This window comes from Anolis sagrei, chromosome 1 (genome assembly GCF_037176765.1).
Source record: "Anolis sagrei isolate rAnoSag1 chromosome 1, rAnoSag1.mat, whole genome shotgun sequence".
In the NCBI taxonomy this organism is placed as follows: domain Eukaryota; kingdom Metazoa; phylum Chordata; class Lepidosauria; order Squamata; family Dactyloidae; genus Anolis; species Anolis sagrei.
The window spans coordinates 218,392,516-218,447,883 of NC_090021.1; the positions used below are offsets into that span (position 1 = coordinate 218,392,516).

Below are 55,368 nucleotides of genomic sequence, written 5' to 3' on the forward strand. Positions count from 1 at the left end.
ATTTCATGTACACCATATACACCTACTGTGTATATGAAGGACATTTTATGGACAACATTTTAAATAGTTCTGTGCCTGAAATGAAGTTTATGTACATTGAACTACCTGAAAGTAACAGTGTCGCGGTCTCAGCCATTCAAGCAAACAACGTTAGAGTGTGTTTATCCCGGAGAAGGGATGTTCAACTGATTTTATGTTTGGACCACAGTAGCAAGTAGGCAGTCGGAAACTCACCCTTACTCGATAGCCAATAGCTGCAGGAAATCCTCTGACCAAAGGGTTAGCAGATTTCCAGTTCGAAGTTCGAGTAAGGGTGAGTTTCCGACTGCCTGTCCTAGCTTCTGCCAACCTAGCAGTTCGAAAGTAGACAAAATGCGCTGCCTCTGCAGGAAGGTAAAAGGGCGCCCCATGCAGACATGCAGATGGCTCCTTCGGCATGGAAAATAGAACAAGAGCACCTTCCCATGATTAGAGCTGACCATTGCCTCCAGATGCCGGAAATGAAAAAGGAGAAGGCTTATCTGTGTATTGTATATCGTTGTTTTATGTAAAAGCCATTGAATGTTTGCCTCATATGTATATTGTAATCCACTCTAAGTCGCTCCGGGGAGATAAAGTGGACTATAAATAAAGTGTATGGTTGTTGTTGTTGTTGTTGCTATTATTGCTTCACTGGCAAACACTGCCTACTTCAGCCGCAGCCCAAAACCTACTGCAAAGTTTTCCAAACTTTGTCACAACACATTAGTGTGTCGGCTGCAGTGTGTAGGTGTATTGCAAGAAAGTAAGCTGAAAGGATAAAATTCTTGGAAATGTATGCTATGATCTTACAAATCATATATTTTTAGAAACAGAAATGAAAGTATTTTGTGAGATATGTTATGGCCATATACTGCTCATTATTACAATATACGTGTGTGTCCATATCTCTAATAAGAGGTTGGTTTACAGGCATGGGCAAACTTTGGCCCTCCAATTGCTTTGGACTTCAGTTCCCACAATTCCTATCAGATGATAAGCTGGCTGAGATTTCTGGGAGTTGAAGTTCAAAACACCCAGAGGGCCATGTTCTCCCTTCGCACTAGCTATTTATTTGGAAGGTGTCTGTGTTGCAAGGAAAGATTGATTGCTACACATTTGAAGTAAAAACAAGAATGTATTAAATAACATCTCAAATTTCATCTCCTCTTGAGTTTAGTGCCAATCTTTGTGAGGAGAGTTAAAGTCCTTGAAGCATAACCACAGTTCTGACTGGATAATACTTTAATATGGCTTCAATTAGATCTCAGTCTGTCTCCGGCGTGGCTTTACTTTTGTATAGCTTTGATGTAACTTGTATAGCTTGGACATGACAATGTACAGCTTCAACATGACTATGTATAGCTTTGACGTGACTATGTACAGCTTTGATGCTACTATGTATAGTTGTGACGTGTTTTCTAGAAAAACCTAATGACTGTGTCGCGAAATGGTGCATGCCTACAAAGTGTGTCACCCATAGGAAATGTTCAGAAAGCTCTGCTCTTCCGGGAAACTTGCAAAACACGAGCAGCCTGGTACAACTTCCCACCCAAGGCTCAATGCTATGGCAGTTGTAGTTTTGCCAAAGCATGCGGATGCCTTGTCAAACCACAACTCCCATAGCATTGGGACAGGGAAGTTCAAACAGTGTGGAACTGCATTCATTCATTCCACAGCCTTGGGTGTGTGGTGGAATGAAAAAACACACATAGTTCACATCTGATCAGTTCACACACTGTTTTGCCAGAGAAAAGAAAATATGCCACACAGATGATCAATAAAGAACATGTTGTTTACTCTTCATAATACAGAACAACATATGTACAATTATGTGACCACTTGCATTGAGTCACACAATGTCTTTTAGAGAGATTTAAAATGTGGGTTGTTGTAGGTTTTTCGGGCTATGTGGCCATGTTCCAAAAGCATTCTCTCCTGACGTTTCGCCTGCATCTATGGCAAGCATCCTTAGAGGTTGTGAGGTCTGTTGGAAACTAGGAACATTGGGTTTATATATCTGTGGAATAATATCCAGGGTGGGAGAAAGAACCCCTATTCTGTTCCAAGTAGGTGCGAATGTTTCAGTTGGCCACCTTGATTAGCATTTGATGGCCTGACCATTTTTAGGGGTGGCTTGTTAGCGCCTGGGAGAATCCTTTGTTGAGAGGTAATTACCTGTCCCTGATTGTTTCTTGCCTGGAATCCCCCTGTGTGTGTATTTCCCCCAGCAATTCTGGCCATGAAAGCCTTTGATAATAGATTTTAAATGGTCTTTCTTTGTCCATGTGGAGAAACTCTTTCTAGCAGCTCATGAAGCAAGGGCAAACTCCCAACTTTCTCTCTCTACTTCTCTGTCTCCCGGTGGCGCAGTTGAGCTGCTAAACTTGCTTTTTTTTCATGTCAGGAGCAATTTGAGAAACTGCAAGTTGCTTCTGGTGTGAGAGAATTGGCTGTCTGCAAGGACGTTGCCCTGGGGACGCCAGGATGTTTTGATGTTTTTACCATCCTTGTGGGAGGCTTCTCTCATGTCCCCGCGTGGGGAGCCGGAGCTGTCAGAGGGAACTCATCTACGCTCTCCCCGGATTTGAACCTGCGACCTGTCGGACTTCAGTCCTGCCAGCACAGGGGTTTAACCCACTGAGCCACCGGTTTTGGTTATCTAAACTTGCTTCTAGGTCAGAGGTTCAAATCTGGGGAGCAGCGTGAGCTCCTGCTGTTAGCCCCAGCTTCTGCCAACCTAGCAGTTCAAAAACATGAAAATGCAAGTAGATCAATAGGTACTGCTTTGGCAGGAAGGGAACGGCGCTCCATGCAGTCATGCCGGCCACATGACCTTGGAGGTGTCTACAGTCAACGCCAGCTCTTTGGCTAAGAAATGGAGATGAGCACTAACCCCCAGAACTGGACATAACTGGACTTAATGACAGGGGAAAACCTTTACCTACTTCTCTGTCTTTCCCTGCAAGCCTGAGAAATGTAACAGTAACCAAAACTCCCAGTCTCAGCTAGCTCCCTGGGTGTAGCCCAACCAATCAGCGTCACACATCTTATTTTGTAGTTTACACACTAACTGATTTTTTTACATGCCCTAACAGGGTGAACTGAAACCAATGTTTTCTTTTGATCTTGAGGCAGAACCCAACATTCTGGCTGTCAGTCCAAAAGGCCAAAAGAAAGCATTGGTTTCAGCATTGGTTTAACTATGGCTGTGGAAGGAAGGAAGGAATGCAGCTCCACAGCCCTTTTGGGGGAAACCTGAGAGCCAACCCCCTATAGGTTTGCGAGAAGAGGCTCCCCAAAATGCCTAAAGCTCGCACGTGGGGCCTGGAGTATCCGAGGAGAAGGAGGCGCGTCCAAACCAGACACCGGGATAGGAAACAGAGGCGGGGAGAAGGAGAAAGAGGAGGAGCCCGGATCCTTTGACTCCGCCAGAGCCTGGACGCGGGAGGAGGAAAAGGAGACCAGGCTTCCTCCTTCTCTCCCTCCTTCCTCTCTTGCCCTGGCCCCCGAGAGCGGTGAGTACACCGAGCCAGTGGGGGAAACTGGTGGGAACCGGGGGCTGCCCACATTGCGCCTTCCTTTGCTCAGCTGGGCCCTTGCTTGCAAGCCCTTTGCTGGCCGCACATGCTCAGGGAAATGGGGAGAAGGGGAAGGGAAGCCGGGCTGGGCTGGAGGGAGGGAGAGAGGAGAGGGGCTTGAACCCACAAGGCTTGCTCCCCCCCTGCCTGCCAACAAAAGCAAAGGAGGAATTCTGTGCCTTCCTGGATTGCCTGCCTTCAGTCTTCGGCCTTACTAGAGGTTCCTGAGCTTTTCACAGCTCGCTATTGCAAAAATGGAAAGGATCCTCCTCCTGGGACTCTCCTCTTCCTGCTCGTCGTTTCTTCCCCTTTCCCAGCCAGCTTTGCCTCCCAAGGAATGCATCTACACCTGTGCTGCTCCAGGTGTTTTGGACTTCAGCTCCCACAGTTCCTAACAGCTGGTAAACTGGTTGGGATTTCTGGGAGCTGAAGTCCAAAACACCTGAGGACCAAAGGTTGGGAAGCACTGGTCTACACACTGCCATGGCTCAGTGTTGTGGGGTGTGTAGCTTTGGTGAGGTACTAGCACCCTTGGGAAGAGAAGGTTGAAATTCTTGTCAAACTACAACTCCCAGGATTCCTTAGCATTGAGCCTTGACAGTTCAAAGTGGTGTCAAACTGCATTTCGTCTACAGTGTAAACCAGACATGGGCAAGCTTGGGCCTTCCAGGTGTTTTGGACTCCAACTCCCACCAGTCCTAACAGCCCCAGACCCTTTCCTTTTCCCCCTCAGCCACTTAGGTGGGCCTGAGACTGTTAGGAATGGTGGGAGTTGGAATCCAAAACACCTGGAGGGCCCAAGCTTGCCCATGCCTGGCACTTTACTTACTTTACTTAAGCAATCCCTCGTTGTCCAAGTAGGATAGTCTTCCAAGATCAGTGTACTGGTGGGTCCGTAGGAGACTGTGGGGCCCTATTCTTGATCTGCATCTTCTTCCACATTGAGGGCATTGGTTTCCAGGTGGAAGGCGGTCTCGGTCGGGGTTGGCTTGACGCGCCTTCCTCTTGGCATATTTCTCTCTTTCACCCTCCATTTGTGCCTCTTCAAATCCTACAGCACTGCTGGTCACAGCTGACCTCCAGCTGGAGCACTCAAGGGCCAGGGCTTCCCAGTTCTCAGTGTCTATGCCAGAGTTTTTAAGATTGGCTTTGAGCCCATCTTTAGATCTCTTTTCCTGCCCACCAACATTGCGTTTTCTGTTCTTCCATGCCTGGTATACATGCACTCACTGTGTGCTTGTTGCTTTGTGGTCATTGAGGCTGCTGGAGTCGTCCTGCATGGCTGCATCCCAGGTGCATCTACACTTGAGAATTAATCCAGTGTGACACCACCTGGCTCAATGCTATAGAATCACCGGAGTTGTGGTTTCGTGAGAGTCCAGGCCTCTTTGACAGAGAAGACCCAAGACTTCATGAAACTGCAATTCTCTTCATTCTATAGCAGAGACAAACTTGGGATGCCCAGGTGTTTTGGGCTGCAACTCCCACAAATTGTGGGTGTTGAAGTCAAAAACATCTGGAGAGCCGAAGTTTGCCCATGCCTGTTCTATAACATTAAACCATGGCAATCAAAGTGGTGTCATGTTAAATGTGTGTGTTTGTGGCTTTTCCCAGAATCGGCCATAGTTGAAAAGCCAACAAACACACAGCCCCTTTCTTTCCTCCATGCACCTGATGTTGACTTTGGCCTGTTGAGGAAGAGTCTGGCCAAAGGCAACATCTGTCCAACGATTGGAAAGGTTTCTCTTTCCAGAGCATGTGCTTTGGCCCCAGAAGGAAATACGTGTTTGATGATGTTGGGATTCCACTGTGGAATAGCTAGAAACCAGTAAATCCTCTGTGTGTACACTGAGATTTACACTGTTGATGTATAACACGTGGCACTCCTTTATGCTTGGGATTAATATTGCTTCCTTCCTCTAAGATGTACTTAAAGGTGTACCTTGTTGCAGGTTAGTTCTTTCCACGCTCTTGAACCCAATGCTATTTCTCAAGCCTCTAATAATTTAATCCAGAACAATATCCTAAAAATAACTTATTTTCTGTTGTCCTCTGTGCTATCAGTGCTTTGAATGCAATTTTCCTGCTTCTTGGCAGGGGGTTGGACTGGATTGCCCACAAGATCTCTTCCAACTCTAAGATTCTAAGTGCAACAAACCACAAACCTCTCTTATTCATTTAGTACCTCCTGATGAATTACTTTGTGTGTGTGTATGTACCTTCAAGTTGCCTGTGTACCTATGGCAACTCATGGATTTCATAGAGATTTCTTACACCAGATATGTTGTCTGGTGGTTTTACCAGTACTTTCCTCTGAAATATAGCTTGCAACACCTGGTATTTATTGGTGGTCCCCCATCCAAGTCCTAACCAGGGCTGACCCTGCTTAGAGTCCAAGATCAGATGGTATCTGATGCCTTTAAAGCAGTGGTTCTCAACCTGTGGGTTCCCAGGTGTTTTGGCCTACAACTCCAAGAAATCCCAGCCAGTTTGCCAGCTGTTAGGATTTCTGGGCGTTGAAGGCCAAAACATCTGGGGACCCATGGGTCGAGAACCACAGCTTTAAAGCAGTGTTTCTCAAACTGCTCCTCCAGGTGTTTTGGACTTCAACTTCCAGAAATCCCAACCATCTTACCATTATGGGAACTGAAGTCCAAAACACCTGGAGGAACACAGTTTGAGAAACTTTACTACTTTACTACCTAAATTACTTTACTACCTAAATTACTAAATACTTTACTACCTAAATTACAGTGTCCCTAATCCATGGATTCTAGCCCAAGTGTGGTTGAAATATCGGGGTCACTATTATCCACAGTATAAGTGGTCTATGAGTTGTGATACTAAAGTGAAATGAACCAAACTACTGAAGGCCGGATATTTCATATTCCAGTTAGGATTTGGAAAGTAGGAAGTTTTCACCCATTAGGCACACATTTATAGGTGATGCATTATAGTGGAGCCACAGGTTTTGGGACCCAAATGGGATATTTTTATTAGCAAGCAAAATGGCATCTCCTGCTTTCCCTTGGGATGGATTTTGCACCATAATAAGTGCATTAGGCTAAGTTCTGTTTACAGAACAGTTTAAGTCTATGTGCGGCAGTAATATATAGTTAGGTGTTGTATTGTGATGCTAAATCTTTGGGTAACTTTGGAGAATGTGCAATTACGTGCTATTGGTTTTCCAAACTATTTGATCCCAGTCTAGGTGAAGCAGCTAAAGCTGGTTCAATGACATGGATGGAAGCAAGAGCTTGCATTTTTGGATTAAGTTTGTGGGACAGTTGTTTCTGAAATTCACAAGATCTTGATGTGTTTCTTTTTTCACTTTGCCTCCCCCTCCCCAAAAGCTGCATGATAGGGACTCTTTGGGACAGTTTTAGGGGTGGCACAAGAGCTTCAAAGGGAAAGGAAGGTGAAAATGAACTTTCCACTTCTGTTTGCAAAAGCCTCAAGGCCTTTCTACAGACACCACTTGGGATTCAAGCCTAATGCATTTATTGTGGCACAAGCTTTTGTGAAATAGCTTTGGAATCATTTAGTAGAGATCTTTAAAAAGTTTAAATCATGCTAAATTGGTGGTGCCACAAAGCACTTTGTTGTTCTGATGCATAACAGCACCTGCCTTTGTCATCTGTTCATAATACCTCATAATTTTCCAGAAGTGATCCAAGAAATACAGTAAAGCTCCTAATTATTAAGCACCTCAGTGATGCATTGTGGTTGCTGATACATACATTCAAGTTGACTCTGACTTACGGTGACACTGTCATAGGATTTTCTTGGCATGATTTATTCTGAGGATGTTTGCCATTGCATTGTTGTTAGGTTGAGAGAGTGTGACTTGCTCGTAAAGGGGCTGGGATTTCTGAGAGTTGTAAGCCAAAACACATAGGCTGTAGGTCAAAACACCTGGGCTATATGACCATGTTCCAAAAGCATTATCTCCTGACATTTCGCCTGCATCTACGGCAGGCACCCTCAGAGGTTGTGAGTTGTGATACCTTAATAAAGTTAATTGCTGTTTGTTGACACTGATGTGTCCATCAATACATTTGCTCATATTCTGTGGCAACCTGTATGGTAGCAGACTTGTTCTAGAGCAGTGTTTCTCAACATGGGGGTCAGGACTTCTGGGGGGGCTCACGAGGGGGTGTCAGAGGGGTCACCAACGACCATCAGAAAACACAGTATTTTCTGTTGGTCATGGATGTTTTGTGTCGGAAGTTTGGCCCTATTCTATCGTTAGTGGGGTCCAGAATGCTCTTGGATTGTAGGTGAACTATAAATCCCAGCAGCTACAACTCCCAAATGTCAGGTCTATTTTCCCCAAACTCCAGCAGTGTTCACATTTGGGCATATTGGGTATTGGTGCCAAGTTTGGCCCAGTTCTATCATTGTTTGAGTCCACAGTACTCTCTGGACGTAGGTGAACTGCAACTCCAAAACTCAAGGTCAATGCCCACCAAACCCTTCCAGTGTTTTCGATTAATCATGAGAGTTCTGTATGCCAAGTTTGGTTCAATTCCATCTTTGATGGAGTTCATAATGCTCTTTGATTGTTGATGAACTATAAATCCCAGCAACTACAACTCCCAAATGTCAAGGTCTATTTTCCCCAAACTCCACCAGTGTTCACATTTGGGCATATTGAGTATTTGTGCCAAGTTTGATTCAGATCCATCATTGTTTGAGTCCATGGTGCTCTCTGGATGTAGGTGCTCTCTGGATGTAGGTGAACTACAATTCCCAAACTCAAGGTCAGTGCCCACCAAATCGTTCCATTGTTTTCTGTTTGCAATGAGAGTTCTGGTTCAATTCCATCATTGGTGGAATTCAAAATGTCACTTGATTGTAGGTGAACTATAAATCTCAGCAACTCCAACTCCCAAATGACAAAATCAATCCCTTCCCCCAACCCCACCAATATTCAAATTTGGGCGTATCGGGTATTTGTGCCAAATTTGGTCCAGTGAGTTGGAATACATCCTGCATATCAGATATTTACATGATGATTCATAGCAGTAGCAAAATGACAGTTATGAAGTATAATTTTATGGTTGGGGGGTCAGCACAACATGAGGAACTGTATTAAGGGGTTGCGGCATTAGGAAGGTTGAGAACTACTGTTCTAGAGCCTGCTGAAATTGCCATATAGAGTTAAAATAGAAATGTTTCCTGTTAATTGTACTGGTACTGTTGCATATGAAATTGCCAGTGAGGTGAATAGTTTTCACCCAAGTGGGAAGTACAGATCCCATCAGCCTCAATCAATATAGTGTTAAAGGAGATCATGGAAGTTGAAGTTCAAGCACCTGGAAAATACTAATTTTGGGGATGTTCTTTTCCAGTGTGCCTCAGTTTATTGTAAGTAAGGGCAGCATTTCCAAACATCCTATAAGTGGAAGAAAAAGGCAGGATTGCCCCATAGAGAAGAAATAAGCTCTAATATTGATTACCAGGCCTCTAATAGGCAAGGGCAAGTGAGATCAGGATCTAAACACAGGCTAGGTTATAGAAAGTTAATGAATGCACCAGCTAAGGTTTCTATTTGTGTTGCAGTGTCCTCACTTCCTCACCTTTTGTTCTGGGCAATGCACGCACGCACGTTTATGGCAAGAATGTGATCCTCCTAAGAACATTTAAATTGCTTTCTGAATACAATCAGTGCATTGAAGTACACCACAGGCAGGAAAGAACTGAGAGCCAAGCATGCAAGGAGAGGAGGGGCAGCGTAGAGTATCAAAACTCCTTCTTTCTAAGATTCAAATGTGCTAAGTCAAATGTGTTGTTCAATATAGCAGACAAAAATTCAAATGTACACTTTTGTGAGTCATTAATATTTACATCACAAATGTGGAACATAGCAAAACAACTATTAGATTGGAAGCCCTCCCAACAGGAAGATGAACAGTGTAAATAAGCCCGTTGTTTAATATTTTATCCCTTGAATATTTCCCAAACAAATTTCGTTTATAACAACAAATTGACATCATCCCGATCCAAGGTTCCCAAAGCGTTTCATAGCATGTCTTTGTAAGCAAGTATTTAAACAAGTGAAATCTCCCTAAAATAATATTTAGAGGGAATGGCTTCTAAGAAGCTGAATCAGGCGGTGGGTGTTTATCTTTTCAAGTTTGGCAGTAGGCAGTGAAGAAGATAAATAAGCTGCAGAGGGAAATGGACAGAGCTTGTTGTAATCAGCACCAAAAATACTATACAGAGCGACACTTTCCAAAACAGGTGAAGTAAACACACAGATGGATAAAAACAAGTGGGTAATTTCATAGAGTAATATCAACAATTCAATACAGTAAAATATGCTTAGAGCCCCCGGTGGTGCAGCAGGTTAAGCTGCTGATCTGCTGAACTTGCTGACCAAAAGATCGGCAGATCGAATCCGAGGAGCGGAGTGAGCTTCTGCTGTTAGCCCCAGCTTCTGCCAACCTAGCAGTTCGAAAACATGCAAATGTGAGTAGATCAATAGGTACCGCTCCAGCAGGAAGGTAATGACGCTCTGTGCAGTCATGCTGACCACATGATCTAGGAAGCATCTACGGACAACTCCGGCTCTTTGGCTTAGAAATGGAGATGAACACCAACTCCCAGAGCTGGATTCGACTAGACTTAATGTCAAGGGGAAACCTTTACCTTTACTTTTAAAATATACTTTGTAGCTGGAATTTGTATGTGGTAATATTTGGAAATGATCACCAAAATAATATAATATAATAACATGTAGTGCAGTCTTGCACGTGGTGCCTGAGGGGTCCAGTTGAGCTGATTAGGGGTCCATCTCCACTGTAGAATTAAAGCAATCCGATACCAGTTGAACTGCTAAGGATCAATGCTGTGAAATCGTGGGAGTTGTCATTTGGTGAAGTATCAGCATTCTTTGGCAAAGAAAGCTCAAGACTTTATAGAACTGCCGTTCCCGTGATTCCTTAGCATTGCGCCATGTCTGCTAATGTGTTGTCAAAGTACATTAATTCTACAATAGAGATATACAGGGGGGTACTTCTAATTATCTAATGAACCAGGTAACACACTATATATTTTGCAATGGAATGACTGCATCAAATTGAATTTTACCACATGGTTTTGGGTTTGTTTTGGTTTTTTGGTTTTTTTTGTCATGTCAGGAGCGACTTGAGAAACTGCAAGTCGCTTCTGGTGTGAGAGAATTGGCCATCTGCAAGGAAGTTGCCCAGGGGACACCTGGATTATTTGATGTTTTATCATCCTTGTGAGAGGCTTCTCTCATGTCCCCACATGAGGAGCTGGAGCTGATAGAGGGAGCTCATCCGCCTCTCCCTGGATTTGAACCTGCGACCTGTCGGTCTTCAGTCCTGCTGGCACAGGGGTTTAACCCACTGCGCCGCCGGGGGCTCCACATGGTGATTTTGCTTTAAGTCTTTGCAAAGTACAGCATGCCTTTTTGGTCTCTTTAATTCCTCTATTAATGAAGCAATGATGTGTAAGAATTCTGAAAATTGTAAGAGAAGTTTTGAAGGCAAAAATGAAGGCAGGAAATACCTGCTGCGTCTGCTTCCTGACATAGTTTGCAATACTATTCATTCCTTATAGAATCTTCTACAACTTAGGATCAAGGGATTTGAAAAAAAAAAAAAGCATTCCTCTGTATGAATGTGTTTGGTTTTAAGATCGTCAAAGGAAGTACTTCTCTGTGTTGTATGTGAACTTGAAGAGGGCCTGTGTTTTGATTTTTTTATTATAATTTTATATTTTATCTATTTTTATTATTACTAGTGCTATTTTCAGTGGAAAGGCAATATAAACCAAATAAAACAATTGTCTCCTGGTGCAATGGTCCCACGGTGGTACAGCAGGTTAAACCACTGAGCTGCTGAACTTGGTGACCAAAAGGTTGGTGGTTCAAATCTGGGAAACAGGTGAGCTCCTGCTGTTAGCCCCAGCTTCTGCCAACCTAGCAGTTCAAAAACATGCAAATGTGAGTAGATCAATAGGTACAGCTTCTCCGGGAAGTTAACAATGCTCTATGCAGTCATGCTGGCCACATGACCTTGGAGGTGTCTACAGACAATGCCGGCTCTTAGAAATGGAGATGAACGCCACCCCCCCCCCCCACCCACCCCCCCAGAGAAGGACAAGACTAGATTTAATGTCAGGGGAAACCTTTACCTTTACTAGTGCAATGGTTCAAATGCCGAATAAAGCCTTAGGAATGCCTCTCTTTAAATCTTCACTCAGATCCTGATGGGTGACTTTGTGGTATTTATTAACTCTTAGTCTAATGTATTTCCTGTGCTTGTCGTAAGATGGGGGAGAGTTTCTGTGCCATCCTGAGCTTCTCAGCAGAATTGTGTCTAAAAATAATCATTAATTAAAAGACAGTCCCTCAAGAATAAAAGCAGCGTGTGATTTTCTTCATTGATTTATAACTCATCCAACCAATTAATATTTCCATTATTTTAATATTTTTGTATTAATGTGGCAGTTTTGGGCATTTTATTGAAGTAAATTATAGGGTATATTTTAATTTAGATTTGTAATTTAAAACAAAAACAAATGCTTCAGCTGGAATGTGTCCAGTGTAGTCAGTAACCTCCTGCCTACGTCTGTAACAGCTTTAGGAGCCTGGTGTGTAAAAAGGTAAAGGTAGTCCCCTGACATTAAGTCCAGTCATGTCTGACTCTGGGGTGTGGTGCTCATCTCCATTTCTAAGCCGAAGAGCCAGCGTTGTCCGTAGACACTCCAAGGTCATGTGGCCAGCATGACTGCATGGAGCGCCGTTACCTTCCCGCCGGAGCGGTACCTATTGATCTACTCACATTTTCATGTTTTCGAACTGCTAGGTTGGCAGAAGCTAGGGCTGACAGCGGAAGCTCACACCGCTCCCCGGAATCGAACCTGCGACCTTTCGATCAACAAGCTCAGCAGCTCAGTGCTTTAACCCACTGAGCCACCGGGGGCTCCATCACTCTCAATAATCTAGCCACTGGCCATACTGGCTGGGGAATTCTGTGAGCTGTAGTCCAGAAAAAAAAAAAAAACATTTCCAAGCTCAGATTTTAACAACTATTCTACATTGGCTTAGGATACCACACGTCTCCCAACAATTATAAAAACGTAAAGTTGGAAGAAACTCCAAGGGCCATCCAGCCCAACCCCTTGCCATGCAGGTAAAGCACAATCAAAGTCCATACAGATGGCCATCCAGCTTCTACTTAAAAACCTCCAGAGAAGAAGACTCTGTTATCCAAGGCATGCCAAGTTACTCACATAACACTATTTTCCATAGCTTTCTCTAGTTTTTCCCACTTTTTTCGTGACACATATGTTTATAGGAATACAGTAAATTCTTTTCTTTTTGTTTATTATTTTTATGTTGTGCTTTTCTTCCTAGGAACTCACCCATAGTATTCCTGCATTAATGCTGTGAGATGACTTAGGGCCCTTCCAGACAGGCCCAATATCCCAGGATCTGATCCCAGGTTTTCTGCTTTAAACTGGATTATATGAGTTCGCACTGAGATCAGATCCTGGCATATAGGGCCCTTAATCTGAGAGCTATAAACTGGCCTAAAGTCATGGCTCACTACTGATGTTTGTGGCTGAATAAGCATTCATTTTAAAAGTTAACTAAGTTATTTATTATATACAGAGACACAGAGATATAATGTTTCCATGGCTTCAAGATAAATAATTTGTAGGTTTTGGATATTTTACCTCAAATATGGGGTTCTTAGCATTGCCTCTTCCAAAACACAGGTTCAGAAAAGACTACATTGCTCATTTTTAAAAACATTTTGCTTTGCAGTCTGTTTCCTAACCATATGCACCACAGTGCTTTGATCTTTTTCTATGGATGTTGCTAACACAGTCCCTCTACATTGTGGTTTTTGCACATTTGATTATTTGTGGATTTGAGCAGAAATATTCTCTCTTGTGAATCTCATAGTTTTCCAGTGTGGTTTTATGGTCAACTTCCTTCAGTCACGCTGGAGGATCTAGAGTATTGTTTCTCAACCTGGAGTTTGCAACTCCTAGGAGGTTCACAAGGGAGTGTTAGAGGGGTCACCAAAGTATTTTCTGTTGGTCATGGTGGTTTTGTGTGGGAAGTTTGACCCAATTCTGTCATTGGTGGGCGTCAGAATGCTCTTTGATTGTAGGTGAACTATAAATCCCAGCAACGACAACTCCCAAATGTCAAGATCTATTTCCCCCAAACTCCACTAGTGTTCACATTTGGGCATATTGTGTATTCGTGCCAAGTTTTATCCAGGTGCATAATGTTTGAGTCCACATCTCTCTGGATGTAGGTGAACTACAACTCCAAAATTCAAGGTCAATGCCCACCAAACCCTTCCAGTATTTTCTGTTGGTCATGAGAGTTCTGTGTGCCAAGTTTGGTTCAATTCCATCGTTGGTGGAGTTCAGAATGCTCTTTGATTGCAGGTGAACAAATCCTAGCAACTACAGCTCCCAAATGACAAAATCAACCCCACCAGTATTCAAATTTGGGCATATTGGGTATTGATCCAGTGAATGAAAATACATCCTGCATATCAGATATTTACATTATGATTCATAGCAGTAGCAAATTACAGTTATGAAGTAGCAACGAAAATAATTTATGGTTGGGGGTCACCACAACATGAGGAACTGTATTAAGGGGTTGCGGCATTAAGAAGGTTGAGAACCACTGATCTAGAGATTTCTAGATTGAACATATGTCTAGGTCCTCCAATGCAATTCTGTGGCCAGCATACAACAGGAATTCACCCTGGCATTATGCTGGAAGCAGATATCCCTAAACAAGTATTTTCTCAGGTTAAAAAATAGTATTCTATTCTATATTCAAGCTTTTTTTTTTCACTTTCATGGGGATCATTTGCTTCTAACCTCCATTAATATGAAGGGCTAACAGTATATGTTTACTATCTGCTAGGCTAAAATATTGCTGGTCTTCCTTTCACCAGAATGCAAGGGGATCAGGTGATTGTAGCAAAGAGACAGCAGGAGCTACGAGTAATAAATGTCAGCCTTTATTAATGGGAATGAATTAACTTTGTTTACTGTCAATTGTTTGGCATAAAGGCTGGGAAAGATTCCAAGAGAGGTACAACGTTGAAGAATGTCAGACAGGTAGGAGCTAAGATTAATTAAGCCTCGGTTACTTGATCACCCATTGCAAGCAAACAGGGGTATTGGCGTGCAAGATGCAATGAGCCACTCTGTGTAAGTAAAGGGGTTGGGCATTGGGGAAACAGGGCCATGGAGAAAGTCTCAGAATGGGACTTTGTTCCCACTGCTCTCTCGTGCCTCCAAAGCCATGTTGTTTGACAAAAGACATATCAGGAAGGTTCATTAGCAATATGTCCCAGCAGAATCCTTAGCTCTTATAAAGCATGTAAAGTATTGACCACTGGTTAGGCTCATTTATTTATAGGATAAATGTATAAAATAAGAAAGCAAAAATATAACAACAGGAGCAAATATCAGCAAAACGTAGATAGCACACTTCTTGCAGCAGCATATCATGAGAATTAGGCTTGTGATGAAAGGAACCTTATCATGAAGACGAACCTAATCTCAGTGAAGAGTAGAACCTACAGTAAGACACCTGACTTGAAGTTTATTTTACCAAGCCATAAATCCCAGGATTCAGTAGGGTGGGGCCAGGACCACTAAAGTGGTATCAAGCTGTAAAGTGTAAAAACAACTCCTGAAAGCTAAGCTTCATTGTTAGCAAAACTCAATAATCACAGGTTGATGACAGATACTTCTTTAGTAGCTTAGTAAGCTTTCTTAGGGATCAGTGATGGGTGTTTAAACCATAGTATCTCTTAGGTAATCTTCCTAGATATGGTGTTTCAGTAATAATAATAGTATTTTCCATGACATATATATTTTTTGGTTCCTTCATGGTAGTGACAGTAATGGTACAGTTTGCCCGCTTCATGAATTAAAGGAATACATAATTTTGAATGCAGGCTATGCAGAGAAGAGCCAACCAACTTCAAAATGTTATCAAAACCTTTACCATGTTCCATCTGTCCATCACTGAATTTATACCATAACTTTTCCTCGCATTGATCTTGATTGGCGGGGGGGAGGGGGGGGGTAGGAGACAATCCCCATATATCATCTGTGGTTTCGTATATCCACATGAAGTCTGGAAATGTGTCTCTCATGGTTACAAGGACCGTACTGCATTGGTATGCTTTGGGGAAGGAGGTTCTATAGCACGGCAACATTAGAAAAAGAAAAAACAACATGTAAACTGTAATCTGAACAGATAATGGTATTTGGAATAAGCCAGGAATTATATTGTTAGTTAGTACAGGCAGTCCCCAAGTTATGAACAGTATAGATTCTGTAGGTTTGTTCTTAAGTTGAATTTGTATATCAGTCATAACAGGTACATTTTTAAATGTAACTCAGGCGAAATTGGCCCCTTGGAGGGGAAACACACAAACAAACACATACACACACACATGTAAGCTTTGGTTAGCAAAGGAAAGGGTTAATAATCCTGTGGTACTTTTTTTGCTGTCTGCGCTACTGTTCAGAAGATTTCACCTAACTTTCTGTCCTTGTGATCATTGGATTTTAAATTTTTTGGCTTGTTGTGAAAACAAGGATTTCTGAAAAAGCTTCAGTGGAGACTCCTTTTCCCCATGATAACTATTTCTAGAGTGAATTCCCCCTCCAAGGGGCCAATTTATCTCGCTTCCTGTTGTCTCACTCCCATTCTTAATGTTTTGTCAGATGTTTGTAACTTGGGGACCACCTGTACCTGCATCTTACAAACAAGCTGATGTCAGAGATGTGGGATATGTGTGTGACCTGCGAGATGTGGTATTGCAGATGCCATCATGTCTTATGGTTCACCAAGCTGGCTGGGGATAATAGGAGACATAGTCCAACCCCACCAGGAGAGAGACTCAAGTTCCTCAAGTCTGCAGTAAGTGTCTTGGCCCTTGTGCGACATCATTCCACACTTACACAGGGATGGCCATTGTACTGTCTGCAAGAAGCATAATATTTTCTCATCTAGAAAATATGCAGGGTTTTTTCTTTCTTTCTTGGAACATGTGATGTCTTTGAAGCGGTCTTGCTGGCTTGAGGAATATAAAGCAGACAGTGTAGTACAGATGAAAAACAGATGCATTAAAAAGCTCTGAAATCATCAGCCACAATCTGTTTGCTGTTGCGGGTGAGAAACCAGTGTTGGCGTACTAGAAAACATATATATCCTGTTGCTGATTTGCTGTGTCTTGCTAGCAGAGCCACGAACTCACAGGTGGACGTGATGTTGTCCTGCTTATTCTTAAAGGCCAAATCCAGCTAAGCTCAGAGAAAAGTGATTTAGTCCCAAAGGGATTCAGCTGGGCTTTCAGTGTTAAGTGTGTACTTATGCAGAATGCTGAGTCAAAGGCCTTGATGCTCCTCTGCAAAAGCAACTATATTTATATATAGCTGATTATGTAATATGCCTTAAGGCTGGATATTGTGCTTCAGTGTGTTAGCAGCGGCAGAACATACACTCTAGTGCTAGGATTTCGGTGCTGATGACAAGGGACAATTAGTTCTTGGACATAGATATTGAGAACCAGTCATATTCCCCACACTACATGCAAAAATAATAATTTGAATACTTTCTAATAGAACAAAAAGTAAAGACAACATAAGACTAAACTAGAAAAAGAGCATTCAACTTCTACAATCATTGAAGAGGCATCTTTGTTCAGTTTACCTTCTGCAACTTTAGTACCAAAAAAAAGCCAAGCCAAACCTGCATAGCAAGTGAGCACATCTACTATGCAAAATTCTGGAGGAGTCATATGGTAAAGGTTTCCCCTGTCATTAAGTCTAGTCCTGTCCGACTCTGGGGGGTTGTGCTCATCTCCATTTCTAAGCTAAGTTGTCCCATAGACACCTCCAAGGTCATGTGGCCGGCATGACTGCATGAAGCACCATTATCTTCCTGCCAGAGCAGTACCTATTGATCTACTCGCAGTTTTCAAACTGCTAGGTTGGCAGAAGCTGGAGCTAACAGCAGGCGCTCACCTGCTCCCTGGATTCAGACTGCCGACTTTCCAATCAGCAAGTTCAGCAGCTTATCAACTACACCACCAGGGGCTCCGGAGGAGTCATATAACCACATCTAAAATATGCAAGAGTGTGTTCCTAGTAGCACCATGTCTTTAGCTATAAAACTATTTTATATTGCCAGCATCTGGTTTGTTGTTTTTGTGCGTATTGTACTATGTATGTCCTGGTCAATCTTGCAGGTATCAAAATATTGTCAGGAGAGCTTGGGCTCTTTGTTTCCATCAAGGAAATATGGCTTTAAATACAGCTTGAGTATCCCTTATCCAGAATTCTTGCAGCCAGAAATGTTTTGGATTTCAGGGGTGTTTTTTCCAAGTTTTGTATTTGTCCATAACAAGAGATGATAGCCAGGTCTAAATATGAAATTATTTCATGCACACTTTCTACACATAATGTGGAGGTAATTTTATACAAAGTTTTAAATGACTTTGCACATGAAGCAAAGTCTGTATCCATTGTATCATCAGTCTTCGGTGGCAAAATGTGCCGGCAAGACTGCTGACTGAAGGTCAGCAGTTTGAATCCAGGGCTTGGGGTGAGCTTTCTCTGTCAGCTTCAGCTTCTCATGCGGGTACATGAGAGAAACCTCCCACAGGATGGTAAAACATCTGGGAGTCCCCTGGGCAACGTCCTTGCAGACGACTAATTCTCTCACACCAGAAGTGACTTGCAGTTTCTCAAGTCACTCCTAACACACATTAAAAAAATCAATAAGCAACGATCTCACCCACCCATATGGACGATTTTGGATTTCAGAATTTCCGGTAAAGGATGATCAACCTGTAGTTTTGTTAGTGTTTACAAGATTCAGGAAATCTATCTCCTCTCACATTTCCTCATGATGTTTCCCTGTATGTCATAGTACTTTTGAGCACCCAAAAATGCATGAAATAATACATTAAATCCTTGCCAACCTAATGGAGATATCCAAGAGATCCACCAATAGTTTCACATCAGCAGTATGCATAATGATTAAATATTTGTGTATTATGTGATCACTGCCTGCCAGTCCATTTACCATTTTAAACAGTTCATTGACCTTGTAACACATGGATGCTTGAGAGGGAAGACTGAAATTGGTAGCCCAAGTACAAAGGATCCCCTATCACTTCTTCTTAAATGAAAATGCTTTACCCATTTCGTCTTTTATCTCTTAGACAGAAAACACTGACAGCTTGTGATATGACATATTTTATCTCATTTGTAGGGGAACGTATGCTGTTGCCTTTCCCACTCCTTTTTGACTCTGTCAGATGGTTTCCCTTTCCCCGATACCCTGGTTTTTAGTTTGTTTTTTCCTTCCTCTTTCATTTCCTCAGCAACATGGAATTACAAATTAAATTATGTTGAAGTATCTTGTCTCGTAGAGCTAATGCATTGTGTCTCTAAAAATGCTTCACGTTTATAAATAGTATTTCAGCTAGCTTTTGTCGAATGTTTGTTTATTTAAAACATTTCTAGACTACCTTTTAGGTCCTAAATAATGATCTACAAATGTTTTTAATGCTAAAACCCTCAAAAGCTGTCTTTCAACTCCCATTTTATAATATATCAATAGCAGTGTTAAATAATAAAGTGCCACAGTGTTAACATTAATACAAGCAAGATACAACCCAGCAAAAAAGACAATAAAATCAAATAAATAATTATACATAAGACATGGTGGAGGCTCCTTCTTTGGAGGCTTTTAAACCGAGGCTGGATGACCATCTGTCTGGGGCTTTGAATACAATTTTCCTGCTTCTTGGCAGTGGGTTGGACTGGATGGCCATGAGGTCTCTTCCAACTCTATGATTCTATGAGTCTATATCATATATATAGCAGAGAAGGCAGTGATAAACACCTGGGTCTCTGACTTGTTTGAGGTCTGTTCTTGATGGGAAAATTGACATATCTTTCTCCCACTGAAATGGAGTTTTGAAAATATAGAACTACTACTGAAAAGGTCCCCTTCATTGTGTTCCTGTAGATCAGAGCTTTCCAAACTGTGTGTCATGGCATGTTAGTGTGTCAACTGCATTGTGTAGATCAGGCACAGGCAAATTTTGGCCCTCCAGATGTTTTGGATTTCAACTCCCATAATTCCAAACAGCCAGTAAGTTGTTAGAAATTGTGGGAGTTGGAGTCCAAAACAGAGGGCCGAAGTTTGTCCATGCCTGTTTTTTGTTTGTTTGTTTGTTTTTTGTCGTGTCAGGAACGACTTGAGAAAGTGCAAGTCACTTCTGGTGTGAGAGAATTGGCCGTCTGCAAGGACATTGCCCAGGGGACGCCCGGATGATTTGATGTTTTTTATCATCCTTGTGGGAGGCTTCTCTCATGCCCCCGCATGAGGAGCTGGAGTTGATAGAGGGAGCTCATCCGCCTCTCCCTGGATTCCAACCTGCGACCTGTTGGTCTTCAGTCCTGCCAGCACAGGGATTTAACCCACTACGCCACCAGAGGCCATGCTTGGTGTGAATAAACATAACAAGACATCTCTAAATCTATATGAAACAGGCAATATCAGTTTGCATGTATTTTTATGCAGCAAATTAGTATGATGCACGAAAAATATGAATGAAATGTTTACATGAGATAAGTTGTGTCCCCAGCCAATTGTGTATGTGTCCGTATCTCTTATGAAGGGTTCTTTTTACATCCAGTTTGCTAATAAAACTGAATTATTGGGTTGCAAGGTGATGCAGTTCTAAAAAGTGTGCCACCAACATGAAATGTTTGCAAAGCTCTGCTATAGATGATCATGTAAGTCAGACCCAGATATTGATCTGAGATTATGTACAGGATGATGGTGGTTCTTCAACTGACTTGATCATAGATTGTTTAAACTTTAGTTTAGACATGGGGTCTGGATTATTGGGTTATAAGATGATGCATATCTAAAAAGTGGGGCTGCCCTTGAAGATGGCCTGGAAGCTTGAACTGGTACAGCAGGCGGCAGCCAGGCTCCTTACTGGAGCAAACTATAGGGAGCAAACTATAGGAAGCATACAACACCCTTATTAAAACTGCTTCATTGGCTGCCAATAAGTTGCCAAGCCAAATTCAAGGTGCAGGTCATGACCTATAAAGCCCTAAATGGTTCGGGCCCCGCTTATCTTCGCGATCGCATCTCCTTCTATGAACCGGTGCGAGCTCGAAGATCTTCTGGGGAGACCCTCCCCTCAGTCCCACTACTGTCTCTGGTGGGGACGAGAGAAAGGGCCTTCTCAGTGGCAGCCCCCCGTCTCTGGAACGCCCGTCCAAAGGAAATAAGACTGGCCCCATCCCTTCCCTCCTTTCGTAAGAGCTTGAAGATCTGGTGGTTTCAACAAGCCTTTGAAAATGACCAGTTCTAACTCAGCCCCACACATGGTCTAATACTGCCTTATTCCTACCAGTTACCCAGATTCTTTCCTCTAATTGGCCCCGGAATGAACAGCCACAGACCCGTACCTAATATTATTGTTGCCTGCCATAGCTTTGCACTTAATTCCTGGGCCCCCTATAATTTTTGGGTTTGCACAAATTTGGCCCAGCCTTTTAAATTTTTAATTGCCTCGAACAGGCAGGATTACTTTTAATATATGTGTGTTATGGCGACAATTTTTATGCTTATATTTTGTTTGTTAATCTTATGGTTATGTTGTTTTTACTCCCCTCGGAGAGATGGAACGGTATATAAATAAATTATTATTATTATTATTATTATTATTATTATTAAGTGTGTTACCAACATGAAATATTTACAAAGCTCTGCTATAGAGGATCATGTAAGTCAGGTCCAGATATTGGTCTGAGAGTATGTGCCAATGGTTCTTCAACTGACTTTGTATCTTGTCAAACTGACTTGATCATAGATTGTTTAAACTTTACTTTAGACAAATGGGGTCTGGGAACACACCAGTGAAATTAGTACAATATGACATACTTGGATTGCCTAATCCACACCAGTGCTCTGGTGAATTTTATATGAGTTTGTATAAAATTATATATACAAAACTATCTTTAAAGGCATCCCCACACAGAAGACATTATACTATTCTATCTTAGATGTCCCTAAAAGACATCTATAATTCCCTGGGTACTTGACAGAATTAAAGAAGCCTCAACAAACACATTTTATCAGCCTTTCAGTCTCAGTTCGCTGTATTTCCATGTCTATTCCTCCTCTTTTGCAAGACAAACACAGGGAATGAGAAAATCTGGAAATTCCATTTCAGTGTGGCCTTCTACTGGATTCAGTGTTTCTGTCTTTACTCAGATTGAAACACAGGTTACAGTTAAATGTCACAGTGACCACAGTGGACATGCTTACATATGTAAACGGAGACCCTGAGTCATCAGCATCTTATCTTTCATAGCTAAAAACTGTTAGGTGGGAATGCTATACATGTATAGACTGGTACATGTATAGACTGGTACATGTGGTTAAGAGCAGTTAGAAAAAAGATTTGAACCTCTGACCAGTCGGTTTTCAGTCCTGCCAACACAAAGGTTTAATCCATTGCGCCACCGAGAGCTCCTCTGGGATGTCTGGATGGAGCTTCTGGGAGTTGATGCCCAGGGTTGAGAAACTTAATTCATTCTCTGTTTATTTTGACAAGTGGCCATGTGCAGATGTTCATGCGCACATATATGGTTGGAAAATTGAGCAGAGAAGGCTATGACCAGATGACCTGTATACCTGAGTCTAGGTGTAATTTTGGACAGGGAATTCCAACATTCCTGACTTCCCTCTCTATAACTTAATTTATATAAGGCTTGGAAAGGGCAGTGCTTCAAATGGAACAGTAGTTACTGTGACTTAGAGTTACAGCCAGCCCTCCATATTCATGGATTTTGTGTCCATAACTATGGCTTGAAAATGCTAAAAATAAAACATCCAAATTCAAATCTCAATTTTGTCATTTTATGTAATGGGAAGCACTTGCTACATCATTGCAGAAAATTGGAGTTGAATGTCGACATATTTTGGTATCCAGGTGGATCCTGGAACCAAACCCCAGTGATACCAAGTACTTAAATGCTTAATGCCATGGTATGTGTGGTCTTTTATTGATTGTTAATACAGTATTATCAGATGGCACTTAACAATGACACCAGCATGGCTGCACTGTAAACTACTGTACATCAAATTTCCGAGATACAGAGCATAGAAGAACCAGAACCCAATGAGGAAATAGTTGTCGAATGTGGAAGGGAGGAAGAGCCTGCATATGATCCTCTAGTGCACACTAGTCATAGAGCAACATTAAAGTATTAACCTCCCAGTCTTCAGTTCTAATGCTTTAAAACCAATCTTTCTTATCTTGCCAGCTGCCCCTGTAGTTCGCTAAAATGTGTTATGGCTCAAATTGCTTCCGGAAGGCTGCATTCTTTGAAAAATTGTTTTGTCGCAGGAGTAATTTCCTGAAACAAAATTACTAGCTCTGCTGACCAGTCATATTGAGTTAGGTGTCCTAAATGACAATAACCCAATCCCTGGATTCTCAGGTTACATTGGTCAGTTTATAGTTGCAATCTTTCCCCCCCCCCTTTTTTTTTTACACATCCTATTTTGTTATTCTCTTGATGTACTGGGAACATCTGTGCAGTACAGCATCTGGAAGGCCATACTCTGCTCACTCTTCTTTTAAGGTGAAGCTGCAAACCATTCTGCCTGAGTCAGCAGTAATTCTCTCCTCCCAAGTCCAAGTTTTATGTTTTTGCTATGCCTTAAAATACTTGTCAGGAAAGGGGCTTCTTTCTCTTCCAAAATGGGGTCACCTGGTCTAATCCTCTGTCCATTTATTCTAGATTTGAGGTTTCCCTGTAGTGAATATAGGAGGGTTGGAACCTTAATAGTGGCAACACTGCTGTAAAGACGCCACACAACGAAACCAAAGAATGTCGCATATACCACACGTTAGTTACATACCAACCTTACCTCTGAGCAAAAAGACTTGCCTTTCCTACATCACGCGCGTGCGGAGTAACGCGAAGAACTGAGCCTCATATTAGCTTGCGGTCTAAAGTAAGTGTCGCAATGTTTTCGAAACAAGAACAATGGAGTTGGATAAAGATTGAATGTGCCGTACAGAGGTCGTACAGCAGGACAGTGTCATCAACGTCTTCAAGAGGCTTGCGGGGAATCTGCATTGCCTTACAGAACAGTGGCAAGGTGGGTAAAAGCCTTCAACAAAGGATGCCAAAATGTGACAGACATGCATCGGCCAGGTTATCCTAGTGTCAGCAAAGCGGAAGTGAATGCTGTTGCCACACTCATAGACAGTGATCGATATCATACAATTAGTGAGCTGGCCCAAAACACAGGATTTGCACATACGACTGCTCCACATTCTGAAGGAACACCTGGGCATGAGAAAAATTGCTTCATGATGGGTTCCACATAATTTGAAATGGCTACAATACGATGCTACTTGTACCCACTTGGAACGTGATGAGCGCAAAGGAAAGGCTTTCTTACGCCGTATCATTACGCTGGATGAGACTTGGGTCAGATCGTACCAGCCAGAACTGAAATGCCAATCGAATGAATGGCATCATTACGGGTCACCACAAAGTTCGAAATTTCGTCAGACCCCAGCAATGTGAAAGTTATGGTGATTCTCGTGTACGACTGTGATGGTGTCATCCTAACACATACCGTTTCCCACATCAGACCGTCAATGTGCAGTATTACCACTCATTTTTGGAGCACCATTTCAGACCAGCTTTGAGAAAAAAAGGCAACACTTTCTGCAGAACGCCCCTATCATTTTGCATGACAATGCTCAGCCACATACAGAGCAAGCTGTGGCTGATTTGCTCGATTGATGGGGTTGGGAAGTGCTGTACCATCCACCATACTCCCCAGACTTAAGCCCCTGTGACTTTGACTTAATTCCTAAGATGAAGAAACCACTTCGTGGCATTCGCTTCAGAACTGTTCCAGAGATTCTTGCAGCAGTAGACAGCTCCATTCGAACTATCAACAGAACAGGTGCTGCAACAGGTGTCCTACGACTTCCACATAGTTGGAAACGGGTTGTACACAATGCTGGCGACTATACTGAAGGACTGCAAAACTTGGTGGCATGTATCACTTTTGTATTATATGTAAATAAATATTTGCCACAATTAAACCCTCGTAGTATAGGTATTCCTGAATAAACTCCTTCCCTGTTTGGCACAAATCTTCCCATGCAAAGCAGGTGAACGTATCATTGAATGAAACATGCAGCATAATCACAGGACGTCTCAAACCTACAGCTTTGGATAAACTCTACAAACTAGCTGGCATTGCCCCCCCCCCCCCCCCAAATGCAATGGGAAATTGCTTATGTGAGAGGAATATGGTTGAGCACTGAAAATCATCCGCTGCTATCAGCCTCCTCCCAGTAGACTCAAATCAAGGAAAGGCTTCATGAGAACCACCACTCCTCTTAACATTCCCCCAACAACAGCAAGAGTCTCCCTCTGGGCAGCTAAACCAGGAAAACCCAATTGGATGGCCCCCCACAAGGGTCTGCCTCCAGGGGCAAACCAAGAATGGGCAACTTGGAAGTCCCTGAACAGACTCAGAAGTGGAGTGGGCAGATCAAAAGACAACCTGCCAAAATGACACTACCTCGAAGAATCCTCCACCTTGTGCGACTGTGGAGCGGAACAGAAAACTCCGCATCTGTATGCTTGTCCGCAATGTCCTACCTCATGTACAGAGGAAGCATTGTTTGAGGCTACAGACAATGCGGTCACTGTTGCCTGTTTTTAGTCAAAAGATATTTAGCCACTTTTGCTCCTTCTATTTTTATCAGTTTTATACTAATTTATGCAATGTTTTTGATATGAAATAAATCAATAAAACTCCTTTGTATCTACTTCAGCCCCTTTGGGGCAATTTACAGCTGCTATGGATGCATTTCATGTTAGTTTTAAACATGCTGGAAAAATGTACACTTTGCACTCAGGTGAAAGTACACTTGATCAGTGTGGTCCATGTTCATCCAATCAGGTGTTAATACTAGTTCTTTCATTATATTATACTTGGTTATTCTTATTTCATATCAGAAACGAGAAAACCCTAAACTAAATAAGAAGTCATGCCAATAAAAAAGAGGCCTCTGCTAACTCAAAAACCTAGGCTGTCAGATTTTCAAGCAATAATATTTTTATTACCAAATGGATTCACGCAGGTCATTCTGTTATTGCATTGAAAGTAAATGCATTTAGAAAATCTCATGGTCTCTGTTGTATGAGAGCAATGTCATGTTAGCTTCCATGTAGGTCATCTTTTGATGTTTATCTTGAGCTAAGAGATTTACACCTTCACAATCTTACAGTATTGATATCTCACTTGTAGCTAAGGGCTCATGACAAGTACCACCCAAAGTGCAATTTTACTGGAATTACCAAGATTTTGTATGCTTCTGTAGCTTGGAAAGTTCTTGATACCCCACCAGAAGACACAAGAATCTCACCTCTTCTTGTTTTAGTAACGTATCTATGTACAACATCCAAGGTGCAATGTCATATTCACAAATATTTTCCATCCCCCTGAGTGAAGATGAGGGGCTAGCTCACCAACGTAGGCTGCAGTCTTATGGGCGCTTATCTGACAGCAAGGCTAAATGAGAAGAGAGGAGTTTAATTTGGGAGCCAATCCTATTATTAGGAAGAGCGATCCAGTTGCCTCAGGTGGCAAATGCTTAGTGGTGAGTACAATGGCACAGGCCCCAATTTCTTCCCTATGTTGGAGGCTGCTGCAATTATGTTCCAGTCCATCTGACCTGTGTCTCCAAACTATACAGATGACATGAAGGAGCTGTAGACATTCTTAGTGTTGCCTTTTATGCGTAAAATGAAACAGTGGGAGATCTATCTTGCACAACAAAAATTCTTGAGCTGAACCTGCTTACGTCTTAGATATAATTGTGTAGTATTGGTAGTATTGTGGTGGTGCAGCGGATTAAACCCCTGAGCTGCAGAACTTGCTGACTGAAAGGTCAGCAGTTCAAATCCATGGGATGGCATGAACTCCAGTTGTTAGCCCCAGCTTCTGCCAACCTAGCAGTTCAAAAATATGCAAATGTGAGTAGATCAGTAAGTATTGCTTCAGCGGGAAGATAACAGCGCTCCATTCAGTCATGCCAGCCACATGGCCTTGGAGGCGTCAACGGACAATGCCAGCTCTTCAGCTTAGAAGTGGAGATGAGCACCAACCCCCAGAATTGGGCACGACTAGACTTAATGTCAAGGGGAAAAACTTTACATTTAATGGTCCATCTCCGTTACTTTTTTAAAAAATAGATAAAGAGTGACACCCAACTTTGGGCATGAATATTGGGTGATCTTGCTGCACAGAATGCAGCTTGCTGTAATAGATTTTGTTTCCCCCATACCTGTGTGTTTGTGCACGCACGCACGCACGCACTTGTGTTTTCTTAATGTCTTGGCTGCTATTTTTGTAAATTGTACGCAGGTGGTGCCAAGTTATTATGATATCTTTCCGACTGGAAAGAGTCCTGGGAAGTTGTGTTCAGCTAGAATTTGAAAAGGAAGAATATTTTATTAAAAGGTGTATTACCTACCAAGACCTGTTCTGATCCCAGCAGGAATGTGTCACCTGTTCATTTGCTCCTAGGGAAGTCTCCAGATTTGAATAAGGAATTAGCTGGCTTTGTTTCCCTTCTAATGAAGTAGCTGCAGACAAAGTACCATTTAGTTCCATTTTAAAATAACAGTAAAAACTATTCAAGAAGATGAGTTTAGAAGATGGTGTTTTTTCTGTCCATAGCCTGGTTATCACAACCATTTTTCTGTATTACAGAATATTGTTTATTCTGTAATATAGATCTTTTTATCAGACATTGGCTATCAAACAAGTGGACTGAAACAGGTGCTTACGGTTTTAATTTAAATGTTATTTTAGGATTTTTAGAGTGCCTTTTAATCATATTTCCAGGGTAACATACCAGAAAGAATAAAACCTTTGAAAAAATAAGTACAAAACAGCTGATACCAACTGAGGCAGTTTCCCACATTCATAATATATAGTGTGTTGGAGTTATACTTATAGCAAGGCTTACATATTGATGAGTGGGAGAGTACTTGACTACCTAGGTAGACATTAAGATCTTTCTGCTTTGAATAAATTACAGTTTGCTTATGTTTCCAAACCTCGATCTCGAAATCATTACTGTATTTCAACTTGCAGCCATGAGATTAGTACCAACCCCACCAGTTTTCTTTTTAATTTCATTATGCATGCCAACTATTATCAGGGGTAATTTTTGATTTTATCCCAAACTTCCAAATGATTAGATAGAATGTTAATGATTTAAGGAAGAATAGAAAATTAATACTTCAAATTGAGTCAAATAATAATTTGCTTTGATAAAAAAAATATGGTAAGAACTGAAAACATTGATGTACCTATCTGTGTAAGGTTTCTGAGAGAAGCAATTCACCCTATTTTTTTTGGCCAAGAAAATGGAAACCTGAAGTGTTCACGGGGCAGAAAAAACAGACTTTGGGCCACATGCGACTCCAACGCCAACCAGAGAACAAGTGTTCCTACTGTAAAGCAATAAGTCCTGTTTTCAAAGGTTTTCTTGAGCTGAAATCATGGGGTCCTGCCAGACCTTGTAGACTTACTAACATTAGCCACAAACAAAACCATTGTGATAATCAGGTTATTGATATTTGCAGTTGCTCACCAGATCATGTCTTTCCTTTTGGGGGGGGGGGGGGAACAAAGCATCTGTGTTTGGAGACATGATTTATTCTTTTGTGTGTGTGTGTGTGTCAGGAGCGACTTGAGAAACGGCAAGTTGCTTTTGGTGTGCGAGAATTGGTCGTCTGCAAGGACATTGCCCTGGGGACGCCCGGATGTTTTACCATCCTGTGGGAGGCTTTTCTCATGTCCCCACATGAGAAGCTGGAGCTGACAGATGGGAGCTCACCCATCTCCCCAGATTCAAGCCGCTGACCTTTCAGTCAGCAGTTCTGCTGGCACAAGGGTTTAACCCATTGCGCCACCAGGGGCTACTACAATTCATTGCTTCTTCATTCAACAGTTATCAGTATAGAAAACTGGAATTGGTTTCTCCTGATCTTAAAAGCAAAAGTTAATTGTGCAAAGAAGGGACAGTGTCTCTGTGTGTGAGAGAGAGACAGATCAGTTTGATCTAGATGCATACCACACGTGACTCACTCATACATACAGTATATGGAATTAGACCACCAACAATGCATGGTGCCACCTTCACAAACCATTCTACTAACCCACACTACCTCTTGGAAATTGTTCATACAACTTAACTTAATCCTCTCAAGCTCATGAGAACACAGGGATTAAATTGTGGTGTTGCCGAAATCTGTCTTTAATTACAGAGGCTGTATCTATTTTGCTTCTGGTTTCGGTTTGCATTGTCAAACAGTTTAATCATCCAGTTTTATCCACACGACAGTTTCTTGTCTTGCCCTGTGAAAAACACTGTTAGGTGTACGCACACCTTGTCTCTTGTTTAGCTTGAATGGCAATTTCAGTACAGAAATTCCAAATTGGGAGAGTGTTTTGAAACCCTTTAGGACTATTATGAGGTGAGAAGTCTCTCAGTAAATCCTCCCTCGATGCACTGGGTGTTAAACTCAGAAACATATACTTCTCCTGGCTTTACAATTGAACTTCAGAAACATAACACAGGCTTGGTAGTCTTTCCTCACATCAAATAATTTATTTTGAAACAAGCACGAGAGTGTATAGGAATTAAAACATAGAAACACATATATGTATTTTGCATGAGGAGTAAGAGCATCTCTATTAAGCGCTTCCTTTCAAATTACATTGTAACTTTCTCTCTTACACTGTGAAATGTAAATGTGGAAACAAAACTCATCAGTAACTGTTAGTGATGCTTCTTTATGAGGCAATATTTGTATAATGTCCAAACCAAGTTACAAACAGGTATATTAAACTAAAAATGGGTTCTAGATCCTATCAGTTTCTTCTGGTATTCCAATTTTTGGGGGGGCCCTGTTCCCTATTGTGTGCTTGATTGATTTCTTCCCTGCTTTCTCCTGATACAGGACTAGTGGCAATTTACAACATAGGCTAAATTGTTAAAACAAATGAGATACCAAAATGTTAATAGCATTAAATAACCAAAGATAGCCTTCTCCAGAAGATTGCAATATGCAGGTTCATATGAGAAGATATGGTTTTGATGATAGTTTGCATCAGAGCTATATGTGGGGTTTTATATTCTGTGGCCATCCTTTTGAATTGCTAGGGAGGTATTTGCTGTTATGGAAGAAGAATGTAATACAGTATGACCCTGTATCTACATCTACATGAAACCACTGGGTGAGGTCATCCAGAGGTTTGGAGTTTGATGCCATCTGTATGCAGATGACACCCAACTCTATTACTCATTTCCACCCAATCCCAAGGTAGCTGCCCAGGTCCTAAACCAGTGTCTGGCAGCTGTGATGGGATGGATGAGGATTAACAAAGTGCAATTCAATCCTGACAAGACAGAAATCCTCGTGGTCAGTCATGTGGCTGATTGGGGTATAGGGCAGTTGTCTGTGCTCAGTGGGGTTACACTCCCCCTAAGAACACAGGTACACAGTGGCTCAGGTGTCACCAGTGGCCGGACCTTCGCACATTTAAAACTTGTGCACCAACTGCACCCGTACCTCAAAAAGCCCTGGTTACATTTTGGATGGATTGCTGCAATGCACTCTACGTGGAGCTACCTATGAAAACAGCTTGGAAACTGCAATTAGTGCAAAGAGCATCAGCCAGGCTTCTAACAGGAGCTGACTACAGGGAGCACGCTACTCCCTTGTTAAAGCAACTGCACTGGCTGCCAGTGTGATTCCAGGCCCAATTCAAAGTGCAGGTTATTACCTAAAAAGCCCTAAACCAGTGGTTTGCAACCTGTGTATCCCCAGATGTTTTGGCCTACAACTTCCAGAAATCCCAGCCTGTTTACCAGCTGATAGGATTTCTGGGAGTTGAAAGCTAAAACATCTGGGGACCCACAAGTTGAGAACCACTGAGCTAAACACTTTAAGGTCCAGCCTGTTTGTGTAACCGTGTCTCCCCCTAGGTCCTACTCAGGCCTTAAGGTCCACCATAGAGGCCCTTCTCACAGTCACACCACTCTCACAGGTGAAGTTGATGGGGACGAGGGAGAGGGCCTTCTCAGTTGTGACACCCACCCCCCCACCCCCGGCTCCGTAAACGCTCTTTCCAAAGAAATAAGATTGGCCTCCATTCTAATGACTTTCAGAAAATAACTAAAAACATAGATGTGGAAGCAGGCCTTCAACAACAGTTTACTACAATTTAAGTGATGGAGGCTTTTAAATTGATTCCAATGCCAACTGGATTTCAATTGGTTATTAATAGGAGCTAGTTTTTTGCCTCTTATGTATAACATATTTTATTCTAGCACAATTTTTTAATTTTGTGATATTTTGATGTTTAATATTTTTATGGCTGCTTTTGTTTTTATATTCTGATTTGTTGTTCTGTGTTGTTTTGGTTGTTATTATTACTATGTATATTGTATTTTTGTTGTAAGCCACCATGATTCACTTTTGGGAGAGGGGGCAGGATACACATAAAGTGTGTTTATTATTTATTTATTTTATCTATAGACCCAGTATTTGTACTTTTATTTATCCATGGCAAAATGTGTAATCTCTAGGCATTTCCTAGATCCTCCAGCACAACGTTATGGTATTCTTGAATCCAAAGTCCTTCATTTCATTATACACCATTATCTACCATTTTGCCTATCTGTGCAACAAGGTACACACAGCTATGGAGTCATGCCAACACACTAAAATTAGACCTTGAGTTGTAGAGGTCTCTGAATAGGAGACTAGTCCATCTGTCTTTGCTTTGGAATCATCAAAGTGGCCCATTTAAATTCCTTTTTGTAAATCACATTAAATTGCATTGTGTTCTTGTTGTATACATTTCTCTTTTTAAAAAGCCTATTCTGGATTATCTGTGTAGGTTGGTTCTAGAAACCTTGAAAATCACTTCTTCTGTCTGCACTTTCAATAATGCTTTTAGCTTTTAATTGTTTTTAGCTTTTTAGATAGCATTGTCATTGTTTTGTTTGGTGAACCACTCTGGAAACGGTTAAAGGGATAGCTGAACGCATTTATAAGTAAAAGATACTTTTGTACAAAGAACCATTCTCACTTGCAACCCTTATCTTAATTGGTTTCAGCTTAACGGGATGCCAGTGGGCGACATGGGGAAGCCACTACTGGGCCACCAGAATGGAGGCAGCGAGCCAAGCCTGGTCCCAGGAGCCAGTGGCAGGACGATTGGGGTCCTGGGAAGTGGAGACTTTGCCCGCTCCTTGTCCATGCGCCTGGTGTGCTCTGGTTTCAAGGTGGTGGTTGGAAGCCGGAACCCCAAACGCAGCGCCAGCCTCTTCCCTTCAGCCGCTGAAGTGACTTTCCAGGCAGACGCTATCAAGAAGACAGATATTATCTTTGTGGCAGTTTTCAGAGAACATTACACCACACTCTGCGACCTCAGCGATGAGCTGTCCGGCAAAATATTGGTTGACGTTAGCAACAATGCGGAAATAAACCATCACAAAGAATCAAATGCGGAGTACTTGGCATCACTTTTCCCAGCATGTACTGTCGTCAAAGGATTTAATGTCATCTCAGCATGGACCTTACAGTCAGGCGCCAGGGATGGCAATAAACAGGTACTACTTTTCTAGTGCTTTTATCCGTTTTCTGTAAGTATCATCATACCTACAAACTCCAAAAGGAAGGAAAAGTATCAAGGATGAACATGCCCAAAATACTATGGTGCAGGTTGAGCACCCCTTCTCCAAAATGTTTGGAACCTGAAGTGTTTTGGATTTCAGATGTTTTGGATTTTGGCATACCTATATTTGCATATTCATACATAATGAAGCATTTTAGAGATAGAACTCAGGTCTAAACACGAAATTAATTTATTTCAAATAACCTAGCCGAAAGGTATGTTTATGCAATAATTGAAAATAGTTTTGTGCACAAAAAAAAAGTTTATATATATTGAACCATCAGACAACAAAGATCATATCTTAACCACAAATTTGATTAATTTTGGATTTTGGAGCATTTGGATTTCTAGATAAGGGATGTTCAATATATAATTCTCACCCTTCCCACCACCTGCATATTTCTCTTTAGAAATTCTGTCATGTTCATGTCTGTAAATAAGTAATTTTTGTGTCCTGTCAGGCAACAGACAATCTAGTGCCTTGCACACATTTTTACACCTCAAGACTCTTAGCCTTAAATAAAACAGTACATTCTGATCTTTGTAACTGTGATAACTTACAGCCTAAATCAGGAATGGCAATCACATGGCTCTGCAAATGTTGCTGGGTTGCAACTCTGAAGAGCCCCTAGCTTATGTGGCCAAAGGTGAGGAATGCTGGGAGTTGCAATCCAACAACATCTAGAACAGTGGTTCTCAACCTGTGAGTCCCCGGGTGTTTTGGCCTACAATTCCCAGAAATCCCAGCCAGTTTACCAGCTGTTAGGATTTCTGGGAGTTGATGACCAAAACATCTGGGGACCCACAGGCTGAGAACCATTGATCTAGAAGCAGTTGAGAGCCAGCATAGTGTAATGGCTTGAGCACTAGATAACAGCTCTGGAGTCCACGGTTCGAATTCCCTCTCAGATAAGGAATCTCACTGTAGGTAAGTCACACTCCCTTATTCTCAATGAGAAGTAAAGACAAACCCATCTTCTGTACAAATCTTGCCAAGAAAACCCTGTAATGAGGGGTGCCATCAATAAGGGCCACAATAAATCAGAAACCTTTTAAAGGCACAGAGTATCTGGAAGGCTACATGATTCTCACCCCTGGCCTAAATCCAGTTTCATTTTCCAACTAGAGTAGAAACATTGAATCAATGTTTATCATTAACCAATGAAGCAAACTGGATTTACCAATTACCAAGATTTAAACAGGTCATTAAACATGGCTGTGTGCAAAATTTGTTCCCCAATCCATTGCTCCAGGTGCTAAAGCAAGCAGAATACCTCGGGCAGACAGGCAGGCAACCCTGACTGAATAATAATGAAAGAGAAAATGGGGAATTAGCACTTCAGCTTAGACCTGAGAAGGTGTGCCTCTACACCAGCACCTTCTCCCTCTTCCCCCACAGGGTGCAAGGGTGCCAATGTGCACATGGCTCTTACCAAAAAAGACGGTGGTGGGTTTCTGTCAACCCACTGATATCCCTTGTATGTAGATGTAAAGAAACTCAATTGAAACTTAGACAATTTGAAGCATTTTTAAATGAAGTGAAAGTCTTCACCATAAAGCCTTGTGGGTGTTCATGGCAGTTCTCTGGCTCATGTCCTAAAGCTGATGCTAACGTTTCCTCATAGGATGATGGACTTTCTATCTTTGGAGATCTTTGAACAGATGGCTTCTTTCAGGAGTCTGTTGGCGCAGCAGGTTAACCACTGATCTGCTGAATTTGCTGACTGAAAGGTTGGCAGTTTGAACCCGGGGAATGCTGTGAGCTCCCACTGTTAGGCCCAGTTTCTGCCAACCTAGCAGTTCAAAAACATGCAAATATGAGTAGATCAATAGGTCCCACTTCTGCAGAAAGGTAACTGTGTTCCATGGAGGTGTCTACGGAAAACACCGGCTCTTCAGCTTAGAAATGGAGATGAGCACCCACCCCCCACCCCAGAGTTGGACACAACTGGACTTAATGTCAGGTGAAACTTTACCTTTACCTTCGTCATATAATTCTACATGGCAGGGATTGGATTAGATGGCCCTTATAATCTCTTCCAACTCTAGGAGTCTATATTTCTCCGGTTCTGTTCAAGACAGCAATACAGGAGTGTTTCGCTAACAAATTCCCAGGCATGTGCCTGGAACAGCTTGCTAGCTTTGTTGTGCATTGCTCAGATTCCTTTAGTCGTGCCCTTTTCCTCTGCATCTTGTTTTGGTTTGCTAGTCCTTCACCTCCCTTCTGTTTGCCACAGGTCTTCATTTGCTGTGACAACCAGGAAGCCAAACGTGCCATCGGGGAAATTGCTCATATGCTGGGGTTCACACCCGTGGACATGGGCGCCTTGGTTGCAGCCCGTGAGATTGAGAACATCCCCCTCCGCCTCCTCCCTGCATGGAAGATCCCTGTCTTCTTGGCCCTGGGTCTCTTTCTCTGTTTCTACACCTACAACTTCATTCGACAGGTTTTGCACCCGTACATCCTGGATAAAAAGAATAAGTTCTATAAGATGCCCGTGGAGGTCGTCAACACCACCCTGCCTTGCGTCGCCTACGTCATGCTCTCCCTCGTCTACCTGCCTGGAGTGCTGGCGGCTGCCTTCCAGCTCTACCACTGCACCAAGTACAAGCGTTTCCCAGACTGGCTTGACCAGTGGTTGCAACACAGAAAGCAGATAGGGCTGCTGAGCTTCTTCTGCGCAGCTCTGCATGCTGTGTACAGCTTGTGCTTACCCATGCGGCGGTCCCACCGGTACCTGTTACTCAATGAAGCCGTCAAGCAGGTACTCTGCACTTACTACTTCATCACACTAGAGAATGAATCCACTTTAAATCCAGTTTCTGTCTTCAGAATTCTGGCATTTGTAGTTTAGTGAGGCTGTTAAAAGTTCCTCCCTAAACTACAAACCCCCAAATTCTGCAGGAGGCAGAAACCGGATTTAAAGTGGATTCATTGTCTAGTGTGACTTATCCACATTGACCTGTGGATAAATTGACTCGGGTTTTTTGAGCCATTTTTTTACTAATTTCTTTAGACTGATACATATACAGTAGTTCTTTGGAAGCCTGACCAGGAGTCTTAGGATTAATGAAAATTACATTCATAGGGTTGTGATAAGTTAAAATAGGCATAACAATAAATTCCAAGAGCAACAAAACCCTTCGTATTAAATGAATTTATTTATGTATTTTTTAGTTAGCTAGTTACATTCATATCTCAGTGAACTCAAGGCAGCATATATGGGCTCTCTCTGTATCCCTACAACAACTCTGTGATGTAAACAGAGAGAGAGACTAGTTCAAAGTCACACTGATATTATTTCCCACCTAGTGTTGCCAAGTTTTGAAAATAGCAACAGGGGACAGATCAGATTCATGACATTGAGAGCTGGAAATAAGGAAGTTGCTGTTAACAAAGTTTGTAATCAACCTGAATCTATATAAATAAAAATGTTCATAGAATCCTGAAGTTGGAAGAGACCTCATGGGCCATCCAGTCCAACCCCCTGCCAAGAAGCAGGAAAATCGCATTCAAAGCAAAACAAATCTACTTTGTGGGATTAACATAACTCTAAAACCACTGGACAAATTGACACCAAATTTGAACACAATACATCTATCAAGCCAACAAGTGATCATCACTCCTAAAAACACAGCAGAAGCGACTTAAATAGCCAAAAAACAAAAATTACATTGCAACACATGCACAAAACCACATATATATACACGCAAACACACATATATACATATACACATATATATATACACACAAAAAACAGATATACACAGACTGGGTCACAGCAACACGTGACGGGGTGGCTACTACCAAATGAAAATACTGGTATTCTATGATTCTATTCCTGGTTCTTGACAGGAGATTGGACTGGATGGCCCACGAGATCTCTTTCAACTCTATTATTCTATAATGATTTCAGTTAACTTGGCATGGATTTATTTTTGAATTAACACATTGTCCACATTCATACATCACATGAAATACACATTTCTTATGAAGGGCTCATAGCCCAAAATAAGGAATGTTTTTGGCATCTTGTTCATTCTATGGAAAAGGAAAAGCTTTCCAACTCTAAAATAGAGAAATACCTCATATTAAAGAAGCCATTGTGATATAGTGGTTGATTCCTACTGTGTAGAACAGAGTTCCCCAGTTGGCCATGGAAACCATTGGGTGGCCTTGGAGCTTACACACACACAACCTCTGAAAACCCTATGGTAAGGTTTAGCTTAGTGTCACCTTAAGTCCGAAAATATCAGAAGGCATACAGCAACAAACCTGTTGACTTAAATATCTGCTTGTCTCTAAAATAAGGGACACTGGCAACTCCACTCCAAACCCTTACTATTACACCATTTATATAACCAGGTTGTGAGGTTTCCAGGCTGTATGGCTATGTTCCAGAAGCATTCTCTCCTGACGTTTCACCCACATCTATGGCAGGCATCCTCGGAGGTTGAGGAGTCTGTTGGAAACTAGGCAAGTGAGGTTTACATATCTGTGGAATGATCAGAAAAAAATCTTGTCTGTTTGAAGCAAGTGTGGATGTAATTGGCCACCTTGATTAGCATTGAATGACCTTGCAGCTTCAAAGCCTAGCTGATACATACCATAGATGTGGGCAAAACATCAGGAGAGAATGCTTCTGGAATATGGCCATACAGCCCGGAAAACTCACAACAACCCAGTGATTCCGGCCATAAAAGCCTTCGACAACACATTTATATAACCATTTCCTGATTCTTAGACCTGCCCAACCATTTGCTGGATACTTTTTTAAAATGACATGGGATGCAAGTGTGTGCCTCCTAACTGATGACCAACCCAAATTTGGTACAAGTCCCACAACAGAGTCCTAATTATAGCTGTTTCTTTTCTGTGACTCTTGTCAACAGATCCCAGCTGCGATTTCTCTGCCTATTTCTTTCTTTTATCGTCCTCTCTTTTAGCTCTTTTCCAAGCGACATCCTTGCCTCAAGAATCACATCGATTTAATAAAATAAATGGATTGGGCCTAAGTGTCAGGCTCCGTAATATAGTACAAATCCCATTTCTTTTCCCCCATTAGCCTGAAACATGTCTCTCCTAAATGCACTTAAACCAAATCCCATTAAGCTGCTGAGCAGCCAAGTTTGCAGAGAGCTGTGTTTGTGGTCGCAGTATGTAACTGGAGCTGACTCCCTATGTCAGTGGCAAAGCAGGGACAGAGCTGGCAAGCACCCACATGGTTGGAAAGTCCCCCAGAGGGCAGGGAGAACGTGGTGGGTGTTCTGGACCCTCCTGTGTAAAAAATCACATTTCACAGGCATTTAACTATGGAGATGGGGACCAAGAATACTCTTTCTCTCAAATATACTTCTCTGTCTTTTTTATTCCAGCTGTCAGCTTCTCTCACATAGGGAAATGTGGAATCAGTTATTCATTTACTTTTTGTGCCACAATTCGTTCTATTCAAGGGCATCCGATGGCCAAGGACAATCACATTGTTTCCTGAGTGAGGGCAGCAAATGGTACCCCCTTCCTACTTCCACCTTCCTCAAGGGACAGAGTCTGTAAAGCAGGGGTAGGCAACTGTAGAAAGCTATGGGGACACATTAGCCCTCTCGGAGACCTCCATTTTCTGCATAAAAATAAATATTCCTCCAAACATATCTAAGGAGTGTGGGGGCATGAACATGTTGGAGCATATTAGAGCAAGTAATATTAATTGAGCCCCCGGTGGTGTAGTGGGTTAAACTGCTGAGCTGCTGAACTTGCTGACCGGAAGGTCGGCAGTTCAAATCTGGGGAGTGGGGTGAGCACCCGCTGGTAGCCTCAGCTTCTGCCAACCTAGCAGTTCAAAAACATGCAAATGTGAGTAGATCAATAGGTACCGCTTCCGTGGGAATGTAAGGGCGCTTCATGCAGTCATTATGGACATCTGACCTTGGTGGTGTCTATGGACAATGCTGGCTCTTCGGCTTAGAAATTGAGATGAGCACACACACTCAGAGTCAGACACGACTAGACTTAATGTCAAGGGGAAACCTTTACCTTTACTTATATTAATTGAACATTTTGGCAAAGCGTTGTTTTGTTCCAGGCAATTGTAAGGCTTTTAAAGAAGAAGGTTTTTAAGATCATGTCAGGGGCTGCTGTGGTTTTATATGTTTTTATGTATATTTGTTTACAGCATTTTACCGCCACAGTTAGAGGACCGCAGTTTGAGTTGATGTTTTATATGTGCATGTGTTTTATTTTATTGTATTTTACATTTTGCTTTTAGGCGCTTTATGCTGTATGTGAGCTGCTCCAAATACAGCTGTTACAGGCCCAGCGCGCGACAGAACAACGGGATATAAGAATAAAGTTATTATTATTATTATTATTATTATTATTATTATTATTATTATTATTAGAAATACAACAAGATGAGTCCACAGCAAACAAGATCACTCTTCTGGCTGTTGTATTGGATCACACGCCAGACACTTCCCAAGTGTCTAAGACTATGTGATCTATCGGCAAATAATGCTTGTTTAAGTGTAGGCCATAGTCTTTAGGCACTGCACCCAGTGTGCCAATCACCACTGGGACCACCTTTACTGGCTTGTGCCAAAGTCTTTGCAGTTTGATCTTTAAATCCTCATATCGTGTCAGCTTTATTATTATTATTATTATTATTATTATTATTATTATGCATTTAATCTGAATTGTTTTTAATACTAATTATGTTTAATTCTTTTGTAATATTTATATAGTGTTAATTGTATACTGATTTTTTATGTTAAGCTGCTTTGAGTCTCCTGCAGGAGAGATAAAGCGGAGTATAAATAAATAGAAGGAAGAGGAAGGGGAAGGGGAGGAGATGAGGCCTACGCAAGACTGTTTTTTGGGTTTTTTTGCTTCAGCTTCTAGGATAGTTATTCCCTTACAAACTTCTAGGATAGTTATTCCCTTACAAACTCCAATTCGTTCTATTCAAGGGCATCCGATGGCCAAGGACAATCACATTGTTTCCTGAGTGAGGGCAGCAAATGGTACCCCCTTCCTACTTCCACCTTCCTCAAGGGACAGAGTCTGTAAAGCAGGGGTAGGCAACTGTAGAAAGCTACATCTCAAAGAATACAGACACACCTTGCATTTGAAAGACATACATAACTTATCCAAGAAGGTTATTCCCAAGCACACTGCATCTCAAGGGGAAAAATTGCATTTAACTAACATGAAGCCAAAGACAAAAAACAACAACAACCCCATAACTCAGTGTCAGGGATGGTAATTGAATATAGAAGACAGTTTACCTCAGAAGGCAGAGGTAAATGTAAAAGAGCAAATGTAAAAGATCGTCCTTTTGTGAGAGCATTGGTGCAAATCCATTTTCTCACCAGAATAGATAAGCACTAGTTTGTAGTTAGTGGCATAATTTAATGGCATACATTGGAGTAGAAGTCAACCATGTGCTGAATTATACTCTGACAAACCAGGCAACAATTGTTCAGGATATACCTGTTTCAGGTCCACAGTGTATAAGAACATGGAGCTGCGGTAGTGCAGTGTGTTAAACCTTTGTGCCAGCTGAACTGCTGACCTGAAGACCTAAACATTGCCATTTTGAATCTGTGAGACAGGATGCGCTCCCATCTGTCAGCTCCAGCTTCCCATTCGAGGAAATGAGAGAAGCCTCCCACAGGATGTTAACATATCCAGGTGTCCCCTGGGCAACATCCTTGCAGATGGCTAATTCTCTCACACCAGAAATGACTTGCCTCACAATCTCTGAGGATGCCTGCCATAGATAAAGATGAAACGTCAGGAGAGAATACTTCTAGAACATGGCCATACAGCCCAAAAAACGTACAACAACCCAGACTTGCAGTATATTCTCAAGCTGCTTCTGACATGATTTTTTTTTGGTCGTGTCAGGAGCGACTTGAGAAACTGCAAGTCGCTTCTGGTGTGAGAGAATTGGCGGTCTGCGAGGATGTTGCCCAGGGGACGCCTGGATGATTTGATGTTTTATCATCCTTGTGGGAGGCTTCTCTCATGTCCCCACATTAGGAGCTGGAGCTGGTAGAGGGAGCTCATCCGCCTCTCCCCGGATTCGAACCTGCGACCTGTCGGTCTTCAGTCCTGCCAGCACAGGGGTTTAACCCACTGCGCCACCGGGGGCTCCTTCTGACATGATAAAAAAACTGTATAAAGAGAGTAAAATGTAGTACAACCTGCCTGCCCCCATGTCTGAAAAAAATATGTTCTTCCAAGGTATTTTTCAGACCTCCAGTATGATTCTGTGGTATGCTTCCACTTGAGGTTGATCATAGAGTCACGATTGAGAAGCTGGAAATGCTAGACTTCTCCTGCCCCTTCTACACTGCCCTTATATCCCAGGATCTGATCCCAGGTTATCTGCTTTGAACTGGATTTTATGAGTCTCCAATGCCATATAATATGCAGATAATCTGGAATCAGATCCTGGAATATAAGGACAGTGTAGAAGGGGCCTCTCTCAGTATCTTCTAAATCCTCCAGCATAATTCTAGAATACAGGTCTTCTGGAAGTGGTTCATTTAAATAGGATTTACTATTATCCATGGTTTCAAGTTCCCATGAAAAATACCCCCTGCCATTGCGGTGGTCATACTGTATGTGTCTTCAGCTCTCTTAATTTATCCTTTATGTTTCTGTCGTTGTTCCCTCAGGTGGAGAAGAAAGCCGATGCCTGGGTAGAGGAGGAAGTCTGGAGAATGGAGGTCTACATTTCTTTCGGCATCATGGCCCTGGGCTTGCTCTCATTACTTGCCATAACTTCCCTTCCTTCCATCTCCAACTCTCTCAACTGGAGGGAATTCAGTTTCATACAGGTAAATGTTACAGGGCACGGTCCTCAGTCTATTTTCTCTGAGCCAAACCAAGCATGACTTGGTAACCATTCCCCTATCTGTTCTGTCAATACCGGTATTTTATCAGCAAAAGGAGTGCTTGGCTCTTCCTCCTTGTCAACACACAGTCAATTGCTGCAGTCACAAGTCTCCTTTCCTGGCTTCAGCACTGAACCAGAGGGAGAGAGAAGTAACTAAAGAAAATCTCATAGGAAATGAGGTGCAGAGGGAAGGGTTCGGCAGCCCTTTTCCCACCCACTTCTTACTGGAGCAAGACTTGCAGCCTACCTTTTATATGCGGAAAAGAATTTACTCACACTTTTCTGTGTAGTTCAGCTCTCATAGAGACACAGGACATCTTTTAGTCTCTTCTAACTTAACATACTAGCCAATATCTAGATGCATGAGCTTTTATGTGCTCATTCTTCAAGTGCATAAAAGTCTATATTTCAGCAAATTGTGGGAAAGGATTGCAATAAGGGATGAATCAAAATAAATTGAAGTTAGAAAAGCGGAGATGTTTAGAAACTGGTCAAAGTTTTGTTCTCGTTTATTTTCCAACTAGCTTGGGGACCCGGCGCTGCCCGGGTTATTTGAGAAAGGAATTGTGTATCAAGGTTGGTCTTTATCAGTTATGAGTGGCCTGTGAAATTGGCAGCCAAACTTGGCACACATGTTTTGATGTTTTACCATCCTTGTGGGAGGCTTCTCTTATGTCCCCGCTTCTTTCATTAACCTTCTTCACCACCAGGGGTCCTATTGAGGCTGGCCAATCAGAGACCATATGCAAATTTCCTTTCCACTCTCAGCCACTTGAGGACGTTGGAGTTTTCAGGATGGCCAATCAGAGACCATATGCAAATAGCACCACAGTGGCAGCCAATCAGAAAGCTGCCACAAACTCCTACCTACGTCCTCCTTCCTCTGTCCTCCCTCGCACACAAACATTGACTTTTATTATATATATAGATTAGCCATTTGTCATTTTACAAGTGTGCGTGTTAACTTAGGATCAACTGCATTTTGCTGAACCAGAAAAAGTTATTCCATACATTTTTTATTATCATGTCAGAAGCGACTTGAGAAACTGCAAGTCGCTTGTGGTGTGAGAAAATTGGCCGTCTGCAAGGAGGTTGCCCGGGGGACGCCCGGATGTGTTACCATCCTGTGTGAGGCTTCTCACATGGGAAGCTGGAGCTGACAGATGAGAGCTCACCCTGCTCCCCAGATTCAAACAGCCGACCTTTTGGTCAGCAATTCAGCCAGTCGGCACAAGGGTTTAACCCAATGCGCCACTGCGGCTCCTATTCCATATATTGATGTTTGACATCGGACCAGACAGAACAAATCAAATACAGCAGTGTTTCTCAACCTATGGGCCCCCAGGTATTTTGGCCTACAGCTCCCAGAATTCCCAGCCAGTTTACCAACTGTTAGGATTTCTGAGAGTTGAAGGCCAAAACATCTGGGCACCCACAGGTTGAGAACCACTGAAATACAGCTTCTTTTGTTGAGTCGGACTATTGGTCCTTTTTGCTCAGTTTTGTTCCTCCCTGATTGGCTGTGGCTCTCCAGGCAGGAATCCTTCCAGGCCATCCTTATAGAAGCAAGGGGCTGGATTTGGAATGCTTGGCTTTCATAATATGCTAATATGCATTGTTTGCTCCTGAGCTACTGCCCTTCATTTAAGTGGCCTCTGGGTCCAGATTCCCTCTGTGGAATGTAGAGTCATCTTGGAATAACAGCTTCACTTCAGATGCTTCGGAAAAAGTTTTCACATTGTCCACATCCAACTGAAACCCCTGGTGATGCCACTGGGTTTCAGAAGGGACAAAGACATAAGTAAAATCTTCAATATTTCTTTAGTATGATTATTGTTGCTGAATTAATTATTTGATTAAAAATTGTGAAACTTTTTTTTAATGCAACTGATGTTCTGTAAGCTGACTGGAAGCATTTTTTTAAAATGCAACCAATGTGCTGTATGCTGACTGAAAGGAGCCCCCGATGGTGCAGTGGATTAAACCTTTGTGCCGGCAGGACTGCTGACTAGAAGATCAGCAGTTCGAATCCAGGGGTTGGGATGAGCTCCTGTCTGTCAGCTCCAGCTTCCTAGGCAGGGACATGAGGCAAGCCTCCCACAGAATGGTAACACATCTGGGTGTCCCCTGGGCAACATCCTTGCAGACGGTCAGTTCTCTCACACCAGAAGTGACTTGCAGTTTCTCAAGTCACTCCTGACACACACATAAAAAAGCAGACTGGAAAAATGGCTTTCTGCGTTGCTCCCTCTTGTTTTAACGTAAAATAACTCTCTCAGCTGGTTTTGAAAAAACAAGAAGGAAAATATTATTTTTTAAAAAACTGTAACTAGAAATATTGAGAGTCCCAGAGACTACAAAAATTATTTTACAAATGTAACTGTTATTATCCCTAAAATGTCCTGAATGTGAAACACAACGGGAAGGAACCCGTAACCCTTTAGCTATTTTAAAATGTAACATCCATCAGCCGTCTGCCCCAAGCCAGCATGTTCAGTAATAAAAGGTTATGGGAATTGGAATCCCAAAGCATACCTGTGAAAGAAGCAAATGGCACAAAAACCATATTTCTGAATCCCAGAGTTACCCCACAGACAAAAGGGACTTTTACATTAGGTATGCTTGTCTTTGATAGAAACAGGAACCCAAATGTGGAGGAAATGTAGTGTGTTATAAGGTCTCCCAGTTCCGGAGATGAATCCTGGTGTCTTAGCAAAATCAAACCATGCCTCTGCTTGCTCAGAAATTGCTCTGCAAATCCACTTAGATCCCTCTTCATTTCCTGCCCTGACATTTCTTCCTGAGTGCCTGCTCTGCTTGTTGTACTAGTCTTAGAAGTCAGAGATGCAAATACCTTTCAGGCCATTTTGCAGTCTCTCTTGCTGCCAGGCAGGGAATGTTTCTTCCAGACAAATAGCCAGCTCTCTTTCAGTTCAGCCAGGCATAACAGGAGTGTAGGTAAATTATGGACAATTCCCATTCATCCCCCAATTCAGCACTTCAGAAAATAATCCACTTTGGTCTGAAGCTCCAATTCAAATTGAAATTCAGAAATCCAAAGTTTTACCCAAAGTTCATTCACTATTGCTGAAAATCCAAAACCTCGCATTGATTATTTTTATTTTTTCTGCTAGAATTGGAGGCAACTGGTAGTATAGTATTCAAAAAACAGAGAGATGCAGATCTTTTGTGGGATTCATGTAGACAGATACAGATAGCATAGGAATAGGGGAGTCTTGTGCTATGAAGTTTTAAGAACTATTTTTTGTTGAGAAAATGGATTTGTAGGTAACTTCTTCATTTCATACCACAATGGGGAGAAATTTACAACCATAGTTCACTTTTTTGTGGGAATCAAAGCTAACACAGTTCAGAACGACATGTATATCCAAACACAAATACTGCCATCCTCTTAGTTTCCTAAACTGATGGGAAGGCCCTTGTGCCTCACCAGCCAGGAGAAAGGGGCAACTGTGCACTTGTGACTGTGTAAGGATGCATTAGGTATTTCCTTGGTGCAAAGTTTAACAAGGCCAGCTTCTTACAGAACTGGGAGTTATGTTAGTGTAATGACCCTTATGGGGGCTAGTCTGCATTCTACGTTTCAGAAGGCAACACCAAACCTCCTCTGAGTGAATATTGGCAAGAAATCATAAGAATTATGATGCATAAGATACAGAAAATTCAACATCTAATGTTTATTGCTAGTGGTTCTTTCTATTTCTACAGATGTTGCCCCCTGAACCTTGAGTAATACAATTCCCTGCCCTGAACAGTGGTCTTTGTTGTTTCTCTGCCCTCCAGCGGTAGAAGATTGTATATGTAAAGAAGGCACTTTTAAAAGAGAACAATTTTAAAATATCCACAGAGAGACTTTAAAAAAAGCATTGCCTTGCCCCGGATTATTTTCTATGAATATATATTAAGCTGCAATCCTTTGTAGACTTCGCTTGACCTCAATGGGAGTTACTTATGAAGAAGATGAAAGGGAAATGGCCCATTGCCATTTTCCCCTGCAGCTTCATTTTGGAAAGGCACAAGGAGCTGTAGGAGAAGAGAGGAATATAGAATCACCTGCAGTCAATAGGATTTTTCAGCAAGGACAGGTATTAACAGAAGTCCTTAGAATCTAAGCCAGTGATTCTTGAAAAAATTATAGGGCTGTACCTTCCAGTCCTTATCCTTACGGATGGATCAGTGTCTTTTAGCCACATTCAAGGATTCTGAGGTTCCTTTTTATTTTTAAGATGATCTCCTCTTATGTCTAAGTAATTTCTAGTTTGTAAAGCGAGGTCCAGGTTTCAGCCAGAATGCAATTTTATGCAGCATCTTAAATAACATTGTTCATGAAACAAAGTTTGTGTATATCAGAGCATCAGAAAGCAAAAGTGTCGCTATCTCAGCCACCTGTGTGGACAATTTTGGACTTTGGGAGATTACAGGAATAAGGGGTGCTCAGCCTATATCAATATTTGAAGAAAATAATGCTTCTTTTTTCCCCTCCTTCCCCTTTTCAGTCCAGCCTTGGCTTTGTGGCGCTGGTGATCAGCACTCTCCATACTTTGACGTACGGCTGGACAAGGGCCTTCGATGAGAGCCAGTACAAGTTCTACCTGCCTCCTACTTTCACCCTCACACTACTGGTGCCGTGCGTCATCATCTTGGCTAAACTTTTCTTCCATCTTCCATGTATGAACGAACGACTGCGGCGCATCAGGAAAGGGTGGGAAAGGGGCAGGTATGTCAAATTCACCTTGCCCAGAGCATCGGGGGAGTTCTCAAGTGGAGAAAGCAGCAGCATTGTGTGATACTTCACCTTCTTTCCATTCTACTATTCAAAAAGCACTATTAAGGTTCTGGGTTTTATAAGGTGTTTTTTATTTGTTCGTCTGTTTGTTTATGTCACTGAGTGGTGGTCTGCTATCCTATTTGGGATATTTGGAGGTAAGTTACAAATATAGCCAATGGGTGGATCTGCAATTAGAATAGACAGATAATTCTCTAGCAAAAAATAATAATAATTGGTTGCCTTAAAATCTCAGTGCAAAACTTCAGCTTTGCTATTTTAAAGCTAGAAATCAGCACTACTCTGGAAATAGAATCTCATTCAATGTCAAATATGGATATAACTTAAGGATAATTTTCCCTGTGGTTGTTTGGATATCCACCAGCTGGTGGCTTGTCTAAAGGCAGCAATCCTTTATGCACTTCTTCAGGAGAAAGTACACTATACATATTTAATTATTATTTATTATTAAAAAGCACTTAGGATTGTGCTGCAAGTGATGGTTTTTAATGCACCCAAATTAGTTTGAATGAGCAAGGTGGATGCTGAGTAAATTTTCTAGCAAACACTTTGGGTTGAATTCAGCAAGATTAATTTTCAGGTAAACATTTAGGTAAGTATATGTAGGACCACAGCCTTGACAGGCCATTCGGGCAAGCTAAATCAGTGGTTCTCAACCTGTGGGTCCCCAGATATTTTGGCCTTCAACACCCAGAAATCCTATCAGCTGGTAAACTGGCTGAGATTTCTGGGAGTTGTAGGCCAAAACTCCTGGGGACCCACAGGTTGAGAACCATTGACCTAAATATCCTCTAGATCAGTGGTTCTCAACCTGTGGGTCCCCAGATGTTTTGGCCTTCAACTCCCAGACATCCAAACAGCTGGTAAACTGACTGGGATTTCTGGGACCTGGGGACCCACAGGTTGAGAACTACTGCTCTATATCAGTGTTTCTCAAAGTATGCTTCTCCAGGTGTTTTGGGCTTCAGTTCTCAGAAGTCCCAGCCAGCTTCTCAGCTGTTAGGAATTGTGGGAGCTAAAATCAAAAACATCTGGAGCACAGCTTGAGAAACACTGCTCTAGATAAAGCTCTAGAAAGGAGTTGATACTTAGTGTAGCGATATTCCAGCCTTTCCTTTACATTCAGCACATTTATACTTTATGCTTTACATGTAAGGGTAGCTGCCACTCTTTTGATACTACAAAGAGAAAACATATGAGAGCTCATTAGTTATTCGCATGTCAACCAATTAGACAATATTGTTTTTTTCAGTGTAGTGTTGTCAGTCTGCTTAGATAGATATGAAATCATTCATGGTTTTTTGCTAGAAGAAGGTACAGAAGTTGGATATCAACTTCCAAAGACTGAGCTGGCAGCTCAAACAAAAATCAGCACATTTGAAGTATAGCAGATTCGCAAGGAAGGCTCCTTCCTATATCTTACTTTCTCTATCATTCTCTAGTCTGCTTATCTTCTACAGTTCAAGGGGGAAAAACTTTCATATATTTACAGAAATGGATTGGAAAGAATGAACAGGGAAAGGGGAGCACATATCACAGTGATGACTCAAAATAATTCCCTTTGAAAATTGAAGATAAATGTTTTGAACAACAGGTCACCGCGTGTCTTTGTGTATTAAATGTTTATTTATTTAATTGGACAACTGTGGCCTATTAGATAGTACTAGTTTGCCTTGCACATCATCCCTCCCCATCAGCTATGGTGACTAAGTCCCAGCAATGTCTTAAGGGCCACAGTTGTTCATCCCAATTGTATTTCCATCTCTTTGCTGTTAGGCCAACTCAGAACATTATATAATGGAGATGCTGTGATATGGATCCCCAAAATATTGGAAAACTTTTCTTCTCCAAATCAAGTTCTCGCGTTTCTTGGCACCAGTATGTGTAGAGGTCAAATGAGGAACAGATTCATCTCAGGAATATGTGTTTCATGAGTCAGGCATGACCTGGCCACAGCTGTAATACAACAAAAGTGACTTTGAAGAGCCTCCACAAAGAGTGGCAAGACAGCCGAACAGCCAATGCAAACTGAAATGATGCTGTTTGAAGCTCCCATCTGTGTTGTCCAAGCTAAACTAAAAATCTTAGTGACACTTTGTTACCAAACATAATGCAAATGGAGGCTGACAGTTAACTGACATTACCATACAATCGGTGGCACTGCAGATGTTTTTGGACTTCCAAGTCCCAGAGACTCCAAGCACACTGGTCAGGATTTAGGAAGCTGAAGTTCAAAACATTGGGAGGTACAGATACTGAAAACCACTACACTATTCAATCAGGAGAATAGGCTAATTGATTGACTATAACCACCATATGTGTTAAAATGGTTTTCATGTGTACATACATGTCAACACAATCAACAGATATATATTTACCCATTTCACCACCACAGAGCAACCCTCCTGAACTGCTTGGATTATATCTTTTAATGCCAGGCCACTAGTTGTAGCCTATCACTACTTGCATACAGCTAGAATAGTAGTCAGGCCTTTGGTGTTTTCCCTATTTTTTAAGGACAAGCAACACTGTGATATGTAGACAGAATGGTTCCCCACTAGCCAATTCTGTGGGATCGCAAGGAGCATAGGTACTGTGAGATCACAAGCACATCTGCACATTTCATAAGTACCGTGGGATCACAAACACCCACTACACATCTCAAAAGAACATTTTATTATCTGCCACCTTCTAAGTGGTAGATAATAAAATGTCTGTCATTTTATTACATGTTGCTGGATCACAATTGTCAAAATTCAAAGGAAATGTAAACATGGGTATCACACATAGGGTCTTGAATTTCCTCCAATTCAGATATTAAGGAAATGGATGCAAAAGTTGTTCACATAGAAACATGGCATGAAATGTGACACTTTTCCTTTATGTTATTCTCAGGCAAAATGTCAGGCAAATCTTTTAAAACTGGCAATTCTGCAAGGGTCTCTTGGTCATGAGTCCCTTGAATTGAAGAATTATGAATGTTAGACACCGAGTAAAAATATAAATGTTAGGCAGTGAGTTAAAGCAGTAGAAATAGCACAAATGAACAGATAGTGGGTTGGGCGAGTTAGCTTCCTCCCTATCCTGCAGGTTTCTAGCACAAATGTCAGCAGGCAGTGCTGCTGGTACATGCAACTGACTGCAGGGAACCATCCGTGCAAACTGAAACTTCAGTGTTCTAGGATTCAAGCTCTTAGGAAGCATATAGGCATCCATCTATATACATAAAGCTGCTCTTCCCTGCACACACTAGATTACATCTAATTGATACACTATAGCTGGGTAGAGCTGTTTGGCATGGGCCTGATCCCCACTCACCAGCTGCTTTCACCAAAAATTTTGGAAATCCTGAGGTGGACCATATGGGACCCTGAAAGGTATCCAAAATACTTGCACAGGAGAAGAATCAGTCAGGCAGACAAGAACTCTGTTACTGTTTACATGAGCTGACCTTGCTAGACAAAGAGTTTTCAAGTAACCTGAAATATACTGCTCTTCTGTGATGATTATATTCCTGGAGACTGTGGAACCAAATATCCTTTTAAGTCCCCCATTGATCTTACTTGCAGCAAAGTACAAAGCAGCTTCAAATACAACTGAGGGATTAATGAGAAGACTCTTCAACTTGACGTGTGGCTTTTCCATGCTTCTTTTGGGGGAGTGCTGTGGCTATTTAATGTCTCCAAAATATGTGGTATATCACTCTAATTAAACCGTGCTTAACTATCCTAAGAGAGGGTTTATATCGCAATACTACACAGTCTTGTTCAGAACCTATGTTACATAGTATGGCTGCTGTGAACTGTGACATCCCCTCTTTGAGTTTCTTTCCATAGAGTTTTTAATAACTCTTTTTGATCAAGGCTAGATCAAGATTTTTTTAAGAGAGGTGATTTGAAGAATGTATACCTAGTACCCAACTGGGCAATAGAAACCAGAGAAAGCTGTGATTTCCAGTCATACTGTTAATGCTAGAGGTGAGGTGAGGTAGAATCCCTCCCAAAGCTATCCCATAAAGTAGGGGAAGAAACCAACAATAGGACAAAAAATGCAGTATTCCTCAACCTTTGGTCTTCCAGATGCTTTAGACACTAACTCCCAGAACTGCAGATCATTGGCTACTTAGGCTATCTGAAAACTGAAGATCAAAACATACAGAAGACCAAAGATTGAGAAATACTGTTTCTTTCACTGGTTTTCAGCGATATCCTTCATAGTCAGAGCTCATAAAAGCTGGTCCTCAGGAGTCCCAAGGAGTTCAGATACTTGTATCACTAATAATGCCCCCAAGTATTCTGCATATGTTAGCTCTGAAATCTAAATGTGTTTATTTTCCATAATTTGCTCAGCTTTTGGCACAATGGACTAAGCATGGAGCCTCATGACCAGGGTGCAGAAGAATTGGAAACTTGGGGGGAAATGAGTGTTATCAGTTAAGTTTAAGAAAGCTTTTCGAGGTTCTAGAAGTCAGCTTCCTACCAGTTATTCTGTGTGGCTCTCTGCCTATATTCAATTGCACCTATATTTTCATATTTATTTTTCAACAACCATGAGTGCCAGAAGCATGTTTTTAATCAAGCTAGGTATCCAGTTCTGCTCCAGATAGATTCATGAGCATTGTTCATGAAATACTTGTGGTTTCAATAGACCAGTGGTTCTCAACCTGTGGGCCCCCAGATGTTTTGGCCTTCAACTCCCAGAAATCCTAACAGCTGGTAAACTGGCTGGGATTTCTGGGAGTTGTAGGCCAAAACACCTGGAGGCCCACAGGTTAAGAACTACTGCAATAGAACATCTGATCCACCATATCAAAAGATGCACATATAGTTGGTACATTCACACACATTAGTCACATTTCCTCAATAACCCCATTTACACGCAAATGTTGAAATGGCCAAGTTTCACAACTCATCTAGACATGTCTACAAGAATTTGAAAAAATAATTCTGATCCAGAAGTAAGCTGTTTTTTTTAAAAAAAAAGTTGAAATAAGAAACACAGTTCCCTTTATAGATACTTTCTGCATAGTTAATTATAAGTACTGGGAGAGAAGGGTTATATAATGCTTGTGTGAAGATATATACCAATGTTATTTTTCTATTTGATATACTGCTGTGATATAAGAGATACGTGGCGTCTATTGCCTGTATCAGTGTTTTCTGCACTGCCTAATTTGTGCCTTGGGAGTTTTAACCAGCTACTATCCTGCTTCCAAATAAGTCTTTTGTTCTTGTTGTCATTGTGTATAAAATACATAACTGGGACATATCCATGAAATGGAAACTTTGATGCTAGCTGTTATTTGCTATCTATCCCACCAATATTTACAGTAAAAAGGCTATTTCTAAAGTCTCTGCATGGTTTTTACTTTAAAGCACATTTTCTTCTCCCCGTATCAGGAAGGGAGTGAATTCTTGAGTGTATTGCAGTGTTTCAGGGAGAGAGGACATCCTATGGTGGCTTCATGCCACCTGCTGGCACTTGAATTTCTAATGGGAAAGGGCATCAATGAATTAAAGGTGCAAGAAGGGTTGTGAATGGGTAGAATACACTTTTCTAAAGAACCAGGACCATTTCATTGAGTGTTTGAGAGAATGACAGCCCATCTGACTTGAGACTGACGAGGCAATAAAAGTTACCTGAACGTCTACAGAAATAAGCTATAACAGTAATATGTAAGAAAGAGGAAAGCAATGGGTATTTTCCTCTTTTCATCACTTTTTTGCGCCACTTCCTCAAAATACAACATGTCAAAGACACTGTCTCCTGGTTAGGGGATGCAGAATTTTAATGAGCTTATTTGGCAGTTGGGTTTTTAATGAGTTCATTTAAATTCCAGTACTGCTGCTTAACCTCTACAGGTAAAGCTTTTAACGCTCCCTGGGTATTTGCATTGGAATTTTAGTAATTCTACCAGTTTGCATTATGCAGAATTTTTCTTTTCACACTGCTAGGATCTAGCCGGTGCTTAATTTGAAGTAGGATTTAGGGGTAAGACGACACTTCAGGAAGAATACTGTACAAATGGACACCAAATATTACAATCACATTCCCACTTCTCCCGAGCAAATCTTGCTTCCAAAGTGTTTTATACGTTTACAAATGCATCCATTATGCCCAGTTCTGACCTTATTGACTCAGAGGTAATCCCTCATTAATTTCAAACCGGTTTACATCCACACATAAGGACACTACTAAGCCATGAGGATAGCTTTGACGGTGTGGTGAATGAATTAGAACCAGACATCCTGAGGAGTGAGGTTGAATGGGCCTTAAGAAGCATTGCTAACAACAAGGCAGCAGGAGACGACGGGATCCCAGCTGAACTGTTTAAAATCTTAAAAGATGATGCTGTCAAGGTGATGCATGCCATATGCCAGCAAATATGGAAAACACAAGAATGGCCATCAGACTGGAAAAAATCAACTTACATCCCCATACCAAAAAAGGGAAATGCGAAAGACTGCTCCAACTTCCGTACAGTGGCCCTTATTTCTCATGCCAGTAAGGTAATGCTCAAGATCCTGCAAGGAAGACTCCAGCAATACATGGAGCGAGAGTTGCCAGATGTTCAAGCTGGGTTTAGAAAAGGCAGAGGAACGAGAGACCAGATTGCCAATATCCGCTGGATAATGGAGAAAGGCAGGGAGTTTCAGAAAAACATCTACTTCTGCTTCATTGACTATTCTAAAGCCTTTGACTGTGTGGATCATAATAAATTGTGGCAAGTTCTTGGTGGGATGGGCATCCCAAGCCACCTTGTCTCTCTCCTGAGGAATCTGTACAAGGACCAAGTAGCAACAGTAAGAACTGACCACGGAACAACAGACTGGTTCAAGATTGGGAAAGGCGTACGGCAAGGCTGCATCCTCTCACCCAACCTTTTTAACTTGTATGCAGAACACATCATGCGATGTGCGGGGCTGGATGAATGCAAAGCTGGGGTGAAAATTGCTGGAAGAAACATTAACAACCTCAGATATGCAGATGACACCACTCTGATGGCCGAAAGCGAGGAGGAGCTGAGGAGCCTTCTAATCAAGGTGAAAGAAGAAAGCGCAAAAGCCGGGTTGCAGCTGAATGTCAAAAAAACCAAGATTATGGCAACAAGAATGATTGACAACTGGGAAATAGAGGGAGAAAATGTGGAGGCCATGACAGACTTTGTATTTCTAGGTGCGAAGATTACTGCAGATGCAGACTGTGGCCAGGAAATCAGAAGACACTTACTTCTTGGGAGGAGAGCAATGTCCAGTCTCGATAAAATAGTGAAGAGTAGAGACATCAGACTGGCAACAAAGATCCGCCTAGTCCAAGCCATGGTATTCCCTGTAGTCACATACGGATTTGAGAGCTGGACCATAGGGAAGGCTGAGCGAAGGAAGATCGATGCTTTTGAGCTGTGGTGCTGGAGGAAAGTGCTGAGAGTGCCTTGGACTGCGAGAAGATCCAACCAGTCCATCCTCCAGGAAATAAAGCCCGGCTGCTCACTGGAAGGAAGGATACTAGAGACAAAGTTGAAGTACTTTGGCCACATCATGAGGAGACAGCAAAGCCTAGAGAAGACAATTATGCTGGGGAAAGTGGAAGGTAAAAGGAAGAGGGGCCGACCAAGGGCAAGATGGATGGATGGCATCCTTGAAGTGACTGGACTGACCTTGAAGGAGCTGGGGGTGGTGACGGCCGACAGGGAGCTCTGGCGTGGGCTGGTCCACGAGGTCACGAAGAGTCGGAGACGACTGAACGAATGAACAACAACAAGCCATGAAACCAAATCCTATGCGTGTTTATTCAGAATGAATGGCACTTCAGCAGCTCCAAGTGCTGTCAGCCCTTCACATCCGTGAGAGTTTGGGGCACAAGGCCCTTCATGAAAGGGGGAAACTGCAAATAGAAATTCTTATCTTTTTACCTGAAAGAATATTTCTAGTTCCTTCAGCACAACTCTTATGATCAATTGACCATAGATTCACATTGGGGAACCTAGCAATTATTGGAGGTGGCATAGCAGGTTAAACTGCTGAACTTGCTGACCGGAAAGTTGGTGGTTCAAATCCACAGGACGGGGTGAGCTCCTGCTGTTAGCCCAGCTTTTGCCAACCTAGCAGTTTGAAAACATGCAAATGTGAGATCAATAGGTACCGCCTCGGCAGAAAAATAAACAGCTCTCCATGCAGTCATGCCAGCTACATGACCTAGGAAGTGTCTATGGACAATGCTGGCTCTTTGGCTTAGAAATGAAGATGAGCACCACCATCTCAGAGCCAGAGATGAGCACCACCCCTCAAGAGCCAGAAAGGGAAGCCTTCACCTTATCTGCATTTCTAGGCATTGAATGTTTGCCTTGTATTGTGTATCCTGGAATCTGCTCTGAGACCCCTCGAAGGAGATGGGGCAGAATACAAATAAAGTGTTATTTTCATCAAATCCATGAATAATCAAAGTTGCCAAAGTCAAACCCACTAATGTAGATGGCAAACTGTATATTCCCAGCTGAATGACTTTAAAAATTAAATCCAACAATTGTGTATGTATGAGTGAATGAGTTAGCATACTGGAGTGGCTAGTGTTGGACTGGGGCATGGAGAGACCAGTTTGAATCCCTGCTGTATTAGACAAGTAACCCTCTCTCAGCCTGAGAGGAAGGCCAATCCAAACTTCTGAATAAACCTTGCCAGGAAAACTCTGATAGGGGTGCCATAAATTGTTGTTGACCCGAAGGCTTGTTCTTTTTTGTGTGCCTTCAAGTCATTTACAGTTACCTTATTCTGCGGTTTTAAGTAGATAACAAAATGTATATTAGTTATGCTGGTAAATTAAACCCTCTTTAGCATACTGAGCTGAATTAACATACACCCAGCATGCACTGAAGTGGCTAGCATATATAAGGAGATTTTTCTCTGTTAAGAGATCTATGAATTTACTGTCAGTTTTTCTAAAAGATCCTCCAAAGTGAGAAATACCTGCCTGCAGCTACTGACCCCTCACTGGACCCTGAATAAAGGCATCTTAGGCAAAGCCACTTCATTGATAGTTATTCATTTAAAAAAAGGATGGGCTGTACTGACACCTTGTGGCTTTTGCTACACAATTTACTTCTTGGTTTACTCTGCACCTGCTTGAGCAAACTGAACAAGTAGTGGTGCTTGCCAAAACTCAAAAAATTGCTCTCAACAAACCATA

At 42.0% G+C, this 55,368-nt stretch overlaps 1 protein-coding gene across 1 annotated transcript; it reads left to right on the plus strand.

Annotated features, from left to right (window-relative positions):
- The first annotated feature begins 3,458 nt into the window (after positions 1 to 3,458).
- STEAP3 (STEAP3 metalloreductase) lies at positions 3,459 to 51,534 on the plus strand. Its single transcript, XM_060775497.2, has 5 exons — positions 3,459 to 3,536; positions 31,919 to 32,413; positions 34,716 to 35,243; positions 41,158 to 41,319; positions 45,896 to 51,534. Exons 2-5 carry the CDS (start codon positions 31,928 to 31,930, stop codon positions 46,184 to 46,186), a joined length of 1,467 nt encoding a protein of 488 aa, XP_060631480.2. The 5' UTR covers positions 3,459 to 3,536; positions 31,919 to 31,927; the 3' UTR covers positions 46,187 to 51,534.
- The last annotated feature ends 3,834 nt before the right edge of the window (positions 51,535 to 55,368 follow it).

Excerpts from the sequence above, each read along its gene's own strand:
- STEAP3 (XM_060775497.2), top strand. The coding sequence starts at position 31,928 with ATGCCAGTGGGCGACATGGGGAAGCCACTACTGGGCCACCAGAATGGA. Across the intron at positions 32,414-34,715 it reads CCAGGGATGGCAATAAACAG|GTCTTCATTTGCTGTGACAA; the intron begins GTACTACTTTTC and ends TGTTTGCCACAG. Across the intron at positions 35,244-41,157 it reads TCAATGAAGCCGTCAAGCAG|GTGGAGAAGAAAGCCGATGC; the intron begins GTACTCTGCACT and ends TTGTTCCCTCAG.